The 69,907-nt window shown below is 32.0% G+C and overlaps 2 protein-coding genes and 1 long non-coding RNA gene across 18 annotated transcripts; 1 reads left to right on the top strand and 2 right to left on the bottom strand.

The window, feature by feature from the left end:
- Nucleotides 1-716: 716 nt before the first annotated feature.
- On the bottom strand, nt 717-3,770 carry LOC112764369 (uncharacterized). Of its 2 annotated transcripts, none has more exons than XM_025809927.3 (6): nt 3,605-3,770; nt 3,379-3,437; nt 2,712-2,847; nt 1,799-1,936; nt 1,587-1,708; nt 717-1,216 (listed from the first exon to the last, which is right to left on the bottom strand). In XM_025809927.3, the coding sequence occupies exons 2-6, from the start codon at nt 3,420-3,422 to the stop codon at nt 1,042-1,044; spliced, it is 615 nt and encodes a 204-aa protein (XP_025665712.1). In that variant the 5' UTR covers nt 3,423-3,437; nt 3,605-3,770; the 3' UTR covers nt 717-1,041. The 2 variants fall into 2 exon arrangements, with proteins under 2 accessions (XP_025665712.1, XP_025665713.1); XM_025809928.3 differs by having other exon boundaries at nt 3,379-3,457; nt 3,605-3,737.
- Nucleotides 3,771-27,054: 23,284 nt separating this feature from the next.
- Nucleotides 27,055-54,776, top strand: LOC112767201 (MADS-box transcription factor 23). 9 transcript variants are annotated; one of them, XM_025813085.3, is made up of 10 exons: nt 27,055-27,178; nt 27,435-27,680; nt 41,418-41,498; nt 46,995-47,073; nt 52,176-52,237; nt 53,785-53,884; nt 53,967-54,008; nt 54,084-54,167; nt 54,295-54,449; nt 54,532-54,776. In XM_025813085.3, exons 2-10 carry the CDS (start codon nt 27,499-27,501, stop codon nt 54,539-54,541), a joined length of 795 nt encoding a protein of 264 aa, XP_025668870.1. In that variant the 5' UTR covers nt 27,055-27,178; nt 27,435-27,498; the 3' UTR covers nt 54,542-54,776. The 9 variants fall into 9 exon arrangements, with proteins under 9 accessions (XP_025668870.1, XP_025668869.1, XP_025668871.1 ...); XM_025813084.3 differs by having other exon boundaries at nt 27,108-27,178; nt 27,353-27,680; XM_025813086.3 differs by having other exon boundaries at nt 27,108-27,178; nt 27,353-27,680; nt 54,535-54,776.
- LOC112767203 (uncharacterized) lies at nt 45,682-60,507 on the bottom strand. Of its 7 annotated transcripts, none has more exons than XR_011875705.1 (5): nt 59,885-60,507; nt 58,373-58,474; nt 57,957-58,041; nt 53,675-57,841; nt 45,682-53,564 (listed from the first exon to the last, which is right to left on the bottom strand). It is a non-coding gene; the product is annotated as an uncharacterized lncRNA (long non-coding RNA). The 7 variants fall into 7 exon arrangements; XR_011875704.1 differs by having other exon boundaries at nt 53,675-53,777; nt 57,779-57,841; nt 57,957-58,474; XR_011875701.1 differs by having other exon boundaries at nt 53,675-58,041.
- Between the last annotated feature and the right edge of the window lie 9,400 nt (nt 60,508-69,907).

Genomic DNA, 69,907 nt, shown 5'->3' on the forward strand with positions numbered 1-69,907 from the left:
GATGATAATAAAGGAAGATGAAGAAAAAGAACTAAGAAAAAAAATTAAAATATTAAACAACAATGAAAAAAGGACAACCATGAAGTTGATTACCAAATTTTAAGTTTAGTTTTCTAAATATAAATGAGTGATTTTCTTAAGGAGAAAATTGATTCAAATAATAAAACATTTCATCTAGCTATTAATATTATTTATTTTAAAATTATGTATTATTTCTTTATTTTAACGTTTAAATAATCTTATCTCTAGCATCTATTTTAGTTAAGATAATATTTAATATCATTAGTATTGTAATAAATAGACTTTACAATTGAATTGAAAATAATAAATAATTGAATAATTGTTTGTAGAATATATGAAAAAAGTTTATATTTAATCATGTTAAAAATAAATATTAGAGAAGAATTATAGATTATTAATTCCTTGCGTTAAATTCATAGAATTTTTAAATGTGCTAAACAATTTATTAGAGATTTGGTTGATTATATATATATATATAACAAACTTATCCCTATATTATTTTGAACCAACCGCTAACAATTAAACTCAATTCATAAATTTATAGAACTACTAATTCAATGACTTAGAATGAAAAGAAACTTGAAAACTTTTCACTTATTCATAAAGAGTGGCCTTCAAATATTCATCAGAAAATCCTATATATATGTAATTGAATTTTGAAAAGGGGGGAAGGGGGAGATTCCTCCTAAAGAATATTTTTGGGGAAAATAAAGGCTCAAATGTATATATGATAAAGGCTCCGAACAGCAATGCATATCAATGAGGCATCTCTTGGTAGTTATTTTCCATCAGAATCCAGAGCTAGAATAATAACTTAAACAAAAGTATACATATACCACTACACTGAGAAATGACAATGCCGATATGTTACACTAGTAGAAATTGTACTCTCATATGACTTCTGTTGCAGGATGAATGAATTACACAGCAACAGCAACATTTACACGGCCCCTAATATTATTAAGCTATCTCCCCCCCCCCCCCCCCCCTCCCTCTCTCTCTCTCTCTCTCTCTCTCCAGTTAATGCACATCACTGGGCTCTGTTTTCCTCTGGAAAAACATGGATCCGAGTATGACTGCAATTCCAGTGATTGCTATTGTGAAAAGAAGACGTTTTGTAGAGAGTTCATTCTGCGGCGGTGGTGGTCGTGCCCTTCTATGAGCACCTTCATCTCTTTCAGCTGGCCTTGTAGCCCTTCACACAAATTGAAGTGAATTGTTCAATAAAAAGGGCATGAGAAACAAACACACTTAGAGAGTATAATACAGAAGCTAGTGCATTGTTCACAAGCTCGTTATAGAAAAAAGGGAACAAAGAGAGTAAAGTGGCGGACTAAAAATTTCTTAATGACTGATTTGGGATATTTCTCATTATTGTGGATTTTTCTGACACTATCTTACTGTATCCACAAGCTAGACACAGAATGCAGGATTACTGTGCTAATTTGCAATAAGGAAGCTCATCAATATGAAAAATTTCAGGATTTGGTCAAACAACACTTAGCTACAAGCAAAATGAAACAGAAACAAAAATGAAAAATGAAAAATGAATAAAAAGTTTCTACCTTGAAGACCCTGCAGCACTGTCTTGGATTCTATTGCAACTGCTGTCATGATTGTACCTTTCCCGTAATCTAACATATTTGTTACAAAGGTGACAAAGTTCTGTTCGATTCCCACATACTTCCTAAAAATTATCAAGATCAATCTGTAATTAGTGCCAACATCCATAGATCAATACAACCTTCCCAATTCAAAAGTAGTGTATAATCAAGACCTGATGCTCAGCCAAATCAATTGCTGGCAATGGGAACTCACAGAAGTCACATGTGACAATCCTTTGTGGACAATTTTCACCTCTGTGGATATCTAAAACATCACGATCCATTGTCTCACTGCACATTGAACACGCAACCTGCAGAAATTCACACTTTCTCTTGAAAATCTAATGTATATCTGAATCTTGCATTTTGATTCTGAATTCATGATTCTTCTAGCATTCTAAGCAGGACTTTTTTTTTGGGGGGGGGGGGGGGGGAGGGGGCAGGGGGGAGGGGAGGAAGAGGAGTGCCAGGAGAGGAAGTCACATGCCTAGCTCTCTACTAGCCTAATTTTGTTGTTTATGGTAGGCCTGTGACAGTTGACATTTGTAGGGAGGATAGACCCGGGTAACACTGCTATTTGCACTTCAGATATTAGAGATGGGGCCGGTAGGTTTAGCTATTGCATTATATCTACGCCAGTATGATCAATGCTGCTGGGACAGTAAGCAGCATTAAGTGCCACATGAAGTGGCATATCAATAAAAAATAGATCGACAGTTCTTGTAGAACTAAATATGATAAGATCTGATTATTATCCAGGTAGTCCATTAACTGCCAGCAAAAAATAGTAAGATCCAACAATTCCAACCTGTTAAACTTATACACATACTTGGTGGGCTTGACTTCAATTAATAAGAACAGTTTGAATGGTTGGGAGATTTTGCATCATTTTACACCACTAATTAAAGCTATCCAACCCATTTTACTCACTTGGTTTCAAATGAGTGCCAAATGGCAACTTATAGTGTCTAGGACATCAGGTTTAGACCTAGAATAGTATCTGCATAATTTCTCAAGTTCAGATATTTATGACCAAATTCTTCAAAACTAAATGTTATCAAATAGTAATAAGCAAACTTCACATACCGGTGCATGGGTGCTTAAATAGTGATCCTCAGCATGTAGTTTGGGAATCATGTCACCACAAATTTTGCATTTTTCAAGATTCCGGGAGCAATGAGCATAATGCAAATCAATATTTGCGGCAGGGATAGCCCGATCGCTAGAAGGAAAACCATAAAGGAAAACATAAAAAGACATACGAACATCAAGTTTCTTGAGTAAAAAAGCACAACGACAAAACATACATGCAATCAACCCCCTTCAATATGGGCAAGGACACCACCACCCACCGAATAACAAATACATCACTGGATCCACGTACACTTGTGCCAAATTTTCATAGTGACAGATAAAAGCAAGTGGATGGAGTACCAATCAAGAATCTTACACATATTGGAGAAAGAAATTAAATTACAAAAGTTTTCCATCACCCTCAAAAGTGATCGAACAAGTAAAACATAATCCCCAGTAACGTTAGCCAAACAAACCCACCCAATAATTCAGAAACATATTCGATTAACTCCAATTAAAGAAAGAATAAACAACCCCAATTAGCCACAATTCTTTTTCAGCTCAGAGGTTTTTGCTCATAGATAAGTAAAATCGTTAACGTACAAGACCTAGCTCACAAATTTCACGAATATCAATAATTAAAGACAAGACCATTTCTTCGAACGAGTGAAGTGTTTACCAGTGAGAGCACAGCGTTGTGCCTTGATCGGTTTCAGCTGCCATGGCGCGGAATCAAAACTGTCGAAACAGTAAATCTTCTGTTAGAAGTGAAAAATTGCAAATCAGAGAGAGAGAATAGATACATGATTGCTAATAATTAAAGAATGAAACGTCATAAAAATAATAATAAGTTGAAAATCAAAGAGAGAAACTTTAGTGGAAGTGTGGATTGGGATTAGGAATACCGAGGAATAAACAAGATTAGGTATTTGGGGAAATTGTTGAATTTGGGTGAGAAATGGAAAAGGGAGAAAGAAACTGAGTTTGGAGAAAGATTTGGTTCGCTTCGCTGAACAACTCTGTTTCTGAGGTACTTTTTCGGAATAACAACTATATTGACCGATTGAAGAAGGTAGCTACGGTGTACCCCACGCGCCATTAAGTCGACGGAGCCAGCAACCCCACCGTTTCTTAGTGTTATTGGGCCTTGGGCTTCGTTCATTCTTGGGCCCAGGCCCAATTATTTAACAGAAAAAATTAATTGGCTTGCATAGCCACCAAAAAGAAAACATGGCGTGTTTAGAGTGGGTTTGGTACGAGGGAGGATTTATTTTTAATGGCAGAAGTATAAGTTATTTTATGTAATTTATTTATTAGTGTACAAAAAATGTGGATGAGATTTCAAAGAAGAAAGGGGGGAGTATAACCATAAGATACAACTGTAATTATTTAATTTGTTTAAACATCATATTTATACAATATATATAAGAGGGGCTTTTTAATAGAAAAAGATAAGTTATTTTATGCAATCTATCTATTAGTGTACCAAAAAAAACCATGGATGAGAGATTTCAAAGAATACGTAATTAAAGGGATGAATGTAAACAAAAATTTTGACTTGTTTTAATTGTTTAAGCGTCATATCTATACATTCATCTACACAATATATTCAATACATAATTACGGTGCAGGAAGTTTAGTGTATGACTTTTTCTATTATACATAATTTATAAAAATATATTATGTGTAAGACTTGAATTCAAAATTTCTTATTTCAAGTATAAAATACTTACCCTTTTAATTAATTTTACATTAGTTATTAAGTTGTCAATAATTTGATCGAGAAATGTGTATTGGAGTGTCCTTGTAGGTAGTTCCATTCGCAGATCAACCGACGACCCATTGACACAGCTCTCCACCTCAAAACCCGCACTTAGATCTTGATCCTCATCTTAACACCTCACAACTGTCTGACTCTGCAAACTACTGAACAATAACGTTGTCTGTGGAGAACTGACGCGCGTTGAGGATGGAGGCTTTCCTCCACCCAAAGAACGAGCTAAGAGAAGACGCGAACAGCAAACGACAGGGGAGTCGCCTCATGAGCACAAGAAGAAATTAGGTGAATAGAAAGTAGTAAGCTCACATTTGTCAATTCATTCAATTTATTTGTCTAAATTAGGTGATTTTTATTTCTTGAATTTCAAACTAAAGTAACCTAAACTTTTCCTGAAATAGTATGAATAAAAATAAATTATCAACAATTTATTTAACTCTGTCAGCAAAATAATATCAATTCAATTTTTTTCACATAAATGACATAATTCAATAGTAACAAGGAATCATTCATATATCTTTCCATATCAAAAACTTCAATTGTCAATTGAACAAAAAAAATAAACATATTCAATATTATTACGTACCATTTATCTGAACATATCGCAACTCTCCAGTACCCTCATCTTTAACATATGGTTCAATATTCAATTCAACAATATCTAGACGATATTTAGAAACAAATCAAAAGAACTTAACAAAAAGCTAAATTAGAATAATCTAATAAACAAATAGTTAACAAAAATGACAAGAAATTATCATGTCTAAGCAACTCAACAGTAGCATTAATATTAGGATGATGAGCTACCAAAAAAATCACATCACACAAACAAATTACTTAGAATAATTTCGTGTCAATGAATAAGAACACTAAAATGAAATTTATTATGATAATAATAAAGAAAAAAATAAACACGCATTAATAAAATAGAGCCAACTGAAGAAAGTAAAAATAGGGTTAGGGTTAGGGTTCAAAAAGGGGTTAGAGTTTTTTTAATTTAGAATGAAGTAAAACGAGGATGGAATGGGGAGAGGAATGAGGGCAACCTACCTGTAGGAAGTAGGAAAGACGCTGCTCCAGTGACAGAAGGTGTAGCAGCGACAACGATACCAACGACGGCATAATTAGAGGAAGAAGCTCTATTTCAGGCAATAAAACAGGATCAAAGCGAGTCCACAAAGTCTTTGGAGAAGAATGAAAGTGGCCCGCACTAACAGAGGGTGGCTGCAGGGGCTGCCAGAGGTAGAGAGAAGAGAGAAAGAGAGAGGAGAAGGTTAGAGAGAGAAAGTGTGTTTTGAAAATGATGGAGAAGGTTCCCGTTTTGAATTTAGGGCAAGCTTACCGTCGAATTTACTGGCAAATAAATCTGATGGTAACGTATTGCGGGTCACTAAAACACATTGTTCCACTAATTGAATTTATCGGCGAAAAAATTTGACAGTAAATTTTGCGCCTAATTTTTCTGTTTTTTCTCCAATTATTACCGGCAATTTACTGTTAGAAACGAAAATCTGTCGGTAATGATTTGACATGACAAATTTGACACCTAAACTGCTGATAAAGCTGATACTAATATGCAACGCTAAATACGATGGTATTCAGCAGTTTTCTTATAGTGTATGGAGAAGAGCTTGGAAGGGGTGTGACGGCGGAGCATTGGTGCAATGAAAGTTCAATGCAATGGAGGTTCGTTAAAACGGCGGTGCAAGGCTGAGAGACGCCGCCGATGGAGCATTTGGAGGGGATTGGTATGGAAGAGCAGGGAATAAGGCTAAGAAGTGTTTTGTGAAATGAGGAGCGCGTAATGCTAAATCCTTATTTCAATATTTTTTACGGAATATTTTAAATTATAGACAGATTTTTTTTCTATAATAATTTAGTTAAAATGCAGCGTTCTGATAATTTGAATGTAGATGGATTTTCTGTCGATAATTATTTTCCACAAAAAGACACTAATTTTTCTGACAGAAGTATTGATAGATTCGCTTTTCCATCAATAAGTTTATGCTCATTCTTTTTTCTTTGTTTTCAATGAAAATTCTCTCGTAAAATCTGTCTGTGTTTTTGTTGGATAAAATCTATAAAAAAATATCCGTCTATAATAAATAATTTTTAGTAGTGATGTCTGTACAGCTCCACTATAATAAAGAAACCTGCCATTTCAAATCAAAGAATCCAAAGTCACTCAGACCCCTTTTTTGAGTCTTTATCCGTGCTTTATTATCAAGAATCTAACTAACTTAGCTCGAGTAACTAACCATCCGTTATAGCTCTCGGTCCAAATCTTCAGCATAGCATTAGTGTTCAGTGTGAACTGATCGTAGTAAAATTTATTACATGTGTCAATCTAGCAATTAACATGTATAATAATTAAGTAAGATTGGTGAAAATATATTTAAATTAAGGATGCTTAATAAATACATACAATTGGATTTGGAACATTTGCTTGCATGCACATAACCCAAGAGACACCAGTATCAAGAGAAGTAGCCATTGGTGCTGCCCATTTTATGTAAGGTTTTGCTGCAAAGAGGCTCTCTTGCTTCATCATATTGACAATCTTACTAGTGAATCTCTTCATCTTAGCTTAAAGGAACAAATTTTTGAATTATTATTACTTATCACATGAATTAAGTGTATATATATATATATAAAAGGACTAACTTTAAATGGTTCATTATCGATTCTAAACTTAATTCCTGGAATAAAATGCAGCTAAATAGGAAAATCCTTGTCACAAGTACAATCAAATTATGCATCAAACTTGCTTAGCTTATAAAAGATTATGAAAATTAGTTAAAGGATTCAACAATTTGTACCCGTAGTTTCATTTAGCATAGACAATATAGACCGATTCACAGATGACCATATAGACCTGTTGCCATTTCCTTTACAAATTTGATCAAATCACCCCATCTTTTAAAATTATACTACAAAAAAGTTTCATACAAATTCTTAGAACATAAAAAGCAATATCAAAATAGTAATGTTGGTAACGAAATAAATTGTACCTAGCCTCGAATCGGTTCGTGTAGGTTCCAGAAAAAATGTAGGTCTCAATCACATCAACTCCTCGATCTTTAGATTTCTGGATAAGGTCCGGCCACATCTGCAACCAACACAAGTACATAAATTTCTACATATACAACACTGGTCGAAGTTTTATTTCATAAACAAGCAAGCCTTTATTTAAGATATATATGATATGAGAGCAGATGCGATGATAGTACCAGCGGAGGAAGCTCATGTGACGAGAGCGGCGACAGAGAGAACTTCGCGATGATGGCGATAAAAGGAGAAAACACGACGAGAGCAACGGTGGAGGGAGTTCGTGTTACGCAAGGGGTGATGAAGAGAGCTCGTGTCACGCGAGCGACGGTGGCAACGGCAAAATAAGCTTGTGCAACGGAGAGAGGAGTGTGTTTTTTTTGTGTACGAGCGTGTGATGGAGCTGGAGAGATTGTGTTTAAGTTAGCTTAACTCAAATTTATGACAGATTTACTAACTAATTACAGATAATTTTTTTGTCGATAATAAATGTAAAATCAAAATTTCAATTTTATCAACAGAATTAATGGCAAATCTTATAATTTGTTGGTAATTTTTTGGAAAAAAAAATTAATTTTTTTATCAAAAAAAAATCCGTCGAAATTTCGCGGTATTTTCACAACAAAATTCTATCTTAAAAATTTGTCTATAATCTACTATTTCTTAATAGTGTCAAATAATTAAATGTTTTTACAATCATATAATTAAATTTTTGTATAAATATCAAATGTAATTTTTTTTTTGAAATAAAATAGTTAAATGGTTACAGTTTTTTTTTTTTATAATATATAGTATGGAAAAAATTTTAAATGTACCAGGAACACCGGTGTTTCAATTGTTTTAACCGTTGATTTCAATTAATATATATTATATATATTTTTTATAATTCAAATCAACGGTTAAAATAATTGGAACACCGGTGTTCCCGGTATACTTAAAACTCTTTCTAAAATGTAAACCGTCACAACAAAAAAAAATATGAGACATGCTACACATACAAGCCTTTTTGGCTTACAAGTTATACAAGTTGGCCCAAGTCCAAGGAAAAAACACGCGCACCACTCCTTTAAAATCGAGCGTCCAATGCACGCGTTCATTATGCCGCACTCTTCCTCTTCTTCCTCAATCAAAACGCAAACCGTCAAGATTCAAGCGACATTCGAAACAAACCACGATTCTGAAGACACGTTCCAACTCCTCGCGAAGAGTAGAAGAAAGCAAGAAGAAAAGATACAAATCTCCATAAAAAATCATCAGAAAAAACGAAGAAACATTATTCAAAGTACTGTTTTAGTGTTCTTCTAGGTTTTTTTTCTAGATTGTCTCTCCCATGTGCCTCATCCTTAACCATCAAAACATTAAAAGATTTCAAGAAGAAATATACTGTCTCTCCCATATTTTGGATGTATTTCTTAAATTCTTTGGGTATATTTCTATAATCTTTTGGGTGTATTTCTGTAACCGTTTGGGTGTATTTCTGTAATTATTTCTGCAACTGTTTGGATGTATTTCTGTAATCGTTTGGGTGTATTTCTGAAGTTCCATTATCTTCAAAACAATTTCAAAACTTGATTTCAGAAACCATGAAAATAAAAAAAAAACGAAGCAAGAAGGAGATCCAATAAATTTGACAAGAAATTCGAAAAAAGAAGCGAAATCTTTTGAAAAATGGAAGTTATATATTTACGCGTTAATTGATTTGAATTGATTTAGAGTAAAGTATCGTTTTTGTCCTCAACGTTTGGTGTAAGTCCTATTTGTGTCCCTAACGTTTAAATCGTCCTATTTGTATCCTTAACGTTTATAAAAGTGATTCAATGTTATCCTACTATCAATTATACTAACAAATCAGATTATATTTTTCAATTATTCTCACTTGGATGTATTCATTCTCAATTAGGTCTTATTTAGATGTGTTCGATTTTAATATTATACCCACTATTTGTGTTTAGATTCAATTATATGCCTAAAAAGTGAATTATGTAAATGTTGTAGAAATTAGTTTCAACATTTGATGAGCTATTTTTCGGAGTAGATTATCGATTCTATCCCAGGCATTTGTATTCTAACTTCAAAAGGAGATTTTTAAAGCTCAAACTAAAGCTCTCATGATGTGTAATTGATAGCAGGATAACATTGAATCACTCTTACAAACGTTAGGGATACAAATAGGACGATTTAAACGTTAGGGACACAAATAGGATTTACCTTAAATGTTGAGGACAAAAACGATACTTTACTCATTGATTTAAAAATCTGTTAAAAAGGCCTCTAACATAAACAGTGCGTTTAGGAAATTTAACTTGTAAAGCTTGTAAGAGCAAAAAATTTGTATGTAAAGATTAATCCAAAACATATAGGATGTAAATATAATAATTAAGTTGCTGACATCAAAGCAAAAGTAAATCGGATCCAATCTAGCCATCAAGAATCAGGGCCATGCTGGATATTGATTCAACCCTGAGGACCTGTCTGAAAGCTGTTTGCCACTGGGACCCTTCCACTCAGAAAACATTGTACTAATCAAACTCACAACACTTGTTATTATGTCTATCTATTTTGCCTAATAATATTCATATTCACGTGAACATGTCAGCAGTCAATAGAAGTTGGACATGAGCCACTTGGTTTCCCCAGCTTTTGAGATATGGAATCACGGAAATTACTCCATCAATAAATTAAACACCTTCGTATATATATATATAACTAATTTCTTTTTTTACATTAAACAGATATTTATGTTTGGCAAAATTTTGAAAAAAGTATTATAATATTCAAAGTTTTATTTTAGATAAAAAGATAGAAAAAAAGAGGAAATAAAAAAAATGGCTAATTAATCAAATAAAAGAACTATTTGTTTTACGGAACAGAAGATATGTCTTTCACATGACTTGTAGCAATAAAAAAACTATATCAGGTGCATGGCAGTTCCAAAGAAACGCACCTCGAGATCCAAAAAAAAATCCGAAAAACTCTTTGTAAAAGGAGAGGTTTTTGGACAGCATTGAAAGCTTATTCATTAGCGCAATCAATTTCTACGGAAAATTCAAAAAAAAATTTTGTATAAAAAATACAAACGTTGGAATACTCTGAATTAGCTGGATTCTATTCTCTAATAGAATATAGAATTTGTATATAATATTAACTAAAATAGTTTCAAATAGTTATATTTTTTAATAAAATCAAAGAAACAGAATTTTAGAATTATTTTTATTTAATATATATATATATATATAGGTGAATGTTATGGTGTTTAAGACATAGTGCCTAAACTTATTAAAAAAGATAAAGAAATAATATTTAATAAACTTTAAATATTTTATTTTTATTTTTTACTTATAAAAATAAATTAGACAATTTAAACACTACAATAAAAGACACCATAAAAACCACCATACATATATTGGAATTGGTAGAGGCCAGGGGTGAAAAAGATCCCAGGACAATTGTGTTTTTTGGTGCAAGTTTTGAAGATCAGCTAATGTAGTTTCAAGTTAGATATATCAAAAGTATTGTGGAAATAATGTCTGGTTAATCAATTATATATGTTATATATACATAAAAAAAAATTAGGATAAAATATTCATATAAACCAAAAGTAACCTAATATTACTTAAATCACCCAAAACAAAAAATCTTACTTAAATATTTTCATGTATATATTTATATAAATCGAATTAATGTGTATCAAATTACATGAAGCATTATATTTAAATATAAATCGAATTCATATAATTATATTTCACTCTCATATTTAAATATCGATTTATTACTATAATGTATAAATTGAATTCAATAAATTTGATTTATATAGATATATACATAAAGACATTCAAGTAATATTTTTTTTTTTGGGTGATTATTAGGTAATATTAGATTATTTTTTTGTTTATATAAGTGTTTTACCCAAAAAATAATAATATTTACTCATCATATAATATTGTTCGAACTAGGGGTGTGCATGTCCCGGCCCGATCCGAAGATCCGACCCGGCCTAGAACACTTTAAGGGTTAATTTGGTGTGATTTCACCGGGTCTAGGGTCGGGTAAGGGTCTTAAAATTAGACCCGGTCATTATTTTAGGTTGGATCCGAATCAAGACAAATCCGGCTTCACCCGACTCATGTGCACCCTAAGGGAACTAAAAAAGATATATATGTTTTAAATTTATTTCAATATTATGTTATATTAATTATAAGCTTATTGTTTTATTTTTAATTACACTTGTTGAATTAGAAAATAAATCAAAGAAGCATCAAATTAGAATTTAGGGACAAATTCAAGTTCAAATATAGATATCAATTTTTCGATAACAAGTTTTTTTTTTATAAATAAGTGCATTATAAATAAATTTTTTTATAAATAAATTTTTTGTATAAATTATTATTAAAGCTTTAAAGACCTGGTTTTTACCAGTTTGGATCCGGTATAGTTATGACAAAAAAATGTTTAAATTTCATCGGGTCTAAAATCGGATTAAAGTCTAAAAAATAGACTCAATATATATTTAAGGCCGAATCTAAATCAGAACAAATTTAGTTTCATCCGGCCCATACATAGCTCTAATTCGAATCAATAAATTGTTGTATCTAAGCACAGAGAAAAAAAAATATAAAATTGACAAAATAAGGTAACCTTTGGTTGGTTATTAATTAATTAATCACAAAAGCAGAATATTATGGTTGGATTTAGGTTGAGATATATATGGTTCCCAGGACCAAATAAAAGTGGGACAACCGCTAATGAGTAATGACATTGTGACAGAAACCAGGTGTACCAAAAATAAAGCACTTGAAATTTGAAATACTCTTTAAATCTCTTACCAAATAGATAGTTAGAGATAGAGAGAGAATCCTGTTAAAAAAGAAAAAAAAGAAAAGAGATCTTGATTTCCTTATTTGGAAACCTTAACACAACAGATTAAAAGGGTTCTTTAGTTGTTTATTATATTTTTTCAACATTAATAAATGACATTGTTCACGTAAAACAGCGACACGTGCACCATTTACAACATCGTACTTCAGACAATGAGCATCCACCATCTTTTTGGACGCGCATGCTCTTCCACAAAATTTCCGTTATCCTAAAATAAAAAATAATTAATATACAACTATATTATACTATATTATACGGACAGGGACGGACACACGGGGCGAGCAAAGGTCTCGACCCTAATTTTTTTTAAAAAAGATTAATAGTAATAAGTTATTAAGTATGATTTAATTTTTTTAAAAATTTATTTAGTATTAAGTCTAATATAAATAAAAGTCCAGTCTAACTTAAATATTAATGATTTTTAATATCTAAAAAAGTAAGTAACAATATTAAAAAAATCTGAAAAGATATTATTATTAATATTTTTTAATTAAATAAAATTTTTTAAATCCCATAAAATGGATTTTTTTTCTTCTTGTGAGCGTCCTTTTTTATTCATTTGGTATTAATTCTCTCTGTTTCAACTATTACAACTGAGAGATCTTTTTCAGCGATGAATATTGTGAAAAATAACTCATAAACAAAATAAAAGGTTAATTTCTTGCTAATTATCTTTTAATTATATTGAAAAGAAAATTACTGAAAAATTTGACACATATTCTATTATCGATAAATTTATGATATAAAAAATCGACCACTTCGTTAATAAAAAGTACATACATATTTTTTGTACTTTAAAATATATTCTCTATCGATATATTTTTGTAATATATTTTACATTATATAATTTTTTTGTATAATTTTTTAATATTATATATGTTATTGGCCCCTCCAGAATAATATTTCTGGATCCGTCCCTGTATATGGATATTAAAATTAATTATCAAAATTAATTATTAATATAAAATATATATTAAAATATAAAATACATATTAAAAATAAATTTAATAATATATATTTATATATAAATATATAGTAATTAATTTTAGTAGTTAATTTTAATATATAAATAATATTTTTAATATATTAATTAAAATTTATCTAATTTTATATGGTAATTAAAAAAAATTAAGTTTTTTAATGTTTTTGTGGTACATCTATCAAACAATTTTTTATTTTAATAACCTTAATAAATATTGTAAAAGCGATTATTAACACGACTCTTAATTATATATATATAATTTTAAATGACTATTTAAATAATAAATCAGAACACTAAATTCAATCAATATGGAAAATAATTAATTTTATTGATATAGAATCTATAATTAAGCCAATAAACTTTTTTCTACACTTCTAATATATATAAATTAAATTAATTAGTTAATAAAAATATATATTTAGGTCTTACTAGCAAATAAAAATTAGTCAGGACCTACCGAAAATGCTTTAATACTTTTACCAAAAATCCTACAATGACCATGTGAAATTAGTCAAAATAATAAAATATTAATTTTTAAAATTATTACTCATTTCTTAGCAAGTGAAGAGTATTATACTTTATTATATGAGAAGATCTTGAATATATATTTTTTATATTTTATATGGATGATTTAAATTTTTAAGAATAATTTATTGTTTTGGTTGACTAACTTACCATGCTATATCATAATAATAATTTAGATGTCAAATAATATTTTTTAGTATATTTTTTTAAGCATTTATAATTTAAAAGAGCTATCATATTATAATTATTGTTCAATAAATATTACATTCCCTACTTTTCCTAAAATGAATTAACATTAGTCATCTTTTAATTAAAATTTTCAAATTTTAATGTCTTCGCTTGAAGTCTTTTAACACTTTCACCAATGAATTCTACACATTAAAACAAATTGAAAATAGAACACTTCAGGGTTTGAAAAAAAATCTCTCCATATAAAATCAGAATGGACGATTATGAAACATTTAATAATAGAAATTGGATATTAATTATTTCGTTGAGATCAAAGATGCACTTATAAAATTTTATGAATCCGTCACTGGTTTGGACTAATTTAATTAAATTTAATTGTCAAAAAAACTTAAATGTATAGTGAAACTCATTTTAAAATATTTTTTAAGATATAAAAAATAAATGTTTTATCTCTTTTCTCTTATCAATCACTTTTACTTATAAAATAGAAGATGTACAAAAAAGTGCGCACAAAAATAGTAGTACATGAAAATTTCTTTTATATATAATAGATATATGTATTTACAGAAGATAATAGACTTATCGAATTTTGATAAATATTTTGAAAAACTATGTGGATACTCTAAGTAAAAGTGTAAGATATATAGCATCTTGATGACTAATCACACATTTATTTTAATTATAAATATTTAACAAATAAAATTTGGGATCAGTGTCTATTATTATTATTATTATTATTATTATTATTATTATTATTATTATTATTGTGGTGAAGTATTATTTTAGTTCTTCACTTTTGGCACTACAATAAAGGCGAATAATAGCAAAAAATTAGCATTTATGTTTGAATTCATCGTAAAATTAGCAGATTCGTGTAACACCTTACCACACAAAATTTTACGCTTAAGTCATAAAATAGAGGTGGTGTGGTATTACAACCTCTAAAATAATATATATATATATATATATATATATATATATATATATATATATATATATATATATATATAATAATTGAAAGAACATAGTACACTAGGAATCTTGAAGGATTGGTAAAACAAAGTTCGCAAAAATAAAAAGCGCAACGCTCAGGAATGTGATTACTTGCGTGTGAAAAAACCGAAAGTCAGCGAACATAATATAGCAGAAACTAGGAGTAGAGAGCCTAAAAGATACATAATAACAAGCTCCTAACTCAGCCTGCGAAGTCAAGGCTGGCCGGAGAATATTTACATACGTATATACATATCCCAAAGCCCAAAATACATAAATAAAACCCTAGCTCTCTATTAGCTTCTAAGAGGAACAAAATAACAAGTCAATCGGAGAGAGTTAAGTATATGTATATACATAAGCTATATATCAAAATAAACCCAGGAACTACTCCACTTCAGAAGTCCAGACGTCTAGCGAAGAGTCTCTCGACCTGCATCTGAAAAACACAACACAGTATGGGGTGAAAACCGGAGGTTCTCAGCATGGTAAAGGTGCCACGCACATAATATATAAGGTCTTGGGAATGCCAAAGGCAATCTTAGAAGGCCAACACTCAGATTATAAAACTTAAAGAACTAAACAGAATCCATAAATTAGGGTGGTTCTCTAAGGCTTTCTAAACTAAATCAATTCCTTAAATCTAACTGGAATTTAAATAGAACCCTCAATCTCTCCGCCTTTCCTCCGTTCCTCTATCCCCGATAAATACAAAGACAAACAAGCAGACAAAGCAAGCACAGGTAGAATACAGATAATACATATATCAATTATGACAATTAGCATATTATAATCAATTACGCAATCCCAATTAATGCACAAACAAGCAATACATACAAATGCATATGATGCATGCCTGTCATATGGCTATTGATATCAACTGTCGATTACGTAGCCATCTCGACATGTTCTCAAGCTCAAAAAAATACACCATGTGAAAAATCCCCAAGCAGACATGGGGAAGAGAACGCCCCCAAACTCAATAATATCCATGGGACGAATCCCAAGCTGACATGGAGAGAAGAGACAACACTCCAAGCTGAAATGGGAAAAACAATACCCCAAACTGACATGGGAAAAATAATACCCCAAGCTGACATGGAAAAAACAATATCCCAAGCTCAATGTTATCCATAGGACTAATCCCTGGCTGACATGGGAGAGACAACACCCCAAGCTCAATAATGTTCAATCTTTAACTTAAATATGCATCTCCGGCATACTCGCGACACTACTGCACTTTCTCAATAAATCATAAGCATTTACTCATTCCTCTTATATTTTATGATACACAATTATAAATTCATAACTCGTCTCATCATCCTCATTTCGTTAATGTCCACGATTATCTCATTCATTAATCTCAATATTACATTACTCTTTTAACTGCCTCATATATCTCTCTTCCATCATCTTATCAAAATAAAAGCCATATTCTCCAATCCTTAGTTTAGTTATCTTCCTTCATCTCTAAGTTACCTCATTTTTCCTAGTTTCATCCTATTGTTAAGCTTACTAACAATATTTAGACTAAAGAAATGAAAAAAGAAATCCAGAGATTCGAGTTTGAGCCTTGAAACACAGAATCTGTTTTTGTTGAAAACAAGGACACGCGTACGCATCCCCTGATTACGCATACGCATGCAAACCAGGCAGCAGCGTTTGTCCGCGAAGGGGGTATATGCGTACGCAAAATATTCCATGTCACGTGTACATGTGGGCCATGCGTACGCGTGGACATGTGTTTTTCAAAAAATTTCACTAAGTTTCAAAAGCTGCAGAATTTTAATTTCTAACCTCAAATTTTTGACAAGCATAACTTTTTCGTTTTAAATTATTTTTCATCCGTTCTTCAAACATTATAAGCTTCACGGACCAAATTTTCACATAAAACAAGTTTGAAACCATTTGGGGATCCAGAAACCATGTTATGGCTCGCCGAAGTTCTGCCAAAAACCAACTTTGCACAAAAAGCTCAAACCTCAATTTTCACAAAGACTAAACTCAATTTCACTTCCTTTACTCATATTCAACACAACCACACACCATTTAAAAATGCCAAGACCTCCAAACCTTACCTCAAACAAATATACCTCAATATACACATCATCTCATACCAAACATTCATTACCTAATCAACAAGATTTACCAACAAACCACCATAACCTTACCTTCATTTTCATACATTAGTAAACCTCATTAATTTATCATTTAGGATTCCAACACCAATATCAACAACAAGCCACAACCCAACCTTGTTCAAGATACCACATCAAAGTACTAAACAATTTTACATATCATACAACACTTCATTTCAACCATTCCAATCCAACAATCCATATTCAAAATAGCATTAAACATTAATTAATGAAACAACAATAATAACTCATATCCATAACTCCTTACTACAACATCAGCAACTACAAGCAATAACCATCCAGCCTCTCTCATACTCATTCAACATCCATCATAAGTTTTACAAGTATTAAACACAATCGTGCATTCCAACCTACCCTATGGTCATCTAGTCTAAGTTTTCACAGAACATTAAATATTAAATATGAGAAACCTAAACCATACCTTAGTCGATTTCCACGTATTATCCAAAGCAACCCACTTAGGCAAAAAGGGCAAAGCTTAAATCACCAAGAATTCAGCTCTAATATCCACCAAGTATTCAATCAAGCTTCCAATGACTCCAAAGACTTCATATTCAGACATACACACCTAATATATATATAACACATATATATCCAAAATTTAATTCTCAATACACTAAATCAAAGGATTGAGTAGGGTTAATGGTACTTACCATACCCAAAGACCAAATGAACTAAACCCAACTAATTTCGCAAGCTAAAACGAACCTATAATACCAAAATCGAGGCTCACAATTTTTGAAAATCAAAGGGGGTAAAGAAACTGAGGTGAGATTGAAGCTTACCTATGAAATTGATCCAATAGAATCGTAGAGCTCGACGCGCTGGACACGTGGCCGCAAACGGTGCGACGGTCGGAGTTCGGAGCAAGAAGTTGTGGTGGTTTGAATTTTGATTAAGGGTTTGGAAGTTTTAATGTTCTTCCCAAGGTTGCGAGAACCGGACCGGTCATTGAATCGGTCAAGTGACTGGTTCAATAGTTTAATGGTTCAACCGGGGTTCAACCGGTTTAATTAAAATATACAATAAAATTATAAAAAAATTTAATATATAATAACAATAAACTGAGTTTTCTTAATAGCAGAAGATTTGTTAACCAAACATTTGTTCCTTTCATAAGACCATCTTAATCTTAGATTCATTGAACAATACATTGCCATGGCAATTGATTGTTACAGCTTCCATATGCAGCAATCATAAGGAGGGGAAACCATTAAACAGAGGATGTCCCTGTCTCCAGTAGAACCGTGTCAAATATTATCACAATTGTCGTTTCTTTTAATCAAGAGAGACAGTAAGAATTAAAAAAAATAAATACAGTATCAGAAACTCGAATTCAGTACTTCTACATATCAATAAAACCTTAGCAACAAGAAGAAATAAGAGATCAGAGCTCAATTTTGTTAGATGATGAAGAAACAGAGGAAGAATAATTTAATCTAATCGCAAATCCAATTGCGATACCAACTCGCAAAGTTAACAAAACAACATGCAAGCAAAAGGATATGACGATTACGGTGAGGAACACGCAGCTGCGATGGCTCCTGGTAAAAAGAGGCAGAGGAAGGAGGAGATTGAGGGTGCTCCACCACCATCTCCAATCTTCAGTGGTGATGTCGCTAATGATGCTAGTAGCAGCGTCATGTTCGACGCCTCTGCAGAAGGGAAAGGGAAGGCAGTTGCAGTGATGGAGATGATGAACGCGACTCCACTAGATCTGATCTGCGACACCAGTGGTGCAGTGCTCCGAAAACCGAGATGAGCAAACGGCAGCTATATCGTTGCAGAGAGGAAGCAAGCGGACTTCTCTAGCGCGTGGGATTATGGAACCTATCTGGGAGGAGATCGCAGAAGAAGATGAGGCTGGTGTGGTGGAACTTGGAAGAGAAATTAGGGTTGAGGTGTGGTGGCTGGTGAATGAGGGAACTGGGTCTCGCTGTTTGCATAAGGGGTTGGGTAATTGGGTTACCGGGTTAGCTAGTAAGTGGGTTGGGCTCGTTTAGTTTTTTTTTTTTTTTTGTGCCATTGTAAAAAACCGTTAAAAACCCAGCCGGTTTGACCAGTTTATCAGTTAACCACCGGTTCGACCGATTTTTTTACCGATTTTTTGTAAACTGATTTTTGGGATCAACCGGACTGGCCTGGTAACCGATTCCCGGTTAATCCGGTTGAATCAGCCGGTTCGGTCCGATTTTCAGAGCCATGGTTCTTCCCCTTTCCCCAATTGGTTGCAACGTGGAATTGAAATGAGGGAGAAAGGGAAAGCTGTGTCCTTTAAAGGCTAATGGGCTGAATTGGGCTTTGGGCCTATTTTGGGCCCAGTTCGCTCGGTTTGACTCGTTTGGCCCAATCTTGAGCCAAATTTTTTGAAATTGGTGTCAAAATTCATGTTTTAATTAGCTCTATTACATTAAACTATCAAATTCGATTTTTTAATTACTTTGATTAATAATTAATTTATTGATTAATTATTTACTAATTATTCAGAGTTTACAACTCGTGTTAATTCTGAGCTGCGGTTTAGCCTCTGCTATAAAACTATTTAGAATAGCAGTTGTTCAATTGTAAACCACTACAAATCAATCGTTTTGGGTACATATATTCAAGAATCAGCATATTTTCATCTTATTTTTCTCACGCGAATACAAACGGGAGCAGAGGTGCGAAACACACCTCCATGCGCCAATTCTTACCACCGTATAACTTCATCTGTCAGTACCAGTTGCATTGCGTTTCTTCTTATTAGTGAATCCGGGTTTGATAAAACAATAACTGTCTTATTGAACTCTAACAAAAAATAAGAAAAGCGCAATTTTCCTTCGGAGCTCAAAAACAAATCATTTTATTTGATAACACTCAAAATCAATAGTTACAACACAAAAAGGGAGACCTATGCATGAAAATGTAATTATTATAAAAATTTTAACCGCATTTACACATTGAGAGGAAAGAACCCTAAATACATATATTTGTTTAGTAAATTGGTAAATTATGTGTGTATAGTTGTGTACGATAAACTTAATTAATAAGTTCCACTTGAGCCTTTTAAATATACACGTAATGAAATCAATTTAGATTGGTTGAGTATTGTAATCAGTTTATTTATTTATTTAAATAAATATTAAAAATTTAAATTATATTTTATGCATATAACAATTTATTAGTCTATAACAAATTCTAAAATAAAATTTAAATTTGCAACAAATTAATTCTTGACATATGAAATTAAAAAAATACTATAGCCAACAAAAAAAAAATATACGCATAATGAATAGTTAAATAATGCATTTTGATGGGGGCACAAGGATTAATTAAGGTGCAGAGATGCCCATACTAAACTACTAATAATTGATTGCCAGCGAGAGAGGATTGCAGGTGGCTAATTTTTTTCTATATTGATTAAATATATGTGTAATACATTATTATTGGAAGATTAGGTATTTTTTTATATGGTGTTTTATTTAAATTGGACGATCCGATTTGTTTGAAGAAAAAAATAAACTACAAATCGGACCTTCCGATTTGTTTGGAAAAAAAATAAACTACAAATTGGAGGGTCTGTTTTGTATTTTTTATTTTTTTTATTTTTTAAAATAAAAATCAAACGGTCCGATTTCAACATTAAAAATTTTTTTATTTTCAAAATCACAAATCGGACCGTCTGATTTGTGATTGTTTGTTTAAAAAAAAAAATAAAACAAACAAATCGGTGCATCCGATTTGTACATCCCATATCAATGTGAAATATACTTCTGTTCACAGCTTTTTGTTATACACTTCTCTCTCACACATAAAAAATAATAAGCGATTGCAGGTAGCTCTGTAATTAAGGTGAAATCACGTGTATAAACTATATAGTCCGTACACATCCATTACAGTGCAACAGAAAATATTAGAAAAATAAAAATGGAAAAGATGGCCGTTACCGTCGAATGAATAATTATTTATATATTTTTAATTTTTAAATAAGTACGTAATTTTATAGTACTGTATCAAATATTTTATGAATAAAAATATAGAATTTGATCTTTATTATTTACATTTTTTAAGCAAAAGTAAAATTTTAACAAGAAAAAAAGAATTTATTATGTAATCTTCACTTCAAATTAATACGAATAATTTAAAGCTCTATTTTAATAAAAGAAATACGTATTATACATAATTATTTATTAATTTGTTTCTATCAAATGATTTAAACTTATAGTAGATCCATGTATACAATTTCTGGATAAGAAAAACTATATAAAGTGTAAATACAGTGAAGCTAGAGAATATTTTATCTTCCAACATTACATGTGAAATTAAATTAAGAATTCATTCAGTTGGTTTTTTTTTTATCGAGCGCAAAATATATATAATATAATAATAATTTTTATAATTATATTTTATTATTATTAAATATAATTAATTTTTAAATTATTTAATTAATAAATTAAAATATTAAAATAATAATATAAAAATTAAAATTATATTTTTTTAAATTTTATATTTTGAAAAGATTAAATAATTTTTTTAATTGTTAATACAATTAAATGTCTCTCTTTTTATATATATTATTAAATAATCATTTGAAAATTTATCTCTCATATAATTATGAAATTGATATTTTATAATATTCATATTTAAAAAAGTTTTTTCAACTGATGTTGTCCCAGAAAAAAAACTAAAGTTAATTAAAAAAAAACAGCAATGAATAAATTAAATAATATTATTTTGATTTCTTATTTTATTATTATTATTATTTATTTAACTATTTTTTATTTAATAGTCAATACAAAAAAATGTTCTGAAAAACTAGATATACATTAAAAAAAGTTTTGAAGAACTAGATATACATTAAATATATATATTCTAAAAAAAACTTTAGATATCATATTTTGATGTAATTTTTTGTAAGTAATATTAAAAAAATAAGATCTTTTCATTCTTAAAGATTTATAATTTTATGTCAAGTGAATTTTTTAAAAAAGTTTTAATTGTGAATGACTAAATTTTTTAAAAAAATAAAAAAATCTAAAGATCAAATTTTGCGCTAATATTTTTGTGCATCTTCTAAATATTTATTCAAATGTTGACAAAACAATTTAGATTAAATGGATATGTTATTTGTTAAATACGAAAGTTTTTTTGTCACTTTTAATAAATATAATATTTATTAGTTATTTTTATCGCAATTTTTAAATTATTCAGAGATTATTTTGTCTGACCTTAAATCTTTTAGATACTAAATTAGTAGTTACCTCTATTTTGAACAAATAATCACACATATATATATATATATATATATATATATATATATATATATATATATATATATATATACGGCACAATAGTGATATTCACTAAGTATATAAATAGATTTTTTCAAATTTTAAATTTATTTATTAGTTGCAATTATAAAATAACAAATCTATAATTATTTTACTCCTTGTTAAAGATTATTGTAACAAATTCATTTGAATCTTGAATTACCATTTATTTCTACATAATTGAAGTTGATGAGTGAAGTTCAATCATGGTGGGATCAAATTTAATTATATAGTGGGGCAAATAAATCTTATTACTATGTATTAGTTAAAAAAATTTTGAATTCTACTTGGGGCACTTACCCCTATATCTATGAACATGAATTCGTCCCTGGTTCAAATTCAATAAAAATCAATTTCATTACACGCAGGCCACAACGTGTATACACACGTGCTTCACTAATGCAAACATATCCTTCTTCTTCTTTGCGTTCATTCTTTTTTGGGTTCTTTTTTCTTCTTCGCGTGTTTTCTCTCCATCGTCATTCTTTTATTGTTGTTGTTGTTGCTATGTTTTTTCTTTTTCTCCTTTTTCTTTCTATTGATTTTGTAACATTAACTTTTCTTTTTTTTATTCCTCTTAAGAGAATGAAAAAAATTACAAAAAAATAAAATAAGAAGAAGATGAAGAAGAAGAAGCAACAGAAAGATGAGGAGAAAGAAGAGAAAGAATTTTGAATTATGCAAAACTTATCAGAATAAAAATACACCAAAATTTCTTAACAATAACACATAAATTTCTTAGTTTCTACACCTAAATTTGCTACAAAGGCACAAAAATGTCTTCTTTAATGCTATATTTTTTTCTTTATTTTTTTTAGTTGAATAAATGTAGGTTTATCCTCTTCCTAATAATTTTGTATTATTATGTGTTTCTTCTTCTTTTTTGTTTGATTTTTTTGTTTTTATTCTTGTTAAGAGAGTAAAACAAAAAAAAAACTTAAAAAGAAAAAACAAGAAGGAAAAGATGAATTAAAAAAAAGATGATGATGATGAAAAAGAAGAAAAAGCAACAACAGAAGATGAGGAGGAGAAAGAGGAAGAGTTTTGAATTATGTAGAAATGATACATGCTTCAAATGTTCGTGATATGAAGAGTTCAAGTGTTATTTAGAAGATATTAGTTTATATTTTTAGAATATTTTAATTTAATTTGATGTATTTTGATTTTATTTATTTAGTTACTAGATTGGACTTTATGTTTGTGAGCTGAGTATTTTCTATATTTTAACCTAATAAAAGGTTATAAATACCTCATAAACTAAGGTAGTCGTAATATAGAATGATTTAGAGATTTGAAAATCCCTTTTTTAGTTTCGTGATAAAACTATGATGTGAACAATTGAGACTGAGGAGTCCATCTCTTGTTGCATCGAGGAATTGAGTTGAAGGTTGAGGAGTCTATTTCTTATTGCGTCAAGAAATTGGGTAGAAAGTAGAGTGATTTTCTTTGTACTCAATTTCAATCTATCCTTTTTGTTTCTATTTCAATTTCAAAGTATCTTTTTTTATTCAGTTTGTATACTTATCTTTTTGTTTATTTTTTATTTCTTTATCAAAAACTTATCAGAATAAAAATACACCAAATTTTCTTAATAATAACACATAAATTTTTTAGTTGTACACCGAAATTTCGCTACAAATACACAAAAAAATTATTTAATGTTGCATTTTTTCTTCTTCCTTTTTTTATATTTCTTTCTTTCTTTTAGTTGAATGAATTTAGGTTCATTCTCTTCCTAGTAATTTTGCAGCATTATGTGTCTCTTCTTCTTCTTTGTTTGATTTTTTTGTTGTTTTAATTCTTGTTAAGAGAGTAAAACAAGAAGAAACTTGAGAAGGTAAAACAAGAATGAAAAGATGAATAAGAAAAAAAATAATGATGATAAAAAAGAAAAAGAAGAAGCAACAGAAGATGAGGAGGAGGAAGAGAAAGAGTTTTAAATTATGTAAAATTTATCAGAATAAAAATACACCGAAATTTCTTAACAATAACACATAAATTCTTAGTTTTTATATCGAATTTTTGCTACAAATGCACCAAAATATTTTTTAATGCTGTATTTTCTTCTTCTTTTTTTTATTTATTTCTTTTTTTAGTTAAATAAATGTAGGTTCATCCTCTTCCCAGTAATTTTGCAGCGTTATATGTTTTTTCTTTTTCTTTGTTTGAATTTTATTTTATTTTTATTCTTGTTAAGAGAGTAAAGTAAGAAGAAACTTGAGAAGGTAAAACAAGAAATAAAAAGATGAATAAGAAAAAAAAAATAATGATGATAAAAAAGAAGAAGCAATAGAAGATAAGGAAGAGGAAGAGGAAGAGTTTTGAATTATGAAAAACTTATCAGAATAAAAATACACTGAAATTTCTTAACAATAACACATAAATTTCTTAGTTTTCCCACCGAAATTATTCAACTACAGAATCATAAACTATTAACGAAGTTCATTAACTAGATTCGAACCACACATCAACCACTTAATTCTATTCAAAACAATAATCCAATTCGCCTATAGTCTGAACTTGAATCATTTATTATCTTTGAAAATGAAATACTTGTTCAAAGCTGATTTTACTGTTTGATTTCAAAAAATTTAATCCAAATCTTTAAATCAGATAAAAGAATATTGATCTTGAACGAAGAGAATGCAGAGAACGAAGAGAACACATAGAATGAAGAGAACATAGATAACGCAGAGAAGGAATAGAACGTAGAAAACACATAAAATGTAGAAAAAAATTCGAAAAAAAAAATGAAATCTGGATGAAAAAGTCAGTTATATATATTTGCACATTAAGTTAAAAATTTATTAGAGATAGTGGCGCGTGTAAGTGAATTAGGTTAAAACTATTTGGTTGGTTAAATAATTTGAATGTAGAGATAAATTATTTTAGAAAGGAATTATAACCGTACAATTATTAGATTATAACTTTTTAACTATGTTATATATATACAAAATATCAGTTATCAATATAAAATTTACAGTGATTAGTAAAATATAAAATATATATTAAAAATTAATTAAATAATATATATACATAATAACTAATTTAATAATTAATATTTTGTGTGCACATATACTAAGAATAATTCAAAGATGAAATAAATCATCTAAAATTAAACGAGAAGTTCATTGGTAATTGATTTATATATATAACTTGATTATTTTTTAAGCACATATAATTTTTTATGAGCTATCTATCTTTTGAGTCACTAGGCCATTTGAAATCTTAATTAGAAAGAAAATGACAATTTAGGTCTAAAAGATCTCAAGTAAACATTCACATGTAATGTATTCTTTTGTATTTGAGATAATATAATAAGTTGGTGCACTCTTGTTTTTCGGATAGATTATTACTGTATTCATATTAGGGGTTTACTTGTATAATAAGGAGACGACCAAGTGATCAATATATATTAACAAATATGTTACTAATAAATAAAATTTTGGTTATAAATTTTGTATAAAAAATGGAAGTAACAAATATGTTGGAAAAAAAATTTGACAAAAGACAATAGAAATTTTATCATGGGAGCATAAAATAAGAAAATTTGACAACAGCTATATATATTTATCACTTATTACTTATTAGTATCCTATCGGGTTACTATTAAAGCATTTTAATTTTTTTTAGATAGTTAAATATATATTTTTTTAAACTGCACAAAAAACACAAAATTATTTATAGTTCAGTGACTAAAAATGGCGTATATATATGATTTATAATTTGAAGATGCGGTTTGAACAAAGTTAACCGAATTTTATGTCATATTATATTATATTATATTATATTTATAAATCAGGTATAAGTATAGAAAAATAAAATAAATTAAAAAGGTAAAATGATATATATATGAACTATAATAAAAACAAAAATTTATAATTAAATTTTTATATACTATGTTAATAAAAAATGTTATATGTATTAAAATAAGTTATTATATATTTATTTATATAAGTATTTATATTATTTTATATTTTTAATATATATTTTATATTTTAATATATATATTTATATAAATAATTGTTTTAAAAATTAATTTCAATCTTCACATAGTACAACTATATATAAAAATATTCAATTAGATTGTTGCTAATAATGACCACTAAGGAATACCTTGTATAAATGAAAGTATAAGTCTTTTGAGTTAAAAAACGATTCATTTAGTAAATTAATAATAAGAAGAAGAATAAACAATTTTTTATTTATTTTATCTTTAAATTAACATGAATTAACTTTTAATTTTTTTTATTAAAAGTGTAATCTACCATTCCTCTTTTGTATAATGTACGTATACGTATACCAGTCAGGCGCATCTGTAGGTTCCACGCGTCAAAGTCGGATACGTTAGACAGCTCATAATTCAAGAATCGAATAAAAGAGGCCAATAAGCTCCCATGAGTCAGAGTCTGATTGGGCCACGTGCCCCCAGTCTCCAACTGGCAAAGGACCAAAACCACTAGTGGTTTCTTCACGCGCTCATTAGCGGTTTTACTCACACACACCCAAACCTCTTTTCCATACTTTCCTTATATAGCTATCCCTTCCTTCCATCTCAGGCAGTTTTTCAGTACAACTTGCAGAGCCTTCCTTTGTCTCTTACAAGAACCCAAGCGTCCACAGTAATCTCTCTCCTTTTTCTTTTTCATTTTTTTTATCCTTTATAAGATTCCTTTTTTATCGGAAAATCAATCAGATATTTTCTCTTTCATTTTCCGTCATCTACTCTTTGCATCTAAACACAGTAGTAGGCTGAACTCTGAAAGGAAATAATGGAGACTCTTCTCTCCTTGCAGTTTCCTCTTATTACTTTGTTAAGCTCTCTATTATCGCATTTTTCTTCGGAAATTGAAGCTGCGGTGGTTGATCTGTTCGTAGGAGTAGCGATTTTTTTCTTCTGGTTCGGTAGGATCGAGGTAGCTAGGGTTTTGACTTGGAATCCATGGGGAGAGGGAAGATCGTGATAAGGAGGATCGATAACTCGACGAGTAGGCAAGTAACGTTCTCGAAGCGGAGAAGCGGTTTGCTGAAGAAGGCGAAGGAGCTTTCGATTCTTTGCGATGCTGAGGTTGGAGTTGCGATCTTCTCCAGCACCGGAAAACTCTATGATTACGCCAGTTCCAGGTGCTTGTTAATCTCTCAGATCTTATGGTTTTGAGTTTTCTATATCTGTGTTCATATATGTGCATTGTGTTTGTTGCTGAATTCTGAGTGCTGAATGCGTTGTTGCATAACTAATTCGTAACCGAACGCAAGCGTAGTGGTTTTCTCTGTTATGGTAAAATCCGCGTGACTTTAGGATACAGTTAGTGCTAGCGAAGTAGCAATTGAAAAGTTTGATCTGTTATTAGGTGTGAGTGAGAACTTTGCTATTTTGAAATTCGTAATCTGAACTTAGTTTTGTGAGAGTTACGTATATGCTAGTCTTAGTTTGAGAAATTGCAACGGTATAGCTTGAGGACGGTGTAGTTTTCTTGCGTCACTTGGAAGAGGAAGCTAAGATTGGAGACTGAAATCCTCCGATCCTATTGGCTATTTTTTGTGGCATATGTGCGTGCAGCTCAGAACGAAATGTTCATGATGGTCAAGCTACCAGACATTGTGAACAACAATGGCAGATATGCAATATATATATTAGATGATGATCATAAGATTTTGGGAACTGGCGTCACAGATTAACAGCACGATGTGAGATTATTTCCTGATTTTATATCTTGTGCTGGAAGTTATTCAAGTTCATCTGAGTGTTGGAGAAATAGGTTTGAGTTCGCTCGAGGATTGTCCATTCTTATGGTTAATTAGGTACTAAATACTAAGAAAAATGATGAACAATAGCTATGGATATATATTATACTTTTATCTACCCAATCTATATTTTTACGGATTAAATATTTAAATACAAAGAAAATGATATTTATAACCGTGAATATGTGCTTCACATTTAATTTATCAACCCAATCTATTATATTACTAATTTAATTTTAGTTATCTTCTGTTAAATTTAATAAATAAATGAATTGAATATCAATTTAAATATGCAACTGTCATTTTCTAAATGTATAAATAACTAAATAAACCTATAGGTTTGTTTCAAGTTTTTTTAGGCGATTTTAGAGATTCTTTTGTACGAAACATGCATTTTCCAATAAAAATAGGTATTTATTGATATAATAAAATTACAAGTAGAACTATTTAGTCCAATAGGCAATAGCAATAGCAGAAACCTAGGCCTTAGAGTAAGGTAATTAATTACATTGCTGCCGTATCAACTAAGTGTGTGTTTGGATTATAGTTTTTGCAAACGAGAATTTGCATAGAATTGATTTTGCAAACTTAATTTTGATGAAAAGTAAGTTTGTGTTAACGTGATTTATGTTTGGCAATCTTTATATTAAAATAGATTATAGTAAAATAAATGTTATTTGGATTTTGCTACTCAAAATCACTTTTAGAGAAAAAATTACTAAAAGAGACATCAATTTAAATAATATTTTATATTATCCTATCATTTTACTTTAGATATTTGAATAGATCTTAGTAATTTATTTTATAATAAAAATATTTATCATATAAATAAACATTATTATTTTATAATAATAAAATAATATCTATCTTTTGAGAAAAAAATACAATAAAAAATAAAATTATAAGAGAGAGTACGTACTATACATTCTATAATGTCAAACAAAAAGAAAATGTTCTATAATCTTTTTAGTATTTTATTACTCTTTAATTTATATCATTTTGGAATATACATTTTTATTATTTATGGCTCTTTTGTTATTTATATTTAGTATATAATAAAAAATAAAATAAAATACAATAAAAAATACAATAAAAACAAAAAAAAAAGAAAAAAATTTCATATCAAACATAGTATATAATAATTACAACCAACAACATGTATCATATGAACAAAAAAATTACAATAAGAAGTAAATAAAATTGATATGAATAAAATAAAATAAAAAATAAAAAATTTTATACACAACATAAATATAGTCCAATAAAGGATAGAAAAAAAGGAATTTATATAAACAAAAAATAATAAAAATTAATAAAAATAAGAATTTATATCAACAATAGTTGTCATATGAATAAAAAAATACAATAAAAATATAATAAAGCACTAAAAAAATAACATCAAAATACTAAAAAAATAATATAAAAAATATTTATTGTATAAATAAAAAAATACAATAAAAAATATAAAAATCAAAATATGAAAGAGAGTACTAAAAATAATAAAAAATAATTAAATTTTTTATCTTGGCATTGATTGAAACATATCTGAAAAATTTTAATAGAAAAAAAAAATTTCAGAACAAAGAACATACACAACAAATGAACGAAAAACTACTGTGAAAGTTATGGTTATTTGCATCCTTTTTATAGAAGAGAATAGAGGGTAGGATTGGTAGAAAAGAAATAAATTTTTCACTTAATTCCTCCAACGGTAATCAACTTTCTCAACGTGAAAGCACTTCTGGGTTTAGAATTCTAACAAATTACCAAACATAAAAGTGGGACGTTCAAGACACTCAAACGAGCTTCTTTCTTCTCCAACGTGAATCCCAAACACACCCTAAAACGTAATTAATTTCTTTCTCAACGCCGCCGCGGAGGAGTTTCACCTACAAGATTAAACTAAAAATGTTTAGAAGTACAGTGCATTAATAAAAACAAAATACTACAGTTTACACAAAGAAAAAGGTCCTTAACTAAAGGAAAAACGAAAAAGGTCATTCCAAATATACATAATGAATTACGAAGATCATGATAGTTAGATTTCAAGTTTGCAAGTGATAAAAAGGTCTTGTATTAGTTGATAATAGATTAAAGATTTAATTATTCTATTGGTTTTTATATTTTAATTAAATTTTTAATTAGATTTTTATAATTTAAAAATTTATAATTAAATTTTTATGATAGATTAAAAGTTTCAACTAGGTTGTTCTTTCTAACTATTTTTTTTTTTGTAAAAATACAATTATTCTTTTAAAATATTCGCTTTTATGTTTGATATATATAAAATAAATTAAAAAATATTTTAAAAACAAATATTCTAGAATTATTGTATGTTTTTTGAAAGATAATAATTAATAAAAATTTAATTACAGATTTTTATTTAATATAAGGATTCAATTATAATTTTTTAAATTACAAGGACTTAATTAAAATTTGATAAAATTATAAAAATTTATAGAGCAATTAAACTTAAATGATATATGTATCTAATTAAAAAATAATTATATATTTATTATTGTAAGATTCTGGATCAAGTTATATGTGATATTTTGAATCATAACAACTTAAATGCTTTAGCAGTTAGTCCAATTAAATTAGTAATTAAATAAAGCTACAAAGATCAGTCTGTTAGTAAAGGTGTAGCCGTTTTGGTAGTATATGAGATTTTAGTTTAGTCCTCATGTTGTTGGTTATATATTGATAGAGCTGTGTGATGATATTAATTTACTTGCTTAAATTAAATATGTGTGGTTTTGCTAAGGAACTAACGTTTTCTTTTTCTTTTCATTTATCTGTCAACAAATAGAAAATGAGTAAGAATTAAGAGTTTGAATTACTAATACAGAGAAAGAAGATAAAATTCAAAAGAAAAATAACGATTTATTAATAGGAAAAAATTGATTCCTAATCTTATCCTGTATTTGTGATAATTTATTCTTTTAAAGAAAAACTACTTTTTTAGAAAATTGAGAATTTTAAATAGACAAATAAAAAATATGAAAGAAAAGAGGGAATAAAAAGTGTATAAATAACACTTTTAAGTAATACTAGTATATTAACAGCTACTAATATGTTTATTGATTAATTTATTTATGTATTATATATATAAAAATAATAAAGATTAAATTAGTTGAGATGAAAAGTGGTTTATAATTTTACTAAAATGTCAACAACAATTTCTTTATGAATTATATAGTATAGAAGTATAGATATAGTATAAAAATATAGAAGTATAAATGATGTGATAAAACATTAAGTCCTATTTATTTATAATAACACTAAAACCCTGATCTAAATTAATACGATTCCACCAAATCTGAATATATAATTAAGAGTAATGTTAAAAGATTAGTAAAATTTATTTTTTTTAACTAATAATTAGTTATTAATGTCTAAAGTATAAATAATAAATATGTTGTTAGATTACTATAATAAAAATCTTCAGATTAGTACAAAGTTTTTACTGATGCAACAATAACGTATGGATGTCTTAAATAGTTCTAATAAAAAAGCATTAGAGATTCAACTAACACTAATGAGGGATTATTGGAATGGTGACACAACAAAGCCGCAGATCAACTATAGCTAGAGTGATGTGATTAGACGGAACAACAGGGACGTTCAATCATCTAAACAACTTTATAATTGGTCAAACGAAAATAAAAAAGAGGATAATTATGGAAATAGGATGTCAAAACGAGTTCAGTGGTGCAAGCGATAGTTGGAGACAACCATCGTCAGTAGGAAAAACACAGGAAAAAAAGGTTGGTGCAGGGTGCAGTTGCATGCAGCTTTGAAGGAGGCAACAACATCGACGACAAATTTTTATTCTACTGTGTGGGATCGGTATATATATATATATATATATTAATAATAATAATAATAATCTCTTTATTGGGTGTTGCCCCATAAATAGCCAAGGATTTGATTCCTAGGTTGTACGATACTACAAACTTCATTGGAAAACAAATGATACCAAAACTTAAGACAGTAAATTAATTAATTGTTTAGATTTAGATTTGCACACTCGCTAATTCGATTATAGTCATATATGGATAGTATATATTTTTTATTTTTTTTTATATATATTTCAAATAGGAGGAGGAAGAGTTAGGGAGATAATAAACACCAGAAAATTAAATCAAGATACATATATCAATCAATACTAATTACTAATTGGAAAAAAAAAAAGTTTTGAGAAAAAAGATACAGCAGAGTACATAGTTAGAGGTTAGGGAAGCAGAGAACCACGTGTGCTGCACGTGCACGAGAAGAACACGAAACAGCAACACCACCAAAATCCTGCAATATCTAAGATGACAGAAAAACCCTTCCTCCAAAAAACAGTAACGAAATGACCAAAGTACCCTTCCCTCCCTCGATCCCTCTCCTCTAGACCAAGTCTTCCCCTCCGGCGACCTTCATCTCCTTCTCTCCGGCGTCACCATCACGGGGACCCGACCGGCTGTAGAAGCTGGCGCCGGCGTCCAGTGCGTCCGAAATCGGCTTAATTACCATAAAGCCCTCCCCTGTAACCGCGCAAACAAAGGCGCCAAGGAACACAACGAGAGAAAAGACGCCGTAGAGCTGTGACTCCGGCGTCCACACGGCGGTGAACCCTAGCGCCACTACCTGAATAGGAAGCGCGAAGAGCAGCGCGGTGGACAGACCGTAGATCCTCAACCTGAGCCCCTTGTTGATCACCAGTGACAAAACGTTCCAGCAAGATAACAAGAAGCACGCCGAATATGCAATCGCGAACACCGCGAATACGGCACTGCTCAGCAACGGATAAGTGCAGAGAACGGTGTCCTCGCCGAAAGCGTCGGTAACCACCACGTGAGCCTGCCGGAAGGTCGGCGGTAGGGCACGCTGCCAGGAGGTGGAGAACATGAGAATGCCATGAACCGCTGAGACGGGAAGGCAGGTGAGGAAAACGGAGAGGACAGTGCCGAAGTGGTTCTTGGCGGTGGTGACAATGGAGGCGTTGAAGAGGAAGAGGAGCGTGACGAGAAATGCTGGCTGGAAGAAGCCTAAGGAGAGGATGATGTGGAGCTTGCAGAGGCCGACCTGGTTGGAGACTTGGTCGTTTTGATCGGAGAGGAAGGAGAAGAGGCGGAGGTTGAGGTGGCGGATGAGAGGGAGGCGGAGGAGCTCGGAGAGGGACCAGAGGGAGATGAGGAAGACGAGGAGGAATCTAACCGCCCAAAGGGAGTTGAAGTTCTTGAGATGCTTTAGGGATTTTGACTTGAATTGAAGGTGGAATATCAGAAACAGCGACACCACCGACAGAAATATCAGCGTCGATATGAGCGTCACCGTGGCTACTTCGAATGCAGAATTCACCGGTCTTGATGTTGGCATTAACATATCAACCAATCAATTTGGTTTCTTCTGTATGTATCGAATCTCTCTCAATCCCTAATAAAGTAATAATATTAATTTTCCTCCCTTCCCTTCCCCTTGAATTAATTTGTTTTCTTGTATTGTGTATATATGTATGTATATGAAAAGGTATTAGGTTAATTAATAAGTAAATAAGAGAGAATTACTTGGAGAGATGAGGGCCGGAGAGGAGGGGGGAGTGGGGGCGAGGGTTGTGGCGACGGCGCGGGGACGTGCGGTGGAGGGGTAAAAATGTAAAGCATGGGTGGTGGTTAGGAGGCATGTGGGGGGATAGTCGGGTGGGAAGAAGAGCATGAAATGGTTTTTTGTCCCTACCCCCCCTATTCCCAATAACGGGTGTGGGGGGAAACACCTACACAATCAACACTTTGCTTATTATTCCTATCTTCCTATTATCGTCAATCATATGGAATTCGAGGAAGATGGGGAACAATCAACCTGAGAGATATTGCAAAGACAAAAACAAAAACAAAAGCAGAGAGAGAGAGAGAGAGAGAGAGAGATTGCTGGCTCTTTTTGATTTTTGTTTCTTTGGTTGGATTTTTGTGGTGTCATTAGAAGGATCCTTTTATTTCGCTGCTCTCCTGTGGGATTGCCAGCAACATCCTTCAGTTCTCCCCACCACCCTAAAATCACTTTGATCATGCTATCAAATTAACTTGAGTTATTAATTAGGGTTGTTTTGTTGTGTTTTTCCTATATATAATCATCAGTGCTTTTTGGTTATTAGAATGGGAACCAAATTTACAGATATGCTAATATGAACATGTATTTATTTTACCCTAATACACGTATCAGTCATTACTTTTTTTAAGCAAACATTATCGGAATATATTATATTTTGATATTTATTTCATAAACTATGTAGATATTCTTTCCTTTTCTCTTAAATTCAACACATCAGATTTTTTCTAATTAGTTTTTAGTGCTAGGATTCTGAATCTCCTTATTTATTCTTAATATATTAAAAGTATTAGTTAATTAGACTAAATAGTCCTTTTTTTACGGTTTTTTCGTCCAAAATATGGTGCATTGTTACCTATTAACATTTCATTTATATTTTTAATATTCCTCTATTCTTAATTACTTATTTTAACCTAACCAATTTAATTTCTATAAAAATTATACTATGCATATTATTGATAAAGATATATTCAATTTTGTTATTTAAAAATAACGATTAAAAAGATTATCGTGTCCTCAATAATTTTATATATGCTATGTTCTTCACGAATCTAATAATAATAATAATAATAATAATAATAATAATAATAATAATAATAATAATTTATTATTAAGCAATGCTCTTTAAAATTACAAAATATAAAAAATGTGACTTTAATTTTAGCAATACTTGCATGACTTTTTTAATCTCTATAAATATAGACATGCTAAAATTCACCATATAAATACCATATATATATATATATATATATATATATATATATATATATATTAAAAAACGTAATTAAACTCTATCATATATTATATTTATAGTGAAATTTTTGCTTAAATTTATTTAACCATTTTATTGATAGTCCTTTAGAATTTTTCTTTATTTTTTATTCTCTGTCTACTTTCTATCTCGTACATCTACTTTTTTTAATTAGATGTTCTATCGATCTTCTTTTCATACATTCAAACCATTGATCTGAGATGAGTCTCTACAATCTTTTCAACAAAAAGTGTAACTTCAACTTTTTTTCTTATATCTTCGTTCTTTATTTTGTCTATATATGTGTGGTCATTCATCTATTTCAATATCTTCATCTCTATCACAATTAACTTATGTTCATGCTTACTATTTGTGTCTAAAATTCTGTTTCATAAAATACAGTCAGTCTAATAATAGTGTGATAAAATGTATGCTTAAGTTTTAAAGATATATTTTGTCACATATAAAATTAAACGTATTCTAACATTTTTACTAATCTACTTAGATTCTATGTTTTATACTCATCAATTTTTCCAATATCTTATATCATACAGCTAAGATATTTAGAGCGCTTTATTTATGATAGGAGATTTTCTCTAATTCTCACTTTTATATTATTGTTTCTCCTCTCAGGACCAAACTTCCATTTCATATATTTCGTCTTACTATGACTTATGCGTTAACTATACATCTCTAATTTCTCTCCATAAATCTAATTTTTTATTTTTTATTTTTTTTACTTTTTCAGAAGAACGATGTCATTGACTAAAAAACACACATTATAGTACGAATTTTTGGACATGTTCAATAAGTATTACTATTTCCAAAACCAATATAAAAAGATATAAATTTAAAGATGATAGTAAGTGCAGTTCTATATTATACAAATGAAAAACTCTTATATCACACCACATTGAGTCTTCATACTAATTTTAACTCTATCTATCGTACATATCTTTAATTGTATGAATATATGTAATTTTTTTCTATTATTTTCTAAAACCTTCCATAACACTTCTTTTGATACTCTATCATATATTTTTTTTAAATTAATAAAAATTATATGTAATTTTTTTTTAACTTAGATACCTCTCTATCATTCTTCTTAACAATTCTAAAATTTTAACGGTAAATTTATCCAACATAAAACTAAATTAATTTTCTGAGACTTGTATCTCTTGTTTTAATCTTCGTTCTCCCATGATTTCATAGTATAATTTATGTCTTAATCTCTATGTAATTTTTACAATTTTTATATATCTTTCTTATTCTTGGAAATAAGAGCATTAAGTAAAAATTAGACTACAGCAGGTAACAATGTCTATGCATATTATGAGTTCCAGAATTTATGAAGTTGGTAGAGAAAGGAGACATTACAACTCTTCAAATCACAAAAGATGGTACCAGTTTGATACCGTGTTAATGTTTAAGCTATAAGGTTTCAAATAGGGAGGAATTGAATAAGAGAAAAGAAAGAGCTATACAGGTAACAGGAGAAATGTTAAGAGACTGGTATTTTAGTGGAAAAAATTAATTAATATTAATTTAAACATAAAAGATTTTAATGACCTAATATTTATGATTTTAATCTTTAGATATTTCATTTCGATTAGAGTTAGAAATACTATAAATAACTAGGAATATATACCTTTTATATGTATAGGATTCCCCAAATAAAATGTTATGAGTTCCTTAAGTCATCGTACTAAACAATATATTCTTAGCCACTTGTATATAACACAATCAATTTTATTTTGATCTAAATATCCAAATACTAGCTTTGGTTTTATCAACTTGGCCACTTGAGAATTGAAAGAAAAGAAAATTAAAAACGTACATATTTGATTTTTAAAAAATATTTTCTATTTTTTATTTTTGAAATTTTGTGAAAAATAAACATAAAATACAAAATTTTATGTTTATTTTTTATAAAATTATGAAAAAAAATATTAAAAATAAACATGATTTTGTTAGAGAAATAATTTTTTTAACCAACAATCAAATGACAAAGTAGTGGATGAACAAAAAATTTAAGAAAAGAAAAAAAAGAATATTAACTAATATTAACCGAAAGAAATAGTTTGTCAATTTTTTTTTCAAATAAAAATACGACCTAAACACATGCTAATATTTAGTAACTAAGTTCATGTCCAAAACTCAGCACAATTGATAGATAAGTAGGTCTTTTATGAGCTAGGTCAAGTGTTCAATTGTTAGCTATGTGCATGTACTAGATCAACAAGACATACCCACTTGAGTAACCTCCAATCTTTACTTTGAGGAACAATATGACCTCTTTAAATCATATATTACAGGACGTGACATTTCTGTCATGCATTAGATATAACATTTTTCAAAAAATCATTTTATATAAACACAAAAATTAGTCATATCAATTAATTATATTGTATAAAAATACATATTTGATATTCAAAAAATGTTTGATTATATTATTGAAAAAATATTCAATTATTCCAATATAAAACGTTTTATTATTCTAATAGTTTATTACTTTAGTAAAAGAATATGTAAAACTTGTATAAATATAAACAAATGCATAATGAATAAATTTTTGTATTTATATAATACCTTTATTTTTCTAACAGATGTTAGTGTTTAGGCTAATGTAACTTTTTTTTCAATTTTATCTCATAAATGTTTTGAAAACTAAACTAACACCCTTAAAAGATTTTAATTACATCAGAAATCAACGATTGTCTTAGAGGATGACAATACACAATTTATAGGTGACTTTGTTAGTAATTAAAGTAAGATTAGACTTATGTATGTCCTCGTCGATTAAGTTCACTCTTACACATATAAGATATAACTACGATTTTAAGTAATTTCATATGCTCCAAATATATCATCTCATGAATTTCTTAATTACTAAGCAAAGAAAATTTTAAATACTTTGTATTTGAAGCATGTCTTAAACGACAATAAGAATATAGAATTAAAAAAAGATAAAATATATTTTTTATCTATGAAATTTGTTAAAAATTTTAAAAATATTTTTAAATTTTATTTTATTTTATTTTAATTTAATTTTATCTTAAAAATTTTTGGTTTGCATTAATTGTATTTTTAATAACTATATTTTCAAGACACACCAATCTAGATATAATGCTTGATAATTAGAGGTCAGAATTAGAATTGTGTCTAATTTGTTTGTATTAAAAATTATTCTTGTAAAGTTATTACTGAATTAGTTTAAATTTTTAAAAAATTAATTGTCAGAGATACATTTAATTTAAATAAAAAAAAATTAGAACAAAATAAAGCTCAAAAATATTTTTAAAAATTTTGATAAATTTTAAAAACAAAAAGTATACCTTACCTAAAAAAAAATCTAAAGAATGAATTATATCAATAGCAATTTTTCTGTACTGAAAATCTTAACAAATATTTGACAATCCCCCTTTGTTTTTAGTATATTTAAGCAATGATCTAGATATTTCTTTACTATAGTTCAGCCATTATTTGATACATTAACTTTGTGGTATCCTCAATCATCCACTAAGGATGTTTCACATTGTTTCGCTTTTGGAAAAGAACTTCAATCATTTAACAAATGTAATCAGTAGGGTCTGGTTCAACTTTCTAGGGTTTTTTAAGAGAACTTTATTCTTGCCGATCATCATATAGCCACGTTTTCTCCTTGCCGAATCATTTTTCTCCTTGCTTCCTAAGACACCACGCCATCCACTTACACTAAAATGGCCTAAACACTCTTCTACTATGCAAAAATGGAAAGAATCTATAACCGCATACACTTCCATTCACTTAAGAAGCAAAATGTTCAAACTACCATTTATACACAGTCAATACAAAGAAATCTCTATAGATACTATTATAGTATAAATACTAAATAGAAGATAAATAGTTAAATATTATAGTATTCATTATGTGTACTGTGTCTCTATTCCCTGAATCTTTCTTTATTCCTATCTCAACTATATCTTTCGATTTCCCTGTGATTCACTTAATGTTCTATGCAATTCCCTAATTCCGGTCATTCCAATTTTGTATTGTTTCAACGGTGATTTCATTTGCCACCATACCTAATTTCTTCTGTGGTGGTTTGGCAAACTCAGAAGTGGAAACTGACTCAGTACAAGAGTACTACTAAGTTTTTATGGATTATTTTATCTGGAAAATAACAAAACTTCACACAGAAATGCAACTAGACATTATTGAGATACAGGATAAGCGGATAGCATCTTTATAAACACTGCATTTCACTACTTTAAAATGAATAAGACAGCGTACGTAGCAGGTCTTATGACTAGCTTTCTTCTTTTATTTTTTTATTTTTTATTTTTTTGAACAAATGAACTCAACACAAAAATAGAGCAAGTAAGTAAAAAACAGCACAAAAGTAGAGCAAGTAAGTAAAAAACAGACAAGATAACACCTATTGGAATCACATAGACATATCTTAAACCAAAATATCCCGACGTCATCTCTGACATTGCCATCAACAACAAAAGGGATCCACACACTTCCACTCTTTGTAATGAAGAAGAGACATATTAACGATCCCTTCTGCACTGTACTTTTTATTCTGAAACACCCTCCTGTTCCTTTCTAACCAAATGTTCCAAACTACGGCAAAGAAACTCATAAACCACTTCTTGTGCTCCTCCTTCCTAATTGTTGTACCTGGCCAACTTAGAAAATGCTCCTTCAAAGTACCAGGAAAGGACCAATGTTTGCCAAGTTCAGATAACCAAGCGCACTACACCTGCCAGTTAAATTCACACCCAAGAAATACGTGGTGGATAGATTCAATATCATTATTACATAATACACAAACATTATCATCCTGATTAGCAATTCCAAGACAACCCAGTCTTTCTTTCGTATTCACCCTGCCTATCAGAACAAACCAGACAAACAACTCAACTTTTGGGGGGACAACACCTTTCCAAATAGTCATAGTGAAGTTGTAGCTTGTTACATCATCTCCCAAATTTTTCTCCCAACCTGCCTAATGGCAAATTGGCGAGTTGACAGGCTAAGTATGTCAATTCTTTTTTTATATATTTTTTATTAATAAATTATTAAATATTAAATAATATATATAATTTTACAGTAATTTTAATAAATTTATAATTTTTAAAGACATACAAAAATTATAATTTTTAAATTCAAAAATATTAAAATTTTTATAATTCTAAATATATAATAAACATAATCATCAACCAAGTTTTTTAAAATAAAATAAAATTAACATTGTAAAAATAAAACAAACTTTGTTTAACATATAATTAAACATTTTTAAGCTTCTAATCAATTAAATATAGATAGAACATAATTCAAATTATAACTTAAAATATTTTCAATTAAAAAAAAAGACAGATCCGTCAAGAGAAGTTCGTTCTGCCCCGCCAAAACCCACCAAAAAGCCCGCAAAAGGTGAATTCAGATGGAATAGTAACTCGTTTTTTACCAACGGATATTCAAAATTTACGTTAATGACTTAAAAAAGAAATAAACATGAGTGTGGGTTACTCTATGATGCTATTATGGCGTAATGGCTTATAAGAAACCAATATTATATCTTTAACATTTTATTAAATACTTGTTTTTCGTAGATCAAATTTAGTTCTGAACACCTTATTTACCCATTTAATTCTTGATTATTTTTTTTTTTGAATGATTAACTGAGGAAGCAAAAAATAGATGTATGGGAGCAACAAAAATCCTTAGACCAGATAAAAATCTTAAGAATAGGTCACGGACAGGAGTTTCAGGTAATTTACATGAGATTGTCTCAAATTTTATTACCACCAATATACTGGAAAATAATAACATATTCATGTCTAAACGACATAGAAGACTCAATTTTTTCCCGCTTTCTTTTGTAGACAGTTTGTCTATGAAACAGTTTAATATTTGGGAATTTATGGTGGTTTTTTTTTTTTTTGGTTTGGGAGGAGGGTGTGATTTGTTTCATAGAGAATGTATGTTTGTATGACTCATTGTTAACCATTGAGGGTGTGGTTTGTTTCGGAGAGAATTTATGTTTGTATGACTCATTGTTAACCATTAAGATCTAATTTGTATTCACTACAGTTACACTTAAAAAAAATGATAAAATTGTTTATTATCACTACTTTCCCAATTAGAAAGCTTGCTTTAGTAAAGCAATATTCTATGTTTTACAATTGCATAACAAATATTTTTGAAACCGTTTTTTGTTTCCTTCAATTCAAAACATTTATTTTCATTTCATTCATCATATTCTAAACCCCTTTGTTTTGAAGACCGTTTAGATCTAGCAGTTTGAATGGTTGGATTGGAACTTCTAAGCTCATCCCAAGATTGATCTTCATGCAAAATCAGGGGTAAAAAAAATTGATAAGAACTTCCTATTCTGCATTTTAATCATTTTATATTCTCGTTAGATGTTGTATTGTACTGGTGTTCCTATTTCGAAAGGAGATCAGAGTTGACCGTTTTGATTCTTAACTGCCAGGCCACCTTAAAAATAAATTTGTTTAATGAGAATAATTTTTCAAAACTTCTAAAATAATAAAAATTTATTAAAAACTATAATGATAAACCTAAAATTTTCAACAGAAATATTTTTACTAGAGAATCAAGAGAATGAAAAACAAATTGGATAATAGCATAGCATTCATTCAGAGATCCCTTGTGAGAATGAGGATTTGGTGCCTCTCAAGACTTGAGATGGAGCTTTAGCGTGACTATGATATAATTTTTTGCAGAAAAATATTGCGGCTTTCAAAGGTCTAAGAAAATTAGATGAGGTTTGAATATAGGAACACCAGTTTCTTTTATGTACTAACTCTTATCAGGGTTAAAATGGATGAAGGCTAGTGGTGTAATGTAACATACCCAGAAATCATAGAAGCTTCTAATTCATACCCTAATAGAGGAAATATTCTCCTACCATACGCTTTTATTATAGTAGAAGAAATACAGTTAAAAACAAGAAGGATAGAGCGTCAATAAAAATATTTTCCTAACTAACTATCCACCTGGCACAGGGAGTGAGGGGCATTAGGAGCAGACAGGTATGATTTCACATGATTTGGAGAGAGAACATAAGGGCTAAGAAGGGGAGAGAAAGGTAGAAATTCAATGAGGATCTATACTAGATTTCAGTCTCACCAACACCCCATTAACATTTCAGGTCCTAATGAATTAGGTATTCAGACTATTTTTAAGAAAATTTATACGATGTTCTTTGATGATATTCCGGGGTATAGTACCGATTGAAAGAAACATTGTGTGCACTTGAAATTGTGTTGGAAGTTTTGAGACAGCACAAACTCTGCTTGAAGAGGAAGAAATTTCATTTTTCTCAAGAGAAGGTGGAATACTTGGAACACATCATTTCGATCAAAGGAGTAAAAGTCAACCCCAAGAAGGTGTAGAATATATAATAGATTGGCCTCCAATTAAGGACCTTAAGAATTTGAGAGAATTCCTTGATCTAACAGCAGAAATCCGATATAAGGAGGAAGGTGAGAATAGAGTGGCAGATGCATTTTCCCAAAAACTCCAGTTCTCTTTTTCATCTGGTTAATGTAGTGAAATGGGAATAATTGGAGAATGAAGTTCAAAGGGATGAAAAGCTCATAAGCATAATTCAGAGCTTGGAAAAGGAAAAGGAGCTCTAACTAGATATGAATTTAGAAAAGAAAAGGCTGCTACACAAAGGGAGGCTTGTGGTTTCTAGGATTCCAAATGGATTTCAAAGATATTGAAGGAATTTCATGACTCCAAAACAGGGGGCATTTGGGGTATTTCCAAATATTTAAAAGGATTGGAGTGCGATTTTGGGAGGGGATGAAGTGTACAATCATGGACCATGTCAAGCAGTGTGATATTTGCCAAAGAAATAAAAATTTTACTTCATCCCTTGCCAGACTGTTACAGTCGTTGCCTATATCGGAAAATGTGTGGTCTGATGTGACCATGGATTTAATTGGAGAACTTCCGAAGGTCGAAGGAAAGAATACAATAATGGTGGTGATGGATAAAATGTCAAAGCACAACCATTTCTTTGCCATTTCTCACCCTTTTTTGGCTAAGAAGTGGCTGAAAATTTTAGTAATGGAGTTGTCACTCTCCATGAATTCTCCACAAAAAATTTTCGAATAAGGATTGCCCTTTCCATGAGTGCTTTTTGGTTAGAGGTGTTCAAGGCAATTGACACTTCCCTCAAAAAGAGTTTAGCCTATCACCCAGAGATAGTTGAACAATGTGAGACAATCAATAAGTGTGTGAAAACCTACCTTTGTAAGGACAAAGCCACAACAGTGGCATAAGTGGTTAAATTGGACTGAATATATTGATATAACACCAATTAGCATGGATCGATTCGAGTGATGCTGTTCAAGGCGTATATGAGAGGGGCAGCGAGGCCACGATTGAGGCAGTGAAGGTGCTAATGAAGGAGAGTAATCAGATGCTAGACGAATTAAAATATCAATTGGATAGATCTCAAGCGTGAATAAAATAATATGCTGATAAGAAAAGGAGAGAAATTAAGTTTGGAGTGGAAGTCCTTAAGATCCAGCCATGCAGGTTAAAATCCCTGGCTAAATGAAGTAACTAGAAGCTTAGTCCTAGGCATTTCGACCCATTTGAAGTGGGAAAAGATCTTCAAGGTAGCCTATGGACTTTAACTATCGAAAAGGTCACAGGTGCATCTTGTCTTTCACGGTGAGGAGTATGAGCTTCAAGTAGAACCCAAAAGCATCAAGGTAATAAAGATTAATGATGTTGGCAAATTGAAGTTCTAGTATAGTAAAAGGACCTCCTAGAATTTGAGACATCTTGGAAAGCAGCAATTGTAATTTGTTACAAACCCAAATAACAGAGTAGTGGAAGGGTAGAAAGGAAATATCCGTATTCTAAAATTTACATATCAGAGAAGAAAGAAAAATAACTAATGGAGGGAGTGGAGACCGAGTTTGTTAATGAAGCTATTAGAAAGAATGAGTGATATAAATAGAAAGAGGAAAATGCAATTGTTCTCAGGAAAGTAGTGGGTGGAGTTAGTGCAGAATCTTGGCCTCTCGAATGCCAAATTTTCATTTCTGTTACTATTCATATTTTACACATCTTATACATCATACTTGAATATACTCTCAGACCTGGGAATATCACACTAATATCCTTGGTGTAATGTAACATACCCAGAAATCATAGAAGCTTCTAATTCATACCCTAATAGAGGAAATATTCTCCTACCATACGCTTTTATTATAGTAGAAGAAATACAGTTAAAAACAAAAAGGATGGAGTGTCAATAAAAATATTTTCCTAACTAACTATCCACCTGGCACAGGGAGTGAGGGGCATTAGGAGCAGACAGGTATGATTTCACATGATTTGGAGAGAGAACATAAGGGCTAAGAAGGGGAGAGAAAGGTAGAAATTCAATGAGGATCTATACTAGATTTCAGTCTCACCAACACCCCATTAACATTTCAGGTCCTGATGAATTAGGTATTCAGACTATTTTTAAGAAAATTTATACGATGTTCTTTGATGATATTCTGGGGTATAGTACCGATTGAAAGAAACATTGTGTGCACTTGAAATTGTGTTGGAAGTTTTGAGACAGCACAAACTCTGCTTGAAGAGGAAGAAATTTCATTTTGCTCAAGAGAAGGTGGAATACTTGGAACACATCATTTCGATCAAAGGAGTAAAAGTCAACCCCAAGAAAGTGTAGGATATATAATAGATTGGCCTCCAATTAAGGACCTTAAGAATTTGAGAGAATTCCTTGATCTAACAGCAGAAATCCGATATTAGGAGGAAGGTGAGAATAGAGTGGCAGATGCATTTTCCCAAAAACTCCAGTTCTCTTTTTCATCTGGTTAATGTAGTGAAATGGGAGAAATTGGAGAATGAAGTTCAAAGGGATGAAAAGCTCATAAGCATAATTCAGAGCTTGGAAAAGGAAAAGGAGCTCTAACTAGATATGAATTTAGAAAAGAAAAGGCTGCTACACAAAGGGAGGCTTGTGGTTTCTAGGATTCCAAATGGATTTCAAAGATATTGAAGGAATTTCATGACTCCAAAACAGGGGGCATTTGGGGTATTTCCAAATATTTAAAAGGATTGGAGTGCCATTTTGGGAGGGGATGAAGTGTACAATCATGGACTATGTCAAGCAGTGTGATATTTCCAAATTATTTGTGGAATGATTGTGTTGTTTGTATTGAATTTTTAATTTGCATGCTCATTAGATTATATAATAATATTGCATATTTGTAAAAACTCTACCCTACCAATTGCCACCCCTAGTTGTTACACGTAATAAACCAAATTCTATTTAGACGGCAACTCTTATTTAATAAGACTATTTTGTAAGCATAATGAAATGGATCCTTCTGCCTTATCCTTCTAGTGTTTTTACGCTGGTCACTACGAAAGAGTTGGCTTGATTAGCAATCAAACCTTTTCTTCTTCAGTCATTTTTTGGAGATAGAATGAGTAGTGGCAGCTTGTTAGGGAGGCTTTTCCCAAGTTGAACCCTGAATGCTTTTGTAGTCTTTACACCTAAAATTGACAATTCCGATCACTTTAGGAGTTTTTACCAGATCAACTAGTGTAATGTGGTTTACAGGGTAGTTGCTTAATGGGAAGCAATAAATCAATATCAGAAAAGCTTTCAAGATTAACTTAGAAAAAATTATGATAGATGCATCTGGGACTTCCCTGGACATTCACCAAGGATATCTCGGTGTACTTAACTTATCTATGTATCAAGATGATGGCCACAATATAATAATCCAAAGGTAGAAAAGGGTATTCGGAGTCATGTTTGTTGATGTTTTCTTCCTCTGTATGGTGCTTAAGACTATCGATGATTTTTGCATGGCAAGTAGGGTAAATTTCTCCTCTATTGTTATTGACAATGTGGACATGAAATTGGCCACTTGGAAAGGAAAATTACGCAATTGTGCATGTCATGTTTGTTTGATCCATTCAGTTTTTTCTCCATCCTTGTGTATCCCCCCCCCCAATGTAGTCTATTTGGTTGCAACACAGGGTTTATGCCAAGTTAGACCAACAAACCCGCAACTTCATATAGAAATTAGAATGGTAATAGAGGGAGTCGAAGGTTGACCTTGGTTAACTGGAACCATGTTAGTTAGCTCAATGAAGTTGACAGCCTTGGTTTCAAGGACACACAATATTAACATTGCTTTGCTGGAGATGTTGGTGGCGAAATTGCTGACAGGGGAAGGAAGTCTTCGGTGTGATATTCTACCAAAACATATATGTTCGGGACCCGAGGAGGATCTATTCACCCCTGGGCCAATTCCACTGTCCTTAGGAGTAGCATTTCAACACACTGGTAAAAATTACAGGATGGCTTCTCTCGACATCTTTGTGTTAAGGAATTCCTTCTTCTACTCTAGATGGCTAGATGGTGACTTGCACAAATTGGCCGACTTTGCTCACATCTCAAACATTGACTTTCAAGTAACGGCTATTTGTGATGCTGGTTCTTGGTGTCTTAAGCAATTAGCTGTTTCAACCCTTCCCTGTCCCAAATCCTGCTGAATACCCTAACCAATCAGTTGTCAGCTTTTTACTCATTAGATATATTGCAATCAACATTAGTAAAACCTGACATGCATACGTGTTGCAAGTTTGCAACAAAATTACTCCAGTTAACATATCTATGCCAAATCTGGCCTCTAATTTATATTCTGCGGCAGCAGTTGCTGATATAAGATTATTGTGTTCCAACATGCACCTCTGCATAATTTGTTATTTTCTTTTATTCAACATTTGTCACCAGAAACACAAAATTGATAGAATTTGAATTTGGATGACTTTGTCAGCATGAAATCAGTGATTGATCGATACAACAAAACAAAAGAGGAGCATAACCCCCTTGGAAGTTCAACCTCTGAGATTAAGGTATTTAAATATATATCTTGCACCGCCAGCAATCAAGTTCACTATCAAGTTATGATCTTACAAGTATGCTTAAGGAATTATAATCATATAAATATAAAATATTAAAACCTTAATTAGAACAAAGAAATATCATATTGGTTTATATTTATATATTTTTTCATTTCTTATTTATAATTTTCCTGGATATTTAAAAATGCAACACTGTTCAAGAACTGAGAACAAATTAAACAACAGAATACAGGGAGACAGAGTCAGATTAAGAATATGAGAGCAGAATTATAGAAGGGAGAGTAGGAAGAGAGTAGAAACGAATGAGAAACACAGAATCTGGAGGATATCAAAATCAAAGTGATACTCTCTCAGTCTATGACAAATTGATTGAAGAACCAATTATGGAAAGTAGAGAACAAGGTAGCATTCAAGAGGCTACCACCATCCTAAGGTCCTGCCCAGTCTAAAATTCCCTTTTGAATCCCTTCATTCCTCCTATTTATACTCTTGATCCTCTCTCCTATAACAGAATTCATTCCTCTATCACGTCTTCTCCACTAACCTTTCCAGCTGCCCTATTTGTTGAAATAGTTGGTCCCACTGTATTTCCATTTCCAACTTTTCTTTCACTCTTCCACTGTAAATAAAAAGTGAAGGAGCTATTTTACCACTTGCCTCTCTAACTGACTTAACTGCTTCCATTCCCTCCTTGCTTTCTTCACTTGGGTACTGGAAAGAGTGAAGGCTATTTTCTGAATTTTCAGCAGAAAAATTAAAACAAAATATATATCTCATAATGGAGCAGGTCTGGTTAACTTCGAGATAGTTTCAGTATAGTCTTGAAGGTTTAAGAGCTGAAACCCCACTATTTACAAAGGAGAGAAAAACACTAAGAAACCAAAGTAAAAGAGATCCACTAATTGAAATCACTGCAGACCTTTTTTCAATTGCGTTCTTTTGGGTTTATGTTGAACCCAAAAAGAAAGAATATGGGGAAACAAGAGAGGCTCTTGTTAGCTCACCATTTTCAATATCGTGCAAGTTATATGTCAAATACCTGGCAGCTATGGCAATGTGATGTTGCATTGCCATTTGCCACACTAGCTAGTACTATGGCAGAGAAACTCCCATGGCAGTGCTAGGAGAATCTCTCATATACATAGAATGCAACAAAGTATCCCAATCAATTGAACACCTAAAAATTGAACAGTAATATCTCGTAAATGAGACAACTGGAAGGAACTCAACAGGGCCTTTCAGAATATAGCTGCCATGTTTGTGTACCTAAATGAGAATCTCTTTTAGTATTGTACCATAACAAGGGCACAAGCCATCCTGCCACCCAAAAGGTCTATGATCTACCAGAAAACATAACAAAAGAATGCATCAGATGTAAGAAATAGATTCAAAAGACAAAGAAAAGAATATTAATGATTTCCCCAATTTTTTCAGGAAACAATAATCCACAACAGAAAAAGGCACATTTAAGAACTACTGTCACAAAAATGGCAGTGTTCCTTTGGACTTTTTCTTTGATGACTGTCTCTACATCATTCAGTCCTTCCAATCAACTGAAAATAATGAGTTCACCAGGACTAAGCTATGTTCAGCAGTTATGCTTCAAATCCTATTGGTAGATGCTGCCTGAGCACCACATCAGTAACCAGATGAGTTGTTCTTCTTTAGGAGCAGGCCGCAATTCAAATCATTACAAGCAATGGCCTGATCTAGAAATCATATTTGTTAGCAGAAGGTGGAAAATACATGCATAGCAAAAGTCATCTGAAATACCAAAGCTACGTTGGTGATGCACAAGTTCCAAAATTAATTCCATTAAAAATTAGTTCGTTTATCTTGATATATAGGTACAAGGAATCTATTGATTGGGGAAGCATAGTCAAGGAACTTGAGACTAAAATCACCTAGCTCTATATCCTGCAGAACAAAGCATCATAGCTGATTCAACATACTCAAATCTATTGATGAGTAAGTTATTTTGCATACATTAACCATCATATTCCTATTATGAATGATTTGACTCTGAAATTAGGCTTTCTAGAAAGCAAGAGCTATTCAGGCATCTTAAACAAAGCATGGTTCGGTTCAGCCATCCACTAGCTGGTAAGAATCATCCTTGAGGAACTTCAAAAGAAGTCCCTGAAATGAATTAATTTGTTTCCTTCCATTGTCTAGTAATGCAAAGTCTGAATATGGATTCTAGGGAACTCACAATCATGGATTTGATAAATTGACAAACCAAAATGAATGGTATCTTCCCATACACAATAACCAACTGTAGGTGAAAAACATCAATAGCATATTAATGTAGTTTTAATAGGGAAAAGAACTCACCTTTATTGTAAGCAAAGAAAGTATACCATAGGAAGTAGGAATCCCTGCACACTTAGGGTGTGTGTGGTTGGGGGAATTATAAATAATTTCTAGGAATTTTAAGATGGGAATATCATATTTTCATGTTTGGTTCAAAGTTTGAAAAGCTATTTTCAGGTAAGTTTGATTCCAGGAAATCAAAATACCATCATTTTCAATTCCCACCTTCCTCATGGGTATATTTGATTTCCATGGAAATGGAATCTGAATAACAAAGTAATACTTGAACCACACACAGCATTAAGGTCAACAAACTCAAAACCCTCAGGAATACCTAACCATCGCTAGGCCAGATGATCCTCAAATAAATCAAGGGCTGTGCATCTCTCTGCATGCATAAGGGCACTATTCAACAAACCAAGACTTGAAGATAAGCAAATCTTTGACCATACCGTTCCTACTAACTACTGAAAACATGAAAAAGCCCAGACAAAACAAGCAAACCTCTGCTCTCTCACTAGATCTTGGATAACCAAAATAATGTGCATCTTACAGACCAAATAATCTCCTTCTCACTGCAAATAACTGTCATGAAATCATCATTGTTAACGACCTCAGGGAAACATTTCCCAACAACCAAAACCAACAGTAAAGGTCATAAACAAAAATAGAATAACTGAGACCATTGCGTTCCTAATTCTACATATTCCAACTAACCTAATTATGAAGCTCAGCAGTAAACAATTACCACAGAATTTCAAATGGATTAAAGTTGGCCAGATATCCTGTGAATTATTTCACAATCCATAACGACACAGAAAGTATTTAAACGACTTTGTACAAAGCAATCAAAAGTGATGAAGGGGTCGAATTTATACAGAGGGCACTAACTCCAATCTTATCATTCACCACTATATCCATATTACTCGTGTTCTTGAAGGATTTGGCTCCTAAAATGCACGAGATATATTACATTTCAAGATAAAGTGCACAATCTTCATTAATAAGAGGCGTCAAATCCTTGTTGAATCTGCAGCTTTGATCCAATTCTTTACATTAAAAAACTATAAGGAGAGAGAGAGAGAGAGAGAGAGAGAGAGAGAGAGAGAGAGAGAATTAAAATATCGGACAAGTTCTAGCACAATACAAATAGATTATAAGTTTAACCCAATATGACAAGTAATCAAAGCAAGAATTAAAATAAATCAATGAACCTTAAGTAGAAGCATACTTCATTCCTCAGCTCATTACAAGTAAGCACTCCTTAAACAAATCAAATCATTAGAACAATGACTTAAAACCTAAGAGAACATCCTAACAGACAAACAGCCATTCAAAGGGAAGCAGATCCAAATAGCACCAAAGATACAGTATTCCATGCCAAAATACAAGTCCAAACAGAGTGTACAGGGACAGTTCAGACAAACAGAATGCGAAAAAGTTGGAACAGATCAGGTGATGACCAATGCTAAGAGAGGGAACAACAGATGAAGGGAACCCAAGGAAGGATAAATTAGCCAAACTATCAAAAACAAGCCAAAGGCAGTTAGCTTGGCTAGAAAAACATTCTTTGGTGAAGGTGACCTAAGACATGGCAACTAGCAGCTTGAACATTGGTATGTATAGTTCAGGTTGCCTTTCCATCAATTATTTTTTCAAAATCTAGGTAATCAATGCTTGTTTTGAAAGAAAGTGACAACAACAGATTAAGTGAGCTAAGCATGAGTTCCAACTTCCAACCAAGCTAAAAATTTTGATAAGAAATCAAAGGAATGGGAAGTTAGTTGGAAACTTTTTTTTTTATTAAATTCATTAAGATGAGGAATTAAAAAGGATAAGAAAACCCACCAGATATAATAAATATCATGAAACAAAGCTAACCAATCTTTCAATCAATCTAAAAGGGAAATTGGGCTGGAAAAGAGTTAAATATGATTGCAAGCAGGAAAATGCAAGACGTAGATATAAACAGAAATCACAGAAATGTGAAAACAGGAGGCTACAAAGAAAGATGATCCATCTTTTAGTAACTCAAAAATAGTTATATGATTAGGTCTTAGTTGATGTTACCACTTTGACACTATGTTGAAGAAAAATATGGAAAAGGAAGAAAAGACGATTGTTCAAGTAACAAATACAAGAATATAAAGATTTCAGAGAATATTAAGATTAGAGAGAATGAATCAAAATGAGATATTTGTGATTATGATCAGGAAAGAGTCTACAAGAGGAAGTATAGGGGAGAGGGCAGCTTGTCTAGCATGATACACGGGGTATTTCACTCTTTACAATGACTGAGTTAGTTAAAAGTTGTTAGTCACAGTAGTCACTGGCTATCAAGTGTCAAATTCATCAGTTTCACATCAAATAGATACATTCAAGTGGCTAGTTCTATCTGACAAAAGTTGCATGTCCAAATATTATCACTGTCCAAAATCAAGGCCAAACAAGCACCACCTTACACCCAGAGGCACCTCATTTTCATAAAGAACAATTAATCACAATCACAATCTCATCTCAATAATATACATTTTCAATCAAATAAGCCAATCATATGACAATTTACTATATCATTGTGAAGTTTCCACATCAATAATTAATCTTTTTTTCATCTTTTTTTATTATTGTTTTTATTTATGCAGATTTTAATCAAATCACCTGACCATTTGCATCACATATATATAGTTAATGAACGGGTACACCATGGCATAAGCATGTGTATCTAGTGATTTTTTCTCCTTTAAAATCTAAGACCTTTTTTATTGGTTATTATTTTCTAGTTTTGGCAAAGGGAGGCAGCAATGTTAAGGCAACAATTGCAGAACTTGCAAGAAAGTCACCGGTACATTCTTTTCTGTGCAACATGTATTTATTTTAAATATAAGTTCATAAATGTCCATGTAAAACCCAATTGATAGGATAAAAGGTTTCTTTTACGATGTTGTCTGCAACCCTTTCAAAATTACAAAGGCCTTCTCACAAACAAGGAGTGTAAAATGCTGTGGCATCAGCAAAAAAATGCATTTCTTTTTTACAGTGGACATGTTTTTGGTAGAGGATTATATTTACTACTTCTCCATAGCTATTTCAACGCAAAGAAATGCAGAGTGATACTTAAATATGCCAAATGTTAAACATGTAAGGTACAAAGGTTTTAATGATACTTAAATCTGCCCAATCTTCTCACAGCATCATTTCTTTGAACTCAAACCCAACTAAATCATAACTTGACTAAAGATCAAGTTAGACTAGGGGATATACTTGCCTCCTAATAGAACTTCTGTTTTAAGGTTTCCCTAGAACTATATTCGAAGAAATATTATTATACTTAAAAACATGTTACTCCTATGTATTGTAAAAAATTTGAATCTTTTACAGTAAAAATTCCTGTAATTGTTTATGCCATTTTCCTAGGAATAAATTATAAATGCATTTGATTTATGGCATATTCTAGGATCACGTGATAATTCTTAACATACTTCAAAATACATATTATTACTTATTATTAATAAATTAAAGTAAGAGACATATTAATATCTTTACTTAATAGTTCTTATTCCTTTGTCATAGAAATATGTTATCCTCAACCTCCATAGTGAGAATAAAATCTTACTAAACCATTAGAATTTGATATTTTAAAGAAAAACTAATGTCTACGAATAATTTTTTGAGACTTAAAAAACGAAACTTATTCCCTAGTGATTATTCTAACAAAATAGTTTTTGTCACCAAAAAGAAAAAATATCTTGAAACAAAAATCCTATAGTTTTTCTAATTTTTCAATTTGTACCCTCTCTATATCCCAATCTAGTGCCTTTGAGGGAAAATGAATCAGAAAGTGGGCTCCTTCTATAAAGCAGTTGTAAGCTTGTACGATTTACATGGTGTTAAAGCTTGTTGACCACAGTGACACACATTTTTTTTTTGACAAAGTTATTTGTAAATGTGAACACAACTGTGAAAGGGGTGATGTTAAAGACTATGGTTGAGTGATAAAAATTAATTCGAAGGGTTTACAGACTTCTTATTGTTAAAAAGAAAGAACACTCAAGATATGATGTTTACCTCCATACCAGACCCTTTCTCTCTACTGTTAAAAACATGCATCTAGAAGAAAGGTTTAAATAGACAAATGCTATGCCAGGATGTTTTCTCTCTCTAGTAAGAACCTGCAACAATCAAAATGATGTGGAAATTATAGAGTTACAGTATATAAAAAGGATTGAAAGAGTATATATCAATTTTGTGCTTAAACTAGAAAAAAGAATTGAAAATCTACATGTTATTGCGGGATCATCTGCTCATTGCCAAATAGCCTTGGTGATGAACTCTCAATCCAAGTGTACAAGATGCAATACCAAACTCTTTTTGGGATTTATGATCTAACAGGCAAATGATGGGAGAAGAACTGTCAGGTATGACTGTCAAAGATTTACATAGTTTAGAGAACCAACTGGAAGTTAGCCTCCATGGTGTCCGTGCAAAAAAGGTACGAATTCACCCCAAAAAATTGCAATTATCCATCTTTTAAAATTCGATATATATATCTTACACATAATTAACTTATGCAGGAACAACTTTTAATGGAGGAAATACAGGAACTGAATCGAAAGGTTAGTCTAGACACAGAAAAATATTAACTTTACTATCTTTCATTCATTAAATGTTTATTCTTTTACTTTCTGCAGGGGAACCTCATACACCAAGAAAATATGGAACTGTATAAGAAGGTAAACCTAATTCGTCAAGAAAACACGGAACTGAAGAAGAAGGTACTGATTTGGATAGGAAGACAAACTAAAATAATATCAACTATTAAAAAATCCATTTCTTAAAACAAATGCAACCTCATAAAGAGTTTTTATTCTAAATCTTAAAAAGGGAGTTTCATTAACCCAGGTCTATGGAACAAGAAATGGGAGTGGAACAGACAGAAACTCTGTTATAACAAATGGTATAAGCATAGAGGAAGACTTGCAGGTTCCTGTGAATCTCCAGCTAAGCCAACCACAGCAACAGAACTATGAGGCCACGTCAGGAGCCACAAAGTTGGGGTATGATCTTATTTAGCTAGTCAATTATTGAACCATTACAAACAAGAAGAAATATTGATGAGATTCATTTTGATTGCTGCAGCAGATTGTAGCTACACTGATGCATCTACAAAAGATGAATGTTTCTTGATAGCAATCAAGAAGATGATCTCAGCTTTGAATTTTATGTTTTCTCTATCAATAGACAATCAATGTTTGTTTTTCTATCAAGTAAAGCACTATTGCATGTGTGAGTGAGAAACAAGAAGAGCAACATCTTATGTAAAGTCAACATTTAATAAGGTAAGAAATTCTACATACAAAACATATATGTGCAATTCTTTTTTACTTTGTTTACTGCCTTGGAAACTAAATATTTAAAACTCTGCTCTTCAAATGGGTAAATACTGCCAGAGTTATTAGCAACACGAGACAAAAATTGATGAACACAGACTATGAAATTTCATACCATAAGTTAACACCAAATCAATTAAATAATATCAGAAAAATACTCAATTGACAAGAACGAACTCAGAACCCATTGCCGTTTTCTTGTGTTTTTTTTTGGGGGGGGGGGGTTGGCACATGAATCACCAAAGCAACAAATGTGTCACGAAGCATATACAATCAGTCTCTCGGAGATTACAGACAAGGAATCCCAAAATGACATATTTTTTACCCTTCATTTCCACAAAATTCCCAAATATTTTATTTGGTATCAAAGAGAGATCAAAATTGTTGAAAAATGCGTATCTCTTACACTCACTTCTATATCTACAATATTATCAATATCTGACGATTATGAGAATTGTTTTCAAATACTAATCGAACTGACCAGATTCAAATGGAGGACAAAAGTCAAATACGCATTTAAAAATGCAAATTTCAAGGGAATTTAAAATGATAGCATCAATGAATATGCAGAGGCATAAGAACACAGAGTAAGGAGTTCAGAGTAAGGAGTTCAGATGGAATCATACCCTATTGACAGAAGGTTAAAACAATATTAAAATGATAGCAAAATGTGCAATACGGAAGTAATGGAAACTTAAAAAAGAACAGAAACAACAAACAAATGGATCAAAAACATGACGGAAGTTTTATAGTAAGATGAGATGTGTAGAAGAGAATGGAATATCCAAAAGAGAAACTAATGTGCTTATACAAATTGTTCAATACACAATTGGAGATGATGTGAAAATCATTCAGTACAAGATATAAAGCCTCATAATATAGCCTTCACCGTACCAGTTTTGCTTTAGTTGCTGCTGTGACAGCCGTGTATATTGCTCACAGGTAATAGATCTTAGTAAAAAAGCGTCAAATGATTTCAAATGAAAACTTGCAAAGTTATGTAGTTGATCACATATTATAATTTACGAAATGCTAAATATATTACATCCTAAGAAATTTCAAACATTAAAAACCAAGACACTGCCCGAACACATTCATTTCAAGTTAGCAATTTTAAGTATTTTTTCCTCATATAATTATGTATTTAAAGAAAAGTTTTCTAACCCATGACAGGATAGCTAAATAAGCTTTTGGCTCTAAACCACTCAAGATTAATTGAGTAGGCACGAAAAGAATTGATTTCACTTGGACATTTCCAAAATTAATAATGGCATCAATTTGGACATTTCCAAAACATGTAACAAGTAGAAACCTACAAAGATGGAGGAGTTCACTAAAGACATGCACAAGTCAACACAATAACTAAGCCTTGTTCCATTTGGTGTAGTTAATTATATGGATAAATCAAAACCAACATTTTGTTGTGAATCATAGCCACTGATATTTAGATTTCTTTTTTAATAGTTTCACCTATGATTTCTTAGAAGTTCCTCTACTTTTAGTTTACAACTACTCTTCATTTGATCCATCTCCATATTGGCACCTCTACAAGTCTTTCTCATACATGGCCAAAGTCCATAAGACAAGATTCTATATCTTTACAAATAAGCACTGCCTTAGCTCTCTATCCAATGCATTCAATCATAATCCTATCTTATCTAGTGCGTCCACTCATCCATCACAACATCGTCATCTTTGTTGCAGTTAACTTATTTTCTTGTTGACTTCAACTAACCAACATATAGTTTCATACAATATTATCAATATTTTAGTTATACTATAAAATTTAATCTTGAGCTTTAATGGTATATTTTCTTTTAATCACAATATACCCAAACCACTCCTCCATTTTGACGACCTAACTTGAATCCTATGGTTAAGATCCTCATCTATTTCTCCAAAAGTTTAGATATTGTACCTTAGACACTTAATTCTTAAGAAACTTTGCATCTCTTTTGTAACTTGGGGATGTAAGAAGCAGAATGTGGTGGCTAGATCGAAGTACTAAGACAGAGCTTCGTGCTTAGGCACAAGGATGTGAGAGCTACTATGGATGAAGAAGTACTCGGCGACTTGAAAGTAAAAAAAAATGAAGTATTTATGATGATAACAAGTCAGCAAGCAATATAGCCCACAATTCAATCCAATACTACGAAACTAAGCACATTTAGATTGACTACCACTTCATTAAAGACATATTGGACAGATGATTAATCGCCACAAGACTTCTACCTTTGGGATTCACAGTTGACATATGTGTTGACTAATGGGCTTCTCATGTATCCATTAACCACCTTGAAGGGGAAGTTGAGATATGTTACATTTATGTATACAAAAATGCCATTTATATACTAAAATCAGCCACCATGTATTTGTGTATAAATACATGTGTTGTTTAACTCATTTTCAATGTGTATTTTTGTATCCCAACATGTATTTTATACTAGTGACTGATTTTAGTGGCTAATTTTGGTATACACCTAACATGGTTGTTATGTAAAATAGTGAATAAATTTATTTTATTGTTGCCATTTATTGGAACAATTTAGAAAAGCACACTTTAGGCTTGATTAGGATTTGGCAATAATTACCAGATGCCTGTATGTTGTAACACATATTGTACAGTCCAATAATCAAGAAATAATTTCCTATCTTCTTTCAAGTTTCTATATACCCTATCTTACTTTTACTTCATGCAAAAATCATGTGCTTTCAAAGCTTGTCTAGCGTTTTCATTGCTATTGACAGTCTTAATATAACCATTTACATTTGTAAAACATTACGCTGGACATAGCCACTTAAGTTTTTTCTCTTTCCCTACAAAATTCTATTTGAAAAACTTAAGTTCTTGTCTCTATAGCATTTATAGCTAAAATGATATCCATGATCAAGACCACTTCTAGAATCCTAAAAGGCACAACCTGTATTTGAAATCCAAAATAACTATACATAGAATATCCATATTAAAACTCCAGTACCACATTTTGAACACATACCCATTGTGTTGAATCAAACTGCATCCATTGCTCCAACAAGGCTGCACAAATTATACGTAAAGCCTGCAAAAATTATCCCCAAAAATTGACAGCGACGTGTATGAGACTTCCGCCTCATCGGATCCAGGGACAATAGATACATGCAGTATTACCTCACAAGCAAAGAGACTAAACTTGCCTTAGGAGGAGAATAATACGAAGCCTGTCAATCCTCAACATCTCAGAGGAATATCTTCAAAAGAATTACTGTGAGCCTTACCCTCCTAAATAAGGAGCACATGTTTATTCTCATTTCAAAAACTTTCTTTCTTATCTAAAATTCTTTCATTAGAAGTTACAGAAATTACACTCTAACCAAATATGTTAGTTGCAATGCACTAGTACAAAGATTTGGCTTGTGTTTTTTTTCTTAAATCAGCAAAACTAGTCAACAACAACCAAATCAAAACTTCTAAAGCACACCCAACACCTTACCAGATACCAAACAAAATAACCCATAAAAAAGTCAATAACGAAACAATGCAAAACATATGCGAATAAATGAATAAATGCACAAATATGTCAATGAAATTACTCATGCAACTTTGCTCGTACCTGTATTTCTTTTGTAACATAGGATTAAACTTTTTGTAGGTTTTTTTTTTTTTCATCAAGTCTAATATTTTCAGCACATCAGAATAAAAACTATCACAAATCCTGTTAGACAAGGAAATAACAAACTATCCTCAATAACCATAAAAAATCAATTTAGTAAGAGAGGGATGGGGTGGGGGAGCTATAAAGTTACAATTTGAACGTAACTTTGGTGATAGAATTAAGAGTAATGCATAATCAAACATTATAAATATTGTCTTAATATTAAATACAACTTGCAAAGCCAGAAAGTAATACACTCTGCTCGGTAATTGTCTCTAATTATTTAGTGGATAAATTTTTCCTTAGGATGAAGATAATTGCTTGTTTATCTATTTAGTGGATAAATTTGTATCTATCTTTTTCTCCAAACAAATTTATCTCTCTCAATGTCATTCTATTTTTTGTCTTAAAAACAATTTCCAAAAGAGTTGCATAAAATGGTGATAAAACAACTCATTGGCAAATACCGAATAAGAAAAGAAAAATAGAAGTTTAAGAAAGTCTAAAATTGTTCACCATTGCCATTTCTTTATCTACATAGCAAGAAGATTCCATAATTAAAACATAAAATTGATCACAAACAATAAATAGAACATGTACTCACTGTTTAAGACAAAACTTTATTTTACTTTAATCCAATAGAGTGAGGGACACCAAAAAAAGTCATCACTAGCACTATTCAAGTTTCATAGAGAAAAAAAATAGAACAACAATTGAGAGAAAAGTAAGCGCATCGGACAGAGAAAATTTGACGTTTATTTAGAAACAACCAATGAACTGAAACAACAGGGAACTTAAAAACTGCACTAAAGTGGCCAAAGGAATATTTGATAAACTACTAGGGAGAAAAAGAAAAAAATATGTGTACTACAATCACAGTCCGAGTAGTGTCTTTATATCCTATTGTATCAATCTGAGATCCAAATTGTTTTTAGGCCAGAATAAGATATATTATTTTGCACTCATTTTTTTTGTCTATACTAAGTTAAAAGAGTCTTCTCCGCCGATGGATGATATGTGAAAAGTGAAAAATCATCATTTTCGCACAAAGTCTAATGGCTTTTTTTCAAAAAAAGTTATATCCACAAAATAGAGGTTCTAACAAAATATACATGTAGTCTCCAACGTGTAGAATCGCCATAATTTTATTTTGATGCATTATCAACTTTTTCGGATGCAACAAAGTATTTATAATTGTCGTTAACAAGCATAAGTAAAACGAGAAATCTCATAATATTAGAACAGAAAAAGAAATTAGAGGACAACAACAACAAACAGAGAAGTTATAACAACTTTGAATCAACAGATATAGATTTTTCATTCATTTTCTCACATACGATCATGAGCTTCAAAGATCCTGAAACAGTATTTTATACGTCCTTGTGAAGAACACGTATTCTATAAGCTTTTGTACGTATATTTTATCGCAGAGTTTCAGCGGTGTCAGTGTTATGAGATTATAACTTTTACCTTTATTTTCCCGCAGCTTCTCAGCCACCAAACGCAATTACAACCTGAAGAACTTGCTGTTGTTCGAACTGAATGAAAAACAATCGGTGATACTTCCGCTAACGTGATTCGGACGAAACGCAGAATCTGTGAGTTGCGAAAGAAACCGATAATGCAGTACGGAAGCGAGCTTCACGGAGAAGATCGCAGACTCTCTCACAATGAAATAAGGCATGAAGAAGAATGCGAGATCTGGTTCCGAGAATTCTCATACGAATGGCGAATCAGATGGAGAGAGAGAGAGAGAGAGAGATAGCGCGATGCTTAGGAGTTTCGAGTTCATGAGAAAATATCTGGGCCAACTAGGGATTTAAATAAGGAGTAGTGCTAGGGAGCCAATGGTACAATGCGCTAAATCTTTGGTTTATGAATCAAATGAACATCACCTATACTATGCTGGATAACCATTCGGATACCAGGGATAATAAACATCTCATGATATAAAAAGCTAATTTTGGGTTCACCAAGGTTCAAACCCTTGACCTTTTGGATATGGAATTCTTATACCATGTCCTGAAACCACTCATCCCAAAAGCGTAACTTGAAAAGACAATGTAACACTAATAATAATATCTCTAATACTTTCCAAACCTTCATTGTACACATTGTACGCTTAGGTCATTGGCTCCCTATACTTTCTCTTAAATAAGTAGCGTTTTCTGCCTTGGACACACTCGAACGTGTCGACTCACTACTTCTATCTAGCAAGAAAACTAAAACAATTTCGCTACGTTACCTAATATAAGTATTTTTTTGGATGTATCTAATAAAAATATTTTTTTTATGTTTGTGTTTAATAAAAATGTCTTTATAAATATATTTTCTAGATGTGTCTCTTTATATATATTTAAAATATAATAATTAATTATTTTTAGCAATAAGTTGACAGATAATATGTTGGTATCCTATATTTTTCCAAACTAAAAACATCAAAAGTATAAGAGAAAAGAAAGCTTTAATAAAAAAAAGTGAAAAACATTTCACGTATTTGATACAAATAACCCATATCCCATAAGATAAAATCTAATCAACTCATCTAGTGTTCAATAAAGTATTCGCAAGGAATTAGATATGACTAAAATATTAATCCAATCTATATCAAAATTAGATTTAATATTTACATTTTTTATATTCAAATTCAATCCACACAAAATAAAAATATATATTAAAAATCAATATCGGTACTTTTTATATTCAAATCGATTGAATATCAGATATATTAGTAACATAAAAATATATATTAAAAAATCTGATTTTTATAAAATAATCACTAAAACCTTTTTTAATCTAATAAAACTTTTTTTTATTTTTTTAAACATGTTTATTTTTAAAATATTATTAAACTAATTTTTTAAATAAAAAAATAAAATAATACAACATATATCAATAATTATTATTAATTTAAATAAAATATAAATATAATATATATTATTTAGTGCGGATTTACGAATATAGATGTGATATGTGTTATCCGATCTTGTTAGAATGCCAATCAAATCCGATCTGATCATCTTATGAATCGGATTCGATCCGATCTAATCATCTTGCGAGTTGGATCATATCCGCAAATTGCGAATCTGATACGGATAAATACCGCAGATTTGCAGATATGATCCGATCCATGAAAACCTCTAGTGTTCAGAACCGTCATTACAAATATCTAACCTATTATATTTTTTTTTTAAATATTTTTAGATTGTTCTACATCACTTTTCATATTTTTACACATATTCATACTCTTCTAAAATATTCTATAACTTTTCAGAGTTCTCTAGAATCTTCTAGAGTCTTCCGTGACCTTTCAGGACATTCTAGATTCTAAAACGTTTTAGAACCATAAAAAACATTCTCAAACACTCTAAAATACTATATAAATACCGTTGAAATGTAACATCCTAAAATTTATTGTGACAATTTGCTCTGTGTTAATACAAAAGGCAATTTTTCATCTATTTTAATTAAGAAATTAATTTTGATCTATTGTAATATATACATTTAATTACGTAATATTATATCAATAAAAATAATTATTTTTACATTTAGCACATGAATAATTATAAAAAATAAATATAATTAAAAAGTTGTATAAGATGTTTTTAATTAATTTCATATTTACTATTATATCACAAAATACTCCATATACATTAAATATTAGTCATATTATATATATATATATATATTTCGGCTTTTTTACTTAAATAAATGAAATACAAACCAATTTTATTTGATTCCCCTAAAACAAATTTTCAAACGTGTTTTTCCTCTTTCATATATTATGTAAATCGTCCTAGGGTGATAAGGATTATAGAATATATTAAACATGGCACCCTAAGACGATTTATGCATGTATTGCATAGGAGAAAAAGCCATAAATCATGCCAGGGCATGAGGGGTTACAGTTACACATAAATCGTCCCTCCCGGCTATGATTCACGTGAAGTTAGGCTAAAGTACAAAGGCCTGCCACGATTCACATTCAAAAGCGGACCATAGGTAGCCTGGAACGATTTACGTTCAGAAATGTAACCCTCAAGGCCCAAGGACGATTAATGCTTGAAGAGTAACCCTAATATGGTTGTAATGAGTTATTGCTTGAGGCATTCCCTCAACACACAGTGGCGAGTAACGTTAGTGAGGGAGGAGCCACCACATTCGGCCAGATTTGGGAGAGAATGGTTGGGAGGAAGGCAGGCCAAATCGGTGGAGGAGGTGGCAGTGAGCGGAGGCTTCGAGCATTCACCGATGACGGTGCGGCGACGGCGAGGCCAGATCCACCATTGTCCGGCGTATTAAGGCACATAGCTGTGGGTTAACTTGTGCGGCGGAGTGGGAGGTGTCTGTCTTAGGAGAAGAATGGCGGCTAACCACATAGATATGTACCGCCTTAATGGTATTGCGCATGTTGTTGAATTTATCGACGATGAGGTTAGTCGTTGGACAGTAAACTTAGTTGAGTTGGTTGATGTCATGGCTATTTTGGCTACACTCATATGTTGATGAATAGTAGTTTGAATATGCATGTTATAACATTTTTAATAAGGATTTTGTGATTTTTACTGTTTAATGATTTCGTAGGTTCTTGGTTGGGTTAAAAGATGTTAGAGTTCAAAATTTTTAATGATACATGATAAAGTGGTCGATAATTTTATGGTTGTGATGTTAGTGTGGTGATAATCGTTTTCTTGTACTGCTTGAAGTGTGATATTTTTTATGAATAGGGATAATGTGGACTTTTTAATTTCAAAAGCTTGTTGGATAACATTTTATACTGAGCAAAATTTTTTTTGTATAATGACCGGTTAAATTGTTTCACTGACATTTGTGTTTTATCAGCCAACTCGATGCGTTCAGAGCGTTTGTAGTCAACAAAAGATGATCTTGCATGATCGCATACTACCGTACTTAGATCGTACCAATTTACTGCATGTTGCGAGGTTGAATGATTATTGGTTCAAGTTTGATGAGCTATTAATCAATGCATTCGTAGAGCGATAGCGTCCTGAGATGCACACATTCCATATGCCATTTGGGAAGTGCACGATAACACTACAGGATGTGACATATCAGTTTGGCCTCCTTATTGACGGACATGAGGTGAGCGGGTGTCTCAGTGACTTCGACCAGTTGATGGAGGGGGAGAAGCCTGCCTGGGTGTGGTTTTGAGAGCTATTCAGAGAACTTCCACCAGATGATTGTATCGATGACTTCACAGTTTCTTTTAGCTGGTTCCAAAACAAGTTTAAAGTCTTGCCTGCCAATGCATCGGAGGCAACGGTACAGATCTATGCACGGGGTTACATTATGATGTTGTTGTCCACGGCGCTTTTCGCAGACAAGTCTGGTGCTAGGGTTCACTTACGGTGGATTCTGTATGTTGTGGACCTCGATGGGCTCGGCAAGTATAGCTGGGTTTCGGCCACCTTGTCCTGGTTGTACAGGTGTTTGTGCAGGGTTGCTAACCGGAATGTAAAGAACCTAGCTGGGCCATTAGCACTGCTTCAGTTTTGGATTTTTTAGCATTTTCTGACGTTCAGGCCTAGAGGGTTTGATGCCATTCTCTGGCCACTTGCCGCGAGGTTTGACATTTTCATGTAGAATATGTCTGTTATGCACTTGTTTGTATCTTGTTTTGTAATTTGAATTTTAAGCATTTTGTATCTCGTAGGTGGGGTAGGTTTCTACCGTCGTTGGACGAGAAGGGTCCCCGAGTCATTGCAACTCGACACAAATTAGACAAGCTGAGTGGGGATGATGTAAGTCTGATTGTCTAATTTGCTATTTTTCTTGTATGTATATACTTATGTATCTCGGTAAATTTTAATTGATTCCCATGTTGCAGTTCATTTGGATGCCATACAATAGTCTTGAGGTTATCCAAGTAGTCCATCCTGATATCCTCAAGCCTGACCACATGCTTTTATGGAAGTCGACCACTGCCTTGATATACTTTGCATCAATTGAGTAGCACCAGGTTGATAGGGTTTTATCCTAGCTCGGAGGAGTTCAGCACATCCCAGATCCAGCCATCAACATTGACTTCTTGTTATCTAAGGATGGCAAAGGACCGACGAGGTGGTTCCCTGCGGTGTTTGACACATGGCATCAGTATCGGGACCAGAGACGACAGAGCGTGCTTTCCTTTCAGTTGGCACCAGATCCTCGTCCATTTGCTGAATATCTTGATTGGTGGTTTCATGTAGCACGAAGGTTCCTTTCACATGATTGTCTACTCATAGATCCTCGCCATGTTAGGGTCCCAGCAGATGCTCCAATTCGGGGTCATGTGGCTGCACCTGCTAGGCAACAGGGACTGAACGTGCCAGACAATAGGCAAAGAGCGACTCGTGAGCGCATTGGGACTCGTTACATCCAGCCTATGGGAGGAGGATTCGAGGATGCTTTGGGGTTGGATGAGGATCCGGAGCATGACGATGATAATGGTGGTGACGGGGGTGAGGGTGGTGGTGTGGGCAGTCAAGGTCATTGAGGAGGTTGGGGTCATGGTGGCGGTGGGTCCGATTGGGGTTAGGGTGGTAGCGGGGGGTGCGAGTGGGGAGGAGGAGGTGGTGGTGCTGTTTGGGGAGAGGGTGGTGGTGGTGGTGGGTCTAGTGCGGGAGGGGTGATGGTGGAGGTGGATCTGGATGGGAAGGTGGTAGTAGTTATAGAGGACATGTTACTGGGGTTCATGGTGGTACCGATATCGGAGGGTTGACGGCACTTTATTCTGTTGTTGTGCTGAGGGTGGGAGTGGAGGTGTCCAGGCTGATGCGTCGACCTTGTTTTTCGACTTTGGTAGCCAAACTAGATGAAGCAAGTTTTTGGAGCTGGTACAGAGTTTTTTGCAGACTTTGCCCAGTTTGGCATCCCAGCTGGTAATTACAGGCCACAGTTTGAGGGAGTTGCGATGGATCTGAACGTTGATCTAAATGAAGTGCCGACTGGTTATTAGGGAGGTATGTTTGCGTTGGGAGACACTCCATCATCTGCCATAAGAGGACAGAGACAACTTCCACTAGGTTATCAGCCGGATCAGGCATCCGCACCAGTCAGTCAGCCACCTGATCCGTTTGTCCCGGTCACGCAAAGGAGGAAGTGCGTCATCAAGCTGGCAAAGTGTGGCACCGGATCACACATGGTATAGTTGTTGGGATCACATCTATCTGGCTTTTGTTATAGCCTATTCATCTTTAGACTTTGTTGGATCTTATGTATCTCATGGTTCCTGTTGTAGCTTATTTATCCTTAGACTTTTGTTGTAACGTATCTATGTTAAGACTTTTGTTGGATACTATCTATCTTTAGACTTTTGTTGGATATTATTTTGTTGCGCATGGTATGTTTTGTTGTATCTTATCTTACGTGTATCACAAGTAGGTGCAACGACGAATAACGATAACATAAGATAACATAATACAAAATATCATAGAGTTGGACCAATTTAACAATAATATCGACCTAACGTAAACACAGAAGAAATAACACAACATAAAGACACATGATCAATGACAAATACTAATAACCTAATGCGTCAATCACTGGCGGCTATGTGTTGCTTCCTTCATGCGATTCGGAAGCACCTGGGCACTGTGGACAGTTTCTTCGAGTATGACTTGGGGTCCTACACATCCTGCATCTTTTTGGTCGATTGGGCTCAGTATCATCCATACTATTCCTTATCCTAGTACTCTGAGGTCTCCCAACAACAGCTCGTATCATGTCGGGATTGGGTCACATGAGGTCCCTCGTATACAGGCAACAGCTCTTCCTGAATAGGCGAAGAAAAATCCATCTTGTAAACGTTGAACACAGTACTAATACGGTACACATCATCAATATAAGACTTCCAGTCCAGTCTACAAAATGAGCATGCTGCAAGCACATGACGGCATGGATAGTGGAGGGCTTGAAAGTATCCACAGTCGCATGTGCGCGTGGATAAAGAAACCTGACAGCTACTCATTGCAATTCTCCCCCCAGTCGGCGCAAGCTCCTCAACTACAAACTCATTGTTCTCCCTGTCATATAGATCTACCCGCATATTCCTAGAGGCATGTAGATTCTTCTCAATAGCCTTCACAAGGGTATGACAAAATTCTTGCCTAGCTCCGAGCTATGACTCGGCTTCCTTTCCTTTCCTCACAAAGAGTTCAACCAAATACCCATATGTTGACTTAACTAGTGAACCCACCGGTACGTTACGTGTCCCCTTCAACACGGCATTAATGCACTCATAAATGTTGGTCGTCATATGCCCATATCGATGGCCTCCATCCCGATATTGTGTCCATAACTCCAATCCAATCCTGTCACACCAATCAACCATGGCAGGATCATTCTTCCGCAAGATATCCATGCAATACTGATGCTCCTCCTCAGTCTTTGCATATGCGGCATTCACGAGGATCTTTCAGGAATCCTTAGACGTAAAGGATAGCGCAAAGTTAGCGATGATGTATAGTACACAGAATGCACCGTATGCAGTTGGCGGGAGTCACCCACTGTCTTTCGCAAGCAGGGCAGCCTTAATGGCATTGTGATGATCAGAGATGACTAAAATGCCTGCTTGTGGAGTCACATGATGACGAAGATGACTAAGAAAAAACTTCCATGAATCTGTGTTTTTGCCTTCGACCAACCCGAATGCTACTGGGAGAATGTTCGAATTTCCATCTTGGGCAATAGCCATTAGCAGGATACCTCTATACTTCCCATATAAATGAGTATCATCGATGGATATCAGTGGCTTGCAATACTTGAATGTCTCAATACACGGAGAAAACGTCCAAAATAATCGATGAAAGAAAACCTTCATTCCATCCACCATATTACCTGCCTTCACTGGTGAAGTGCGCAACACCGCTATAGTGCCCAGCATATACAACTGAACCCCGATGATCCACCTTGGTATGTGGTTGTAAGATTCCTCCCAATCTCCATATATCTGAGCAACGGCCTTCTGCTTGGCCATCCAAACCTTCCTGTAGCTGGGCTTGAAACCAAACTTTGATGACACCGCATTCTGTAATACCTTAACGAAGACTGATGCATCCGCCATGACCAACGATAGAACTGAAGCACAGATAACATGATAATCGAGCTGCCTGTGATTCGTCGATATCTCAGTTGCTAGACATGTATGTGGTCCGTTGTACTTTTTAACTTCCCAGTAGCCTTTCCTCTGCCTCATAGTCACACGTATCAACCAGTTACATCTATTCCCGAACTGAACACACTTCCGAAGATACTTCAATTGGTCGGACTCAAACACTTTATATTCTACACCACAACGAATATTATAACTCTTATTGTTAGCATAGCTTCATCTTTGGTTTTGAACTGTTGCCCGATTCCAAACTCATCTGTGCCAATCATACTAGGCCTATCTTCGTGAATAGTAGGGTGCTGTTGATCTACAAATGCAGTCTGGTTCATTGCATTAAGGTACAAAGTGAAAAAGTGTCGAGGGTACTGCTGTGTCTGACTGCTTGCATGTGTTTGTGCTCCCCCGACACGAGTGGTGTCTTCCTTGCCATCGCTTTCATCACTAATGATTGGTGGCTCCGAATCAGACCCATCATTGCCTATAGCCTCCGCAAATGGATCTATCTCTCTTATCTCCATGAATGTTGGTGCACTGTCTACTGCAAGTGCTGCTCCCATTGCAACTGCGAGCTGTCCGAGGCTACGCCCATCACCTAAGTCATCTGCCGGAACGGGCAAATCAGTCGCAAATGATGGGGATGAAACAAAGGGAGTCACCGGTTGCCCGTTGAAATGGCGGTGGAACTTCCTTTTATGATGCTAGTTGGCGGATTCAGAGCGGATCTACCAGAGCTACCATCTACATCAACCATTCTGGCAAACAACTCCATAGCGCCCAAGTCAGAAAATCTTGTTTGACTGTGGAATATAACTCGCATATCATCATCGCCCAGCATCTCGTACTTTCCAAACTTAACATAACCTTGCCTCAATGATATAGGAATACAAAAAATAATTGCTTGACACATTTTTTGCCACACTTTCCTGCCTTCTGTAATATACTATTATGTAATTCCATCAAAGTCGTTGACGGATTTACAAACACACCTATCTGTTTCTTACTAAAGAAAACAACACCTTCACTTGTATTTTCATCAATCTTTTTTCGATGATGAACTAACAAAAATATGCTCTCAGCCATCTCTCCCTAAACTCACAAAACTTCAGGTGTGATTTGTTTGCGCCAAACTCATTTATTTATAGAATTTTTTTCATCATAAATCGTCCTAGGCTCCGCAGGGTATAACGTTGCATGTGAATCGTGGGAACCCTATTAGGTTTAGCAAATATAACGTAAATCGTGCCAGGATTGTTGGGGTTCAGAAAACAGATTAATCATGGCAGGCCTTTGTGCTTTAGCCCAAAATCACATAAATCATGGCAGAGAGGGACAATTTATACTCAAGTTGTAATCATAGACACTCTGGCACGATTTATGGCTTTTTTCCTATGCAATACATGCATAAATCGTCCTAAGGTGCCATGTTTAATATATTTTATAATCCTTATCACCCTAGGACGATTTACATAATATATAGAAGAGGGAAAACACGTTTAAAAATTTGTTTCAGGGAAATCAAGTAAAATTGGTTTGTGTTTCATTTATTTAAGTAAAAAAGCCTATTTTTTCAACTAAATAATTAATCAATAGAATAATCAACCTACAATAATCAAATATATAATTGACGAATAACTAAAATTGTTTACAATAATACACTGAAAATTTTATAAAATGTAAATATATAATTTTATACATGATGATAAATTTTTTATATACATATAACATAATTTTTTGCTATATATATTTAATAAATAAAATACCAATTAATAAATATTAATATTTGTTAATTCACTAATTAAATAACAATGCTATATAAACAATTTTTTAATTAACAATATAAAAAATGAGAAAGTTTAGGAAATCAACTATACGTGCAGTTAATTTGACCAATTTTTTTTTAAATATGAATTTTAAAAAAAGTCCCAATAAAAATTAAAAAAGAAAAAAAAAACACCCAATTTTTTTTATGTGAAAAAGTATTAGTGTTTTTGTTAGAAATCAAATTATTTGGTGTAATTACAGGTGGGTGAATTTTGTAGGTAAAAAGTCAACACGTGGGGAGCGTATTGAATATGTGGCAACATTCGAGCCAACAAGCGGGGAAATGTTAAAACACGTGGGGAGGCGTGTTGAATATTTCCACAATATTGTAATACACTTTAAATATCAATATTCAACCAAAACACCATATCCACTTCCATATTAAAAATAATTTCTGCCCAAAAGATCCCATCTAATTTTATGCTCACACACATTCACAATACATAATGAAAAAAATAACCGCACAAACTCTTATGGCTCTCTCTAGCCATGTCTGCGCCCCACCCAGTGTCATCGACCACTGCCATACGCAGCCCCTTCATTCTCAAATCTAGTGCCGC

Source organism: Arachis hypogaea, chromosome 17 (assembly GCF_003086295.3).
Source record: "Arachis hypogaea cultivar Tifrunner chromosome 17, arahy.Tifrunner.gnm2.J5K5, whole genome shotgun sequence".
NCBI lineage: Eukaryota > Viridiplantae > Streptophyta > Magnoliopsida > Fabales > Fabaceae > Arachis > Arachis hypogaea.

What these genes read in the sequence shown, in the direction of transcription:
- LOC112764369 (XM_025809927.3), bottom strand. Translation starts at nt 3,422, where the DNA reads ATGGCAGCTGAAACCGATCAAGGCACAACGCTGTGCTCTCACTG. An exon ending in ATTTAAGCACCCATGCACCG is followed by an intron (nt 1,937 to 2,711) that starts GTATGTGAAGTT and finishes GAATTTCTGCAG; the next exon opens with GTTGCGTGTTCAATGTGCAG. An exon ending in AGTGCTGCAGGGTCTTCAAG is followed by an intron (nt 1,217 to 1,586) that starts GTAGAAACTTTT and finishes ATTTGTGTGAAG; the next exon opens with GGCTACAAGGCCAGCTGAAA.
- LOC112767201 (XM_025813085.3), top strand. Translation starts at nt 27,499, where the DNA reads ATGGGGAGAGGGAAGATCGTGATAAGGAGGATCGATAACTCGACGAGT. An exon ending in GTTCAACCTCTGAGATTAAG is followed by an intron (nt 47,074 to 52,175) that starts GTATTTAAATAT and finishes ATTATTTTCTAG; the next exon opens with TTTTGGCAAAGGGAGGCAGC. An exon ending in TACAGGAACTGAATCGAAAG is followed by an intron (nt 54,009 to 54,083) that starts GTTAGTCTAGAC and finishes TACTTTCTGCAG; the next exon opens with GGGAACCTCATACACCAAGA.